The following is a 64,917-nucleotide window of genomic DNA, read 5'->3' on the forward strand; positions in this document are numbered from 1 at the left end:
ATTCACTTTTGTTACCTGTAGGAGATACGAGTCTCTGGCCTGAATCTCAAGAACCATATATTTTACAATGCTGAAACCTACACTACAAGGGACATTCAATAAAAATAAATAATAGTTTTGAAAATATACTCACTTCAACATGTTCTTGTCTTAAACTTAAACTTTTTCTACCAGGTCTCAGGAGGATAAGGCAGAACTGATGTCTGTAGAACTACCATTGAACTAATGTTTGCATTGCAGTTACGCATATGTGGTCAGTGTGTGGTCAATGTGACAATGAGCCACCTCCCTGCTCCTATGGAACTTTGTCTCTGGATCAGGACTCTTCGAGGTCATCTCCACGGCAACGGCTGTGTCCTCATCATCAGTATCAGACGGCAGAGACAATGTTGAGACTGTGGTGGAGATGAAGTCCATGGACTTACACACACACGCACATGAAGATAACACACACACCACCTCCTACTCAACGCCTTCTTGGCTCCCACCCCCCCTCCCTCCCCCGTTACAGTGCAGTCTGCTGAGGGTTGATGCGCTGCGCCTGAGCGGCTGCGTGCTCCCCCCAGTGTCTGTGCTGCAACACTTCCCCTCCCCGACACCCTACCCCCTACCACATGTGCAAGTCTTCGAGTTTTTGTTGTAATGTTTGTAATGTTTGTAATGTTTTTATGATGTTGCTATGTGCTGAGGTTTTTCTTCGTTTCAATGAAACGAGTGCCCTCTCGTTTCATTGAAAGGACTGTTTTTCTTCCTCCTCCTTCCTCCTGTTCTCTCATTTCTCATCTAATAAGTTGGCGCCGCAGATGGCTGCCTCGGTGTGTTGACCAAAGCAAATTCCTCGTATGTGTAAATGTACTTGGCAATAAATTCGATTCTGATTCTGATTCTGATTCTGAGCCAGTGTGTAAGGGGGCAGGTTGTATCTCTGATTGAGGTGCCAGTGTGTAAGAGAGAAAGAGAGAGGAGAGGAATAGAGAGAGAGTGAAAGAGAGGGAGAGAGAGAGAGAGAGAGAGAATGTGTGTGTTTAAAATGTGTTTGCCGAAAAGAAATCAACATTCTGAGTGTGAACACCTTGTGAAGCCTATTAGGTTCAGAGAAATGTCTCTCCTTTCGGTGCGGCTACAGGCTGGTAAAACTGCGATGTCAGCTAAAGCTGTAGCAGAAGGGCCGGACCTGCAGTCGTGCTGAGACTCAGCAGGCCGTGCAGAAACACCGAAGGGCTGTGTGTCCATCAAGGCAGGACCTGAAGGAGGGGAGACCGGGCGGATAAAGGAGTGGGTGTTTTTATCTTCACGGGGGTGGAAGGAAAAGGCACTCACCCAAGAGAAACAACAGTGTGGAGGCAGAACCCTGCAGTCTCTCTCTCTCTCTCTCTCTCTCTCTCTCTCTCTCTCTCTCTCTCTCCCCCTCCATTCAGTCACTTATTTGGCTTTCTGCGGCCGTAGGAGATTGCACGGTAGCTTGTGAGAGTGATGAATGTGCCGCACGCGACAGAGAGAAGGGTGTGTAAGTAACGAGGGACGCGGCGTCCGCGGCGGGCGAGCGGGGGTGTGAGGTGAACCCGCGGCCGGGCTCTTTAATGATCTCCTCAGGCTGCACTCTGAGTCACACCGCCACACGCGCTCAGACTGACTGGGCGGCCGCGCTCCCCGGCGTGTGTGCGCGGGGGGATTTGCGCCATAATCTTTAAACACCTGTTCCGTCTCCCGCGATCACAGCGCACCTCACTGCTCACCAACCACCAGCTCACAGTTTTACCTACGAGTGCAGCACACATACTCAAACGCTTTCTCTCTCTCTCTCTCTCACTTCTCTATCTCTCTCTCCTCCTCCCTATATTTTAATTACAAATCCTGAGATCACATTGTACACTAGCTGGGTGTAAACACCAAGCCAGCACATGCTATGTATGTCAACAGGAGGTGCAATAAAAACAGTTAAAATATATATATATATATATATATTTGAGAATTTTTAGACATGGATGTTTGTCCATCCCACAGAACTCCAAGAAAGATAGAAGAGATGCCCCTTCCCCTCTCTACGCTGTTAGAATGGTCCCATGAGCCAAAAATCCCTGTCAAATGTTTCAATTATTTCATTACAGCATAGCACTTCCACAAATTACATCATAACCGAATATAAAAAGCTGGAATACACTCCTGACGTATTCCTGATGTCTACTGAGCCAGCTGCATGCAGCTCAGTCCTTTTTCTTTCTGGAGTAGCACTGACCCACTTGGCAGGGATCTCCCTCCTTGCTTGCCAGTGTCTGTGCTGCGGTGCAGAAGGGGGTATCGACGCCCCGTTTGTGAATTCTCCCGGCCTCCTGTCCCCCCTCAATCTTGTGGGTCAGCGCCAGGGCGGAGAGGGGGCGCCAGTACTGGTGGCAGTGGGGAGGGCTTACAGTCAGAGAACTGGGTTTTCAACTGCAAGGTCTCCGGTTCGCTTCCCAGGTGGGATACTGCCGAAAAAGGAACAGCCTGAATTGCCTGGGTAAAATTTACAGCCGCAAAAATTGGAATGCGCATACGTGAAGGATAATCCACGACAAGTGGTCTGCTCCGCTTCGCATCGGGGGGTTCTTTCTCGACAGCAGACCACCTCGTTATGGACTGTCCCGCGTACTACACGGCTAATTACCTTACAATAGAAATCTGTCAATAATTACAGACAAAGTATTGTATTTCGTCTTATACATATTTTGTCTTGGCTAACAGGAGTATCAGAGTAAGGTACGAGACAAGTTAACGGCAGGGTAATGTCTTGTTTACACCAGGCGTTGCGAGTTAGCAAATGAGAAAAATTCTTTCTGCAAGCGATAAGAAAAGCATTCAAAGTTAAAGCAGTTTGTTACTGTGGTCTGTTACTCAGATATAAAAGACCGCAGAATGTCTGAAGTTATCAATCGGAATTGAGCATTTATCAGAAGCCGTGTAATAAAAAGAACATAGCAGAGTGTGTCTAAGTCACTGTGGTGAAATATTTTTTCTGCCAAAGGCCTAAAATGTAAATGCAGCAGCCTGAGCTATTCCCGTGGAGCTCAGGGACATGCACTATGCGGCATGCTGATCGAAGTGGAAATTATATGCTTCCCATTGCATAGGATCTGCGAGACGCCCAAAGGGTCTGAAAGTGCGGTTGTGTTTACCAGTTGAAAGACAAGCATCGTCGTTCATTAATTGTTGAGAAACGGCACGTTCTTCCCTGGTCAAGGTCAATTGGCCGGGCGTAAAATGTCTCGCGTTAAAGACAGGAGGATTCCATCTCGTATCTCACACTTTCCCGCTTGTGCTTCACATAAGATTTTCCCCTCAGTCTGTAACTGTTTGTGTGTGTGTGCGTGTACAATCTGACCTTCAGTCTCTCAAAGAAAATATTGTTTAATTTTAAACCTTTTTTTCTCTCGATTTATTTGTGTAGCCCTGGGAACAGGCATGGCTCTAGCCTATCTAGCGAATGGAGAACAATTGCTAATTGCCTGGGGTGGGGTGGGGGTGGGGTTTGGGGTGCCGCCCACTAAGATGTATTTTTATTGAGTTTTTTCTTCATTTCATGCCTATCCATACCTATAACTGCCTGCCACTGTTTCTGCGCATACTGTGCAATGAATAACATTACTGAATTAGATTCTTTCTTTTTTTTAATTAATAAAGATTCTTGCAAGCAGAATCACCCAATTTAATTTCAGAATGTGATAATACCATGACATTTGACATTTTCCAAGCTGAACATTTGTCAAACTCAGTGTTCACGTTGACAAATGATATTTTCATTTACATTAATGCAGATTTGAAATTCATCTTGCACAAACCACTGGCTTACCACCATTAACAGCAATGACAGATGCAAACGTTTATCACATCTGCAAGTTTCATCGGAAGCAACATGGTGGTTGACCCACGACACAAAATAAACAATTAAATAACCAAGATAATGCAACATTCCCAGAGACATAACTGCAGCCTGTCCTTGTCTTATGACGTAGTATTCCCCACAAAACTACCATTGCGGATCACTCTTTGATACACTGTCATGACCTGTGTTTTTTCCATTGTAGATGTGCATCTACCTATAAATATTGGTTTCGCACTGAACTGGTTCTCCCTCAGGGAATGCCGGTCATTACTGCGATCGATTCGGTTTTTCGTGTCGTTCCTTGCGGGACCGAAAGGGAGAGGGGAGGAGTCCGGCTGGTCTGCGGAGTGAAGGACGGTGGGTTTTCGCTCTGTGGCGTCGCTCAGCCCGGCTGGCGAGCCTCCGACAGACTCCTTCGCCACGCGACACAGAGCGACTCGGCGACCAGACGGAGCGTCCGGAGAGGACGGGCCTTAATTCGGCTGAGGGCACACCGCACGGCACCGAGGCCGTTCGGCTAATGAAAGAGGAGCCATTTTAACGGCACTCGAGTACCGAGGGCGAGACAGAAACATATCATTACCTCTCGTGCTCTCTGAATCTCAGCAGTTTCGAGTACCGACCTCCATCTGACCTACCGCCACACCGTCAGGCGGTTCTCAATGCACTGAATAGCTTGTAAACTCATGTAGCAGAAGAGTACCCATCAGGTGTCCAGAGCCTGACTCAACACTATACTGGATTCTAGTCAGGGCATGTCCAGTGCTGAATACCCTATCCCAAAATGCACAAATAGTGCATTGTGTACAGAGGTATTTCTTCCGGAGAAAAGGGGAAAAATAAAAAAGGGTAATTTGTTAAGCACAGTAAAACACACATTCTAACGCATTTTGGACACATTGACACAGATACATTTATTAATGATGAACTGTCAATACCCCACCACACCTGGGCAGGGCTGTGCAGACCTTCCTGGGGCATATGTGACTGTGAAGCACAGACATAATGGGCTGCAACAACATTAAATGTGACAATCCCTAATTAAATATCAAATAATAATATGAGAAGAAACGACATCAGACCGACATTGTGCTCGTTTGTGTAATTGTTACTTGTGTTGTAGGTCCTCAGGGTAATGACTGACAATGAGCCTTGTAATAATGTCTCCCAGCTGGGGCGTGGACACTTTGAGTAGGCACCAGACATTATGGAACAGTACAAGTACACTTTATCAGCAACTTGGGGAAAAATAATAAAATCCCATGCTCCAGTGAATGGATTTCTTTAATGAGAAAAAGTGGATCCTGGTCCGTCTTACTCATCGTACCCAAGGAACGACTTATTTGGGTCGAAGTTAATGCAGGTATGGGAGGCTGTGGCAGTCGGTATATCGGGCAAAATACCCTGGGCTTAACTGGAAAACGAGTCGTGTGTGAATACTGCCATCTGCTATTTATGTTTGTTTTTAAATAAGGTTCCACCTGAGAGACATTCCATAAAGGACACTACCCATTTGTTGTTGAATACAGTGGAGTATCTTAATTTTAGAACCTGGGTGCCACAGCCGATGCTGATATTGAATTGGGAAAGATAAGCCTGTTTTATCATGCGAGACGGAGTCAGATTTACTCGGATTTATTCATATTTCATCACACTGATTTAAATTAGATTTTTTTAAAGATCTGCTACTGCATTGCTACTTTAATTAAATATTGAATGTCTGAGGATATGCTAGGATAATAAACAGCTTGTCAGGGTGTTTCACTCAAACTTAAGAACAAAGCATACTGTAATTTGAATCTAGTTCAGGGGCCTGTCTCATGAAGCAGGATTACCGAGTTAGCTAGATAAGCGCACTGATTAAAGCCCAGAACAACCTTTTTTTACTTCCAGTTCGAGCTTTGGGAGGGTTCTGGGTTTTACTCAGTGCAGTTATACCCAGCCAACTCAGTAATCCTCCTCCATAATACAGGTGCCAGTGGTTCTTAAACCTTATCATGGAGTACCTCCATATATGCTGGTTTTGTTCAACTGCAATTCCACATACAAGTACTTGATGACATGGTTAGAGTTAGATGCAGTACCTTATTCATGGATGTCCCCCGGCTGTTATAGGGAATAAAATCACTATGATGTACACTGCTGCCCTCTGTGGTGAGTAGGCCTAAAACGCACAACTCCGAACCCACCACAGAAGCACAGCACAGACTCTAGTGCAGTGGGAACCAACCCTGTTCCTGGTGATCTCCCGTCCTGTAGTTATTTTTTTCAACCCTGATGTGACACACCCAACTCTTCTATTTAGGAGCTCAAAGAGATCCCTAGCTGTCGAATGAGGCGTGCTTCGTTTGGGTTGGAGTGAAAACCTACAGGACGGTAGGTCTTCAGGAGCAGGGTTGATTAGCGCTGCCCTGAAAGGGTTTCAGTCTGCAGGGAATACAGCCTCCAATTGTTAGGGACCAGCGCCTCCTGCTGGCCAATGGAATTGTGCCGTTCCTCTGTTGAGCTGCATGCGAAAGGTCTTCCTCTGTCTCATGTCTGTGGCAGCTGTGAGGACTATTAAAAACATAGCTTGGCATTCCAAATGGGGGGTGGGGGGGGATAAAAGAGTTTTTAAAAAACTTTTAAAAATTAAATAGATAAAATGCACAGCAAAACTTCAAAAGTATTATAGGACCAATATCAAACTGCTATTGTGCGCTTACGTGATATTTTATTTAAAATCATGTACAACACAAATTCACCTTTTATCTGGTGCAATTTTTTGTAGCATTTTCTTTTGTAAATACAAACATTTGTTTTCCAAAGAAATAAAATAAAATAAAAATCATGCACTAATTAAAAAAAGCCTTACTGAGAAAAAAAATGCTGACAGTTTTGAGATTACGTCCCTGATAAAAGCCTTTTATAAACTGCACTTCCATTTTTCTCAACTTGCCTCATGAAACAAACATCTCACAGCCTAATAAAAAGTGTTCCACATTTAGAAAAAGAACCTTAAAAAAAAATTACTCTCGCCTGCCACTGTGACCTTCTGCCATCCTTCCGGGTCCATAAATATTCTCTCCCTACTCACATATAAAATGTTCAATTACTGCTCAAGCATAATAAAACAGATTTTTATAACTCCCAACTCCGAAGAGTGGAATCCCAATTTGTCAGCATACTAACGGGATCTACGGCCTTTCAGGATACTGTGGTTTTACAGGGAACACATACTTTATGATCTGCATAAGAAGTATTTATCTACAGCGGTGTGTGTGTGTGTGTGTGTGTGTGTGTGTGTGTGTGTGTGTGAGCACCTGTGTGGTAAAATATTTACAAGACATGTTTACAGACATTCCTGCAAATGCAGAGAAAAAGGCAGGACAATTCAAATAAAAATCAGAATCACTGAGTCCCAGGGTCTGTGGGTCTCATCAAACAGATAGTTCCAGAAGTTGAGTTTAGTCCAAAAAAGTGAAAATTTCCTTCTTTTTTTTTTTAAACTCTGAAGCAATGCGAAACAACTGCTCTAAATACATATGAAGGCGAATGAACATGACACCAACTCACTCTACTTGCATTGCATCTTGGGTACACTATTAAGTCAAACCATTCTAAAATGTGAATTATGCAGTCCTCCCTGATTAAAGGAAATTAGCTAAAATCATGACATTACACTTTTCCCTGAAGGAAAGTGATTCCGAAGTGGCCATATTGGTGGAAAATTCAGACAAAAGTAAAAAATGGATGGTTTTAGCGATCCCAGCAAATATGCTGTCAACTGTGAAATGGAAACGCAGATAGCATTTGCACTAATCGCTGCTGGTAAGCAACTTGGTTTCTATGTGATACCAGTAAACCTAACTACATTCATTTATGTATCCAGGTCCGAAATACAGCATCAGAACTGCACACAACTTAATTAGGACATAAAATGGCCTTCATATTTAAAAAGGCACGGCAGTCCGTACATTTTTATTTCATTCTTCCATTAGCATGGAGGCGATATCCAGACTAGTCACTTACAAATGCATTCAACTGGAAATGGTAAATTGCTCAGTCGTTGAATATGAATCAAGCGTCTATTAGGAATGCTGTGGTAATTGCTACACGTGTCAAAGCCATTCAGTGTATCGGGTGAATAAAGTCAAGCTCTCATCCACAGACAAGCACGTCATTCTGAGAGATTAGATTTCCTTTGATTTTGAATGATCGTAGGCTCCAGTTGCAACTGTATTCACAAAAAGAAGAGCCAGCTCAGAAATACTTTTAAAAGTCTGGGTCTTTTTTTTTGTGTGTGTGTACGTGAGTGTGTGTGTGTGCGTCTTTGTGTGTGCATGTATACGTGACTGTGTGTGTGCGCGCACGCGTATGTTTGTCATGTGTCCATGTGTGTGTGTGTGTGTATGCGTGGGCATGTATGTCTGTGTGCATGTATCTGTGCGTGCGTGTCTGTGTACCTGCGTGTGTGTGTGCGCATGTGCGGGCATGTATGTCTGTGTGCGTGCGTGCATGCGTGTGTGTCACTGCGTGTGTGTTCGAGCCCGTCCCCCCTGGTGTCCGGTACAGAGTCATTTCCTGTCTCTTAGTGAAGAACAGACAACACACTGGGCCTTCTGCCCGCTGGCCTCCGGTCCGCCGTCCCAATTTCCCTTTCCTATGAGCGCGGGCGGCCTGGCGGCACGTCCAGCGAGCGCCTGCCGCGGCTCCTGAGGGGAGCGCCCCGTCCTTTCCCCTCAGACGGGCTCCGATCCCCATTTCTACGTCAAAACGGTCTCCTATAAAGGACGCGCTCTTGAGCAAGGAGCTAGGTATATATAAGCTGGGTGTGTAACCGCTTCGGGTACATACCCAAGCTGTATTAATGCGTACTATGTTTTTAAAAAAGAAAAAAAGCAACAGCTGTGCAAGCGGGTGTGGATGAGAAGGCCAGCTGAATGGCCGTGAAGTCTGGGGTACTGCGGCACACACCCTTTCCTGTCAGGCCGACCTCTCTCGTCTCGATTCTATTTCCATAAAGAACAACGAAGCGCACTGCGCAGGAGTCTTCACACAGGGAAACAAAACAGAGAGGAGGGGACAGCTTCAGCACTCTCTGTTCCCGAATTCCTACATATTTTATTTTTTTTCTAAAATATTCATAACTAATGCCACGTCTCCTCTTTCATAAACAAGTCCCATTCAAAGCCGAATAAATTAGTTTGGAAAGGAGCCTTACGGCCGTCTCTGTCTGCGACAGTCCACCTAGGGCCGGCCAGAGGTCAAAGGTGAAGAACAGAAAAGAAACATGACCGACAGCAATGAGAACCAAATTATGTATGGACGCCAAGCTGTTGCCGGGTAACCACAATTAGCTGCTGTGGTGCATGAGGCAGAACTCTTCTGAAACTCACTGCTTAATGCCTGCATTTGGAGGATGGGGCAGTTCATTTAGTCCTGCTTTACAACACAGCACTCGTGAACAAAGAGGTCGCATAGGAAAATGAAAAGATACAAAAAAATTTTTTTTAAGAATGGAGGGAAAGACACCACCAGGTGTTTAACAGCCTCCTACTCCACCAGCAGGGGTCGCCATCGTGCTGTTCAGGGACTTTCCTTTATGACGCTGGCCTCCCCTCCTCCTGCCCCCGCCTCCAGACTTTGGCTGTGGAAAGAAGCGAACGGAAGAAAGCCTAAGATGAGAACCGTGTTTGCGTGCCGTCACATGACCCCACAGGACCCCGCCGCGTAAGGACCTCCAGTCTGTCACTGCAGCCCACCATCGATAGGAACTGCCCGGTCTAACGGGAGATCAGTCCGGCGCGATCAGCACCCGTAGCGGCTGCCGCTGGCCGCGACGCGTCCCTGCTTCCCTGGGCTTTGTGACTGCGGGCGGGTCGCCACAATCAGACCCTCAGTACACAGGCATCAATCACCCTACCTGGAGCTGCTGCTGAATTCCTCATCTGCTCTCCATACTAGCCAGAGTGGCTACAAGTGAGCCGCGTTCCCACAAAGGTTAAGGACCCTTTGACTCCGAGGGAAAGAGAGAGAGTAATGGGGCTGAACTGCTTCTTTCCTTTATCAAATCAAACATTTTTTAGTTTTCTCCCGCCATTTGGAATGCAAAGATTGGCATGCGCTGCCTCAGGAGGTCAGCTGACCACATCTTCATCACCCTGCAAGCCTCTGCCCTGCTGCCTGGGCTGCTTGCCACCTCACTCTGTCCCTTATGCTAGCCAGGGGCATGCTTCTACTGGTCCCGATTGGCTGTTACGCGAGTGGGCGGGGCATCGGGAGGCTGCAGGGTGCTGAGACCATGAGAGTGTAAGCCAGAGGTGGCCAACGAGGGCCGTATCCGTTTCTGGTGTTCAACTTCTGGCCTTAATTCTGTAAATCGCCCTAACGTTTTGTGGAGGGGTGGCGTGGTTAGGGCGCCATCTGCAGGCGAAGAGGGAGCGGTTTAGCTGGCACTGCAACCCCAGGTGTGTGCAATGACAGTTCATTGCTAATTATATATGAAATGTTTTACTGCGATCTAATCTATCAGTGAACCGGTGTTGGCGCAAGCAGCCAATTGGCTCATTTCCCTAGGGTAACCAGTGGAAACAAAAGCCTGCACACACAGCCATGCCCTCCAGGACCGGAAATCAGCCATCCCTAACAAAGTTTCTTTTTTTCTTTACCTTGTTCTCTTTGTTGCCGTCTTTACTCTGCGAGTCTTCCTCCCCTAATGTCTAATGGAACGGAGAGGGTGTCGGAGGAGGCAGAGGGAGGGGAACGGAAGATTACAAAGGCAGAAAGGAACGGAAGGAAGAAGAAGGGGAGGGGTGAGATATGAGGAGATGGGTACCCGGGGTGGGGGTGGGGTGAGCAGTGAGAGAAAGAGAGAGAGATTAGCCAGCAGATTGGAAGAGACAGAAGAGGCAGCAGCAGAGATAAGGAGCTGGAAGCTGCCGGTAATCAGGTCCACACAGACGGCCACTGAGAGAGGCGGAGTACACCTCCGACACCACCCGGAATCACCGAAGGAGAAACCACCCCACCACCCGGCCACCCCTCCACCACACACACACACACACACACACACACACACACACACACACACACACACACACACACACACACACACACACACACACAGACACAGACACAGACACACACAGACACACACACACACACACAGACACACACACACACACACACACACACACACACACACACACACACAGACACAGACACACACACAGACACACACACACACACACACACACACACACACACAGACAAACACACACACACACACCTCTCTATCCCCTTCATTCTCCCCTGCAGAATCTCTGCATCTCCTATCCCAGTTTATCCTGCTCACTCCTGCCTGTTGCCATTTTTACATGCACATACGATGGCTTCTGCCCCCTAAAGCCCTCACAGCACAGATGATCATACGCCATTACTGACCGACTGACATTACTGAACAGAGCTTCGGTTAAACCACACCTCCACAACGTCTACTGCTGGCCCAATCCTGGTGCTGCAGATCTACGATACCGTGGGTTTTCAGTCCAACCCTAAAGATGCACACCGCATTCAACAGCTAGAGATCTACCTGAGCTGCTAATTAGCATAACCAGGCGTGCCAAACTACGGTTGAAATGAAGACCTACAGGACGGCAGATCTCCAGGAGCAGGGTAGGGCAGCCCTGATCTACGGAAAACTCTTTGCGGCTCTTCGCCACAAAAGTGCAGCCACCCAACTCCGGACCTGCTCTTCCCACCTGCAGCTGTGCTAAATGTGGGCTGGTTGGCCGCCCCGCGGGTGCCGCCTCCTCATTGGCCGGTGCAGACTCCTCCTCACGGCGAGGCGGGGCTTTCTTGGTGGACTGCATCTTCATCTGAGGGGCCTTGGCGTTGGAAGGAAAACTGTTCACCGTCTGCAAGAGCTGAAACAATCGCAGCCAATGGGGTCGAATTACTAAACCGGTTACTTTTTCCATTCAGCAGCCTGTTATTTCTAAAGAGGACTCATCTGACCAAGCTTCTGCATGTCCGAGCCGCAGCTTAAACCTATCAAGGAGACCCAGATAAAACATAAATGAGACTGCAAATGCATTGTTCAAAATAACTGTGGAAAAAAGAAAGTGTTATCTGATTTTTAAATATTAGTTGGCCAGCATTACTTTCTGAAAAAATGCACTCTGATTGGAGCTGCTTTGACAGCCAACTAAGTATTTGCCCCGAAATATAGGAATAAATTCAAAGAAATTAAGAGTGAACACATGGCAGGGACATTAAATCAGAATTTCCCGATGATGACTTCAGGCTATGTTTCTTGTTTGGCAAAGCCTTCACGTAGCTACTGGTTGGCTAATTAGTTTGTATCATTACACACACATAACAAAAAAGCCATCTGTTCCACTGAGTGTGTCCGTAAAGCTGACCGACTATGATTCCAGTGCGCTGCTGCCATCTACTGGCGAGGAAAGCAGCATTTCTTCTCAAAGCTTGAGACTTCAGAATCACACCGAAGACCTCACACTCGGACGACGCCGTAAGGCCAGAAGCACACCCAACGCAAGTACGCAAACGCAGGTGACAGCGCCAGGCCGACGCACCGCAAACGCACGGCCCACACTCGATGTGCGCTCTCACGTCCCTGTGGAGGCAATACAAGGACGAGGCCAGGATGGACACTGGAGGATCTTTGTTTTTATTAAAGGGATTGGTGCAGATCTTTGCTTTTATTTATGTGTTTGTTTTTCTCTTTGTCTATAGGTGTGCTTTTAGGAACCTTGCTGTATGTTTTTATTCATTAACATCTTTTTATGTGTTTTTTGTATGCAGAATGTTTGTCTTTTATGGTTGCAGCATGGGTGAAAGCCCAAGCCAAATTTTCCACTTTGTGGGGAAAATAAAGGTAATCATGAAGCTTGACCTGAGCCCTCAAGGACCGCTGTGAAAAGACTGAGCAGAAGAAAGCACAAATCGAAGACGCCTTAATCCCGCTAGAGCCCCGTGCTGCAACGCTTGATCCTGCAGCTCGGGCTTGCAACGCGTAAAGAATTTCATGGTAGAACGCAACGGATGCGTGAAACCGACTTTGCAAAGACAGAAGCGTCTGCGTTCGCGTACTTCCGTAGGGTATGTTTCGGGCCTAAGCCCCTCGCTCAAACCGTGGGTCTTGAGGGCAGAAAACTGCTGGTTTTCCACCCTTCCTTTACCTGGGAGTCAGGTGTGAAGACAGTCAGGCCAGTCAGTAGCGCTAATTGCTTGGTTAATTAACTGAGAGAAAAGAAATCCAGGGCCGGATTTGGATTCGAGGGACACATTAGAGTATACGCAAAACTTATCGTATTTACGATGAACTGCTGCACTCCTGGTGGACAGTGCACAGTAATAAGAGGCTTAGGAAGAGCAGTATATTTACGAAACTTTAAAAAAGATGTATGATAAACAGAGTCCAGGGGTCAGAAAGTAGAAATCCTGCCATTAACTCAACCAGCTGATCTCACCAATGAATTCTACCGCCTGGCAGTATCTGGATTTTCCACCTCTGATTGTAAATAATTCAAGTTTATTTTTAAAATATTCTGACACTACCGGACCCATTCTTTGCATGCGTAAACTATGACCTGAAAGTCTCACGCCAACTCCCAAACTCTAAGCCTGCATACGCTCCCCCTCAGCATTCCGTGACTCCGCCCCCTTCACCTTGGCGATGGTCCCCACGGCCTTGGTGCGGCCCTCGCGGAAGACCAGCTTCTGCTCCGTGTGCAGGTACTCGGGGGTCTTGATGAAGCGGAAGTGGACGGTGGCCTTGTCCCCCGTGCGCAGGCAGTCCCTGCTCATCGACAGGATGGTGGCCGTTTGCCTGATGCTGCCGCAGTGCACTGAGAGGACGAGGACGCGGACGACGGACAGACAGACACGCGCCATGCAGTTTAGACAGACGGGCAATCACACCCGTTACACAGACGTGAGCAGACTGGGAGAGGGGGCGGCAACCAAGGGTGTACATTCACTGACGGACCGCTACAGACGAAAATATGGATGTTAAGCCCCAGGCATTCAGTCGAGCATTAGAGTCTGTCTCAACAGCATTGCTTGAGACCTGCAACATGCACACAGTTCTGGCTAATTCCTGCCCAGGTAATAGTCCTGTACAAGTCTTCGGGTCTGCCCTCCCGACAGAGAACATGTTATATTTAATTTGTAGTGAGTGACCTTTTTTGAACTGATTACTGGTCACAATAAGTGGCAGCAGTGTTGCTAAAGTAGGGATCATGTTTCTGCATTTTTTAATGCAGTAAAAAACACTGTGTCCTCTAAACGAAGATATTCTGAGGTCTTTTTTAAGACTACAATGGTCGATGACCCAGACTTGAACCGCAACAAAATAATTAGTCCTGTTTCCTTGAGCCAATCTTGCAGTGTCTGGCATTTGTGTTGTTAAGCTATTGATCATAATATTTACATAACCACTGGCAGCATTGCAAGATTCAAAGAGCTTCACTTGAATGAAACGTGGAAAATAAGACAATAAGATGCTCTAGCCAGCTTGCTCAACAGAAGTAAATTAAAACAGAAATTGCCCATAGGGTTTTTTTTTAAATATTAGCCTGTGAGCCAAAATATTTGTTTTGATCAGAACACAAAAACATTATTTGTATCTTATTTCACCCCGCTAATCCTGCTGTTTCACCCCGCATGTTACAAGTATCATAATAAAATTATGAATGCCATGCATTTATTGTGTCATTATTGTGAGATGGCATATTACGGTAAAAAAAAGAAGCTATTTTAATCAGAATGCAAGTGCATCAGCGTAAAACGCAGATTTTGAAATGTCCTGCGTTCCAAAGATTCAACATTCCATGGGCTAGCTCGACCACTGATAAAACATTTAACAGACAGGATGTAATTTAGGAAACTTTTTTTTTTTTTTTTAAGTACTGGACATGCTTGGGTGCAAAAGAAAACAAACAGGATTTACTGGCCTGAACGCAGTGAACGCAGAGCGCTGTCAGATCATGCACACAGGCTGCTGTGGCTCTGCGCTCTTCGTTGGTAGCGTCCTAAACGCGGCGCACTGTGCCGATTGCGACACAGCGCCACACAGGCATAATGCCGCCATTGCGGTCACAGATAACAGAAACCCACTGTGCGCAACGCTTTTATTCATAATGTTCTTTTCATGCCGACACTGGGCAGAATTCGATCGAGGCGGCCACCTAAAAATTCTCTGTGCAGGAAAAACCCTGAATGCGCCGGGCATCGCGGTGTCAGCATTGCCAACCAGCGTTATGACCATGGTAAAGTGGCTGCTACTCTTCACCTGTGATGTGTTGTACTTCCACAAATGCTATATGTTCTACAAGACAGGAAAAATACACTGTTGGTCAGATTTTAAACTTGACGCGTGTTGATGTGTGGATGTATGAAGAATGTACATTTGTCTTTGTAGGTTTATACTTCCTATAGAACCAGACCCTTGCTCAGACTGGATTTGCTAGTCATGGGTTTACATTGGAAAGTAATCCCCGGTAGAGGGCGAGACACTACTGTGTTGCAGTCTGACCCTGACTCACCCATAGCCTGGTATCTGGGTGAGATGGTGGTGGGATGGTGCAGCACCAGAATCTCAGCCTCAAACTCCCATGATGCCTGTGGGCTGAGGCGGGGCGAGACCATCACCATGCCTTTCCGGATGGCGGAGCGCTTGATCTGAGCAGAGGAAGGGTGAACATGTGAAACACAAAGACGTACACAGACCTCATTCACATTCTCACACATGCAGCCTTATATCTTCCAACCCTTTGAAGAGTAGAGCAGTTTTTTTTCAGAATTCTAAGTCAGGGTTCTAGAATTGCTGTCAATTGGCAGTAGTGATTGACACTTCAGCATTAGATTTTTCAGGTCAGAACATTCTATTCACATATTTGTGATCGCACACCTTAAAGGGTTAAACAACATGAGCAGGGATACGTGCACTTTTAAACACTGATCTTGGCACTAAGGCTCACCTTTTTAAGGGAGAAGGAGGCTGTCTGACCCCCCCTCACCTCCTTCACCGGCATCCTCTTACGGTGGATGGATTTCACAGCGATAGGGAGGAAGTTGCCGAGGGGGTCAGGGCCGAGTAACATCATGTCGTTCAGTCGTATCAATCCGCGTAACATAGTCCCCGATACCACTGTGCCTACACCCTGAGAAAGAAAAAGAAACATTAAGACTTAAATGTTAATGAATGTGGGAGCATTAGTGTGCATACTACAAAGAGCCCATTGTGTGCGTGTGCATGTGTGTGTGTGTGTGTGTGCACGTGTGTCTCAGACAGACCGGTACAGAGTAGGTGTCGTCGATCTGGAACTCAGCTGGCTGATCATCGCTGTATGATGTTCTGGAGGAGAGCAGGTTGAGGAACATCTTGAGCAGGTCCATGTTCTCTCCCGTAACATTGGAGATCTGGAAGATGGGACACATCCTGCAGACACACATACACACACACACACACAGCCAGAAAACTGTTCTCAGTAAACTGTTCTCAAAAAGAGTTCTCTTGAAATGGCGCAGCCATGTTGTATTAAAAAGACAGAAGTGAAGTTGGCATTCCCGTGAGAGCACGTAGCATCAGGTTTGGCCAAGAGCGTGACCGCACCTCTCAGAGCTGAAGTTGGAGGCAGTGACGATGACATCGTCTTTGTTCTGCACCAGAACAGGGATCTTCCTGCACCCTGGGGACTTCAGTAACCTCTGTAACAGCTTCAGGGTCTCTGTGGCAGAGCACATGCATTCATATTTCAGAAAGACACAGAGCAGGAACACACACTCACACACACTCTCTGTCGTCCTTATATGGCGCTTCGTGTTTTGTAGAAATAAGGGGACTGTGCATAAAAAGTGCAGTAATTTCTACATGGTGAAACAAAAATGTATAAAAATACCCTCTATTAAAAGTAGAGAATCTGCCCTTCAACCACATTTTCTTAATTGTTTGATTACAAATCTAAAATTGTGGAGTATGGAGTCAACACAAGAAAAAATCTCTTTGTCCCAAACATTATGGAGCTCACCATATAACAATGTATCAAATATTAAAACAATGTAGACACTGCGCCCCACCACACTGACCTGCTTTGGCTGAAACTTTGCATGAATACATACAGTTCCGTACTTTGGCAGAAGGTCATTTTGATTAAATTGTGCACAACAAGAACTGTGTACGTGCATGAGTAGCCGTGCCATTATATACATTATATATAATTGGGTCCTGTTGAGGTCTGTTGTATTAGGGTGAGCTGCAGCGGATATCTATAAAACTTCAGTGTCAAATCTCAGCGAAACTATCTGGATGAATGAATAGCACTCCGGGCAAGTGGAAACATAGCTTAATTTCATTTTGGGTGAACTGCCCCTTTAAATTATTTTATGTTGATTTGATATATTTCCTCAATTACTGCATATTAGTCACACTGAATGGTTTCAGATCTTGAGACAAAGCCATAGTAATATTGTTTATTAAAGTAAACAGAAAACACATTTTTTATTATTTCATCTATTTAATGAGAAGGGTGATATGGGTGTTTGAAAAAGTAATTGGCCCCTTAGTTACCAACCAATTGATGTAATTTAATTGTTATTTAGATTCACGTGAACACAGCTAGGCTTGATTGCAGCCAGCCCAGTCAAATCTACAACACACTCATTTTGAACCGTACCATCTGAATAAAGTAGTTACCACAAAGTTTCTACGAGCACACTACGCACAATTGAAAGGAAATTCCAGAAGAGATTTGAAAACAAAAGTATTTGAAATAAATCATTCTGGAAAGGGTTACAAAGCCATTTCTAAAGATCTGGGACTCTACCAAACCACAGTGAGCCATTATCTCCGAATGGAGAACACTTGGAGAACAACGGTGAATCTTCCTAGAAGTGGCTGGCCGGTCAAAATTTCTCCAAGGGTGCAGCGACAACTCAAACCAGGAAGTCACAAAAGATCCCAAAAGAACATCCAACAAACTGAAAGCCTCTCTAGCCTTAGCTAGACGGGACAGCAGCAAGGTAGAAACCACTGCTAATGAAGAAAAACATCAATGCTTATCTCACATTTGGAAAAAGGTACCTGGAAGATCCCCAAACCTTTTGGGATAACGTTCTATGGAAAAGTCAGAAGTGAAACTTTTTGGACAACAGAAGTCCCATTACGTCTGGCGTAAAGAAAATACAGCATTTCACAGTAAGAACATCATACCAACAGTCATGGTGGTGGTGGTGTGATAGTGCGGGGATGCTTTGCTGCCTCGGGACCTGGACAACTTGCTATTATTGAAGGAACCCGGAAGGAATTGAAGAAATTTTGCTCTATAGCAGAAAATTCTAAAGAAGAATATCCAGTCACCTGTCCAAAAGCTGAACCTGAAGCGTAATTAGGTTATGTAGGCAAGACAAAGATCCAAAACAGAAAAGCAAGTCCACATCTGAATGGCTGAAAAGAAACAACATTGGAGTTTTGGAGTGGCTTAGTCCAAGTTCTGACTTGAACCCAATAGAGATGCTGTAGCACGACGTGAAATGAGCAGTTTTTATGAATTAAAGCAGCTGTGTAAAAAGAAGAGTGGGTTAAAATTCCTACACAGAAATGTGAACACATCAATTTATAACCAAGTGTTTGAAGCAGTTATTGCTGCTACAGCTGGTGCAACCAATTATTAAGATTTAGGGGTCAATTACGTTTTCACAAGGGTGACATGGGTGTTTGACAGGTTTTTTCATTATCTAAACAAAATACTAATTTTAAAAATGTGCTTTACATTTACACAGGTTCCCTTTGTCTGATATTACACTTTGTAAAAGATTTGAAGCCATTCAGTGCGACAAATATGCAATAATAGACGAAATCAGGAATTTTCATGGCACTTTCTCTACCTCCTAGAGTGATGCGCAAGACAATTCTCTGAAACCTGAGTCCTGTCTCTCCTCTTACCTTGTAAGATGTTTACTGGGCACATGTCTATCTTTGTAACGACCACAAAGACGGGCACATTGAGGGCCAGTGCCAGGCCCAAATGCTCTTTTGTCATGCCCACTATTCCAGCGTTACTGCCCACCTGCACGGGGGACAAGAGGGGTCGGGGGTCAGGGATTTAATGTCTTCTCATATTACAGCTGCAGTGCAATTCTTTTCTACATGTGTTCCTTTTTGCCCCCATGTCTGAATATTAATGTATCTACATTACAATAAAGGCATGTCATTTCTGTACATGTATTAAACAAATGAAAGCCAGTCTGCTTGCTTCAGGGTCCATGAGAGTCAGCAGTGGCTTCTCACGAACCCCTTTCCTTGCTCCTATCCATTCTTTCCTTTCTCTTACTCCTTTCTCAAGGTTTATTCCTTCTTCCACCACCACACCCCCACTACACATTTCACTCATCTCCTTTCCTTCTTTCATCTCTGCCTTTCCTCTCTCCTCTCTCATTCTCTGCATTCCACCTCCTGTCTGAGCCATCTCTTAGTCTTTACTCCCCTCCCATCCTCATCCTCCCCCTCTCTCACCATCAGCATGCAGAAGTCGGGCACGTGCCCGGTCATGCCGAACACGGTGGTCTTCAGGTACTTCTCGTGCCCTGCCAGGTCGATGAAGGTGATGACCTTGGAGGACTTCTCGCAGATCTTGGTCCAGTCCAGGCTGCCGCCGTGGCTGTCGGGCTTGTTGACCACCTGGCCCTCGTGGTCGAAGCCCAGGATGTCGTTGCCCACGCTGCTGGTGCGCCCGCTCTCCATCTCGTGCTTGTGGCGGAACAGCTTCTGGCGGGCGAAGCCGCGGCCGTTGTCCAGCTCGCCGTGGGTGAGCACCCCCAGCAGGGTGCTCTTACCGGCGTCCACGTTCCCCACCACCGCCACCCTGAGAGGGGGAGGGGGAGAGAGAGAGAGAGAGACAGGGACAGAGAGCGACAGAGAAAGAGAGAGACAGGGACAGAGAGCGACAGAGAGAGAGAGCGAGCAACAGGGAGAGAGACAGAGAGAGAGGGAAAGAGAGAGAGAGAGAGAGCAAGAGCGAGAGAGAGAGAGAGAGAGAGAGAATGAGAGAGACTTCAACCAGAATCCATTCATGGCACAGAAGGGTGACTTGTCACAGTCAGTCAGGTCTACCACCAGTGTGGTCATCAAGCCTCCAACTAAACATGGAAACATCCTGTCCTCCCCCGTTCTCTCTCACACTGGAACAAGCCTTTAATTTAGGGATGACAGTCGCCTAAACAGCAAGGCTCTCTCCGACAGGAAGTGGTCACCCCTCCTCACCTGACCTCCAGGAAGTCGGTCTCACCCACGCGGCGGCGGATGAGGTAGTCACGGATACGCCCCCCCGCCTCGGTCCGCTCCCGCAGCAGGATGAGGTCGGCGCCTATCTGTTCGCTTAGCGACTGCACCGTGGCAACCGATGCGTCCATGTCCTTCTCATCCAGCCCATAATCTCCCCCGTCTGTAAGGGAAGTGTTAGTTACACACCAGCACAGACACACACTCCCACACTGGCTACAAAGATAATGCATGAATGGGAGACATACATCCTCGGCCTTACAGTGACCAATAGTGAGGGGCCCCGTTTTAGTATTACATCCACATACATACAGCCTGACTTCAACCAGCTCTCATCAGTAAAGAGACTGAATTATAACAAAGGGATAGCACATCTGAGAGGGGGGGGAAAGCACCAACACAGACACACTGATTGGCTGAGCAGGCAGGTCAGTTTACATTTACCACAAGCAAAAGACCCTAAAGAGTGCTTCAGTTTGTCTAAAGGTGTGCAGCGTGGTTGCTCTTATAGTAATGGAAAAGGTTATAATTATATTAAGCAGTACATTTATGCTCAGACCAGGTTGGCTTTGTGCTTCTCTTAGTGTTGTTTAATGGTTCAGCGTTTGCAAGAATGCATCCACAAGCTTGTTCTATGAGCTCTTATGACATACTCTATAAATATATTACCGTGGCAGCCGAGTTAGTATCTTTGGATAAGAAAATCCCCTACATGAATAAATAATCATTTTCATTGCATTAAAATAACTGTCGGGGAAAGGGAGTGAGAGAGGAGTGTTAAAAAGAACAAGACACTCTGCAGTGCTTCAATACTGCCTCCAGAGGCGGGGAGGAATATTACACCCGAGCCCAACTGGGATAAATGAGTACCTACAACGACCCTGTGACCTGTGGGGTGACCTGTGGGTCGACCCGGGCGGTACATGCAGCTGACGTGGGCAGAAAAAGAGCTGAGAGAGCGTGCACAGCCCTGCTCCCTGCAGCACAATGAAGCGCTCGCTGTCGGGCAAAATCACGAGCAGCGCTTCAGGACCCAAACCAGCGCGGTAAAGGGAAGCTAGGGTAGCGCGGGAGTGAGCGCACAAACTTGAGGATAACTGGCAGGCAAACCGAGAAGGACATTTCAGATAACAGCCCCCGGTGCCCATTACCCCAGACATTGCGAGGTAAAGTAGCAGACTGATCAGGTTGCTGCTACAAGGTGAGCGTGACTGGCATTCAGGCGAGGAGAAGCCAAGAGCCCTTCAGTAGCCCTCCGCACTCTAACCTGGCCACACCAACAGGGCCAATAAGAGCTGTCAGATTAAATGGCAAATTGGAAGAGTAGGCGGGGTCAAAGGAGGTCACAGGTGACACGACAAGACGGAGGTTCAGGAACAAAATAGCTTCTCGTTTCCCCTGAAGAGCAGGCCACTCCCCTGGACAAGAACCACAACGGCCCCTTCTGATTCCAAACACGGTTGGTTGTTTGGATTTCTGTGTTTCATATGGGTCAATCCAAGCGCTCTCCGCCCAAACAGCAGAGAGCTTCTGTGGCTTTCCTATTCTAAGGAGAGGGGCATGCAATACATTCTGAAAGCTGTGAAATGTCAAACATCTGGCATTTTGAAGGACGACACGCTGCAGGAGCTCCGTTAAGCGTGAATGCTGGCGGGGCTGTGGCCGCGCCCAAAGGCTGCGGACGGGAGGAGGACGCGGTAGGCGGGGCTCTCTCACCTGAGCCGACTCCCACCACGTAGATGGTCTCCCCGCAGCCCTCGTCCATGCGCTCCCGGAGCTGCCGCAATAAGGAGTCATACTGCTCTCCTGTGGGGCTGACCAGCGCAAACTGAGAGAGAGGGAGAGAGAGACAAAGAGACAGAGAGAGACCTTTTCACTTCTGAGTCCATATAAGTAACAGACACACAAGGAGACACCATTGCAAGAGACCTGAAGAAACACAAAAACAGGAATGAACAAAACTACATGACAGAGAGAGAGAGAGAGGGAGAGAGAGAGAGGAGAGAGACTATGCTATGGTATAGTAGATGTCACCTGTTCAGGACAGCCAGAGAGGATAAAAGGACAGGGCTGAGACAATGGCGAAGGTCAATACAAAAGTGTGACACTGAGCTGTGCTCCAGGCATGGAGAGAGGGGGAGGGGGAGGTGACTAAGACAGACCTGGCAGGGAAGCATTGTGGTTTCAAACAGTACTTCATTTAGGTTAAGCATCAATTAAACAGACCCAACTGCAGCTTATACCTGCACACAGAGAACCGCTACAGGAAAAAATGACTTCAGGAATAGAATCTAAAACAAAAGACCGTTTGTGAAACATACACTTCTGCACGGCAGACTGTGAAAGCACCGCATCCAAACTGCAGGATTTGCTGGTCACATCCACACCACACGCAGTGAAATAGTAACATCCACTTTGTGTAAGACTGCAACACATTCAGACAACAGACACCAAAAATAATAATAATAATAATTTTTATTGACACTTTACACTGTAACTTCTGATCTAGATCCACATGCAAACTCCCTGGTGTCCCATATGAAACCGGGTCAGCTTACTTCGGGGGGGGGGGGCAGAGGGCAGCTGTTTTCCATGGCAGGGCCGCTTCTCCAATGACCAGGGCCTCAGCGCACCCGGACACAGCTGTCACCTTTCCCACACGCATCAGTAACAGCCACGCGGCCCATTACAACAGAGCCGTGCACTGGACACAACTCTGCTCCAGCGCCATCGCGGCCCGACACATACAGCACTCCGTTAACTGAACGAAAAGCCAGAGTAGCTGTTAACAGCCAGCGGCTAGCATTATTCAGGGGGGGGGAGGGGGGGTCAGAACAGGTCCTATTCACTCCGAATCCAGAGGCCCATTGCCATGACCTTTGCCAGCACAAACAGTTCATTGTCAGGGAACCCCGGAGCGTTCACGGCATGGCAGTGATCATACACCATCATACTCTGCTTGTGCCCGCCCCTCTGCCATTACCAGCCAATCAACAGAAGGCATCTGCTCATGCAGCTAGCCCCGCTGTGCACCAACAAGCCTTTTTCCAGGTGACTAGCCCGGTGCTCTTTCAAATGCCCTAATGTCTCGTCACCATCTTGGTAAACAACACCTGCCTTCAGCCAAATATTCCAGCTTAAAAACAATGTAGTGGCAGTGCTGATGAATTTCAAAAGAAGGTACACCTTTTATTTATTACCCTATCAGAGATCACTGCTGAACAATATGAAGATTAAAAAGCAAAACTGAGGACCAAAATTAAGATTAAAATGATAACCACTGATTTCATTCCTGGAATTACCCTTCCAGAGTAAAATGCAAAGTGGCATTGTGGTGTATCCAGAAGAAATGGAGGCGGACCATTGTCACACCGAGAGAAAAAAAAAAAAAAAAAAAAACATTCCACAAATTCAAACCTTCCTGTTACACCAAAGTAGACTGGCTGGTGGGGATTCCAGGGCCTTGGCCTACGATAGAATGCTGCCTCAAGTTAAACGACAAGCCAGATCAACAGCAAACTAATTTGCTTGTTGGTTTTCTTTTCAGTTTTCCTTTCCCGTCAGAATACACACATCTTTCAATAAGTTTTGATAGCAAAATTAATTACTGCCACTTTCCAAACAAAATAATGCATACTAAATGTGTCGTTGGCTGTCATATTGTTGCATTCTGGGTGATGTACACAGACAGTGGACAACTGCTGCCAACTCAGACATAAAATGAGCAAAGCAGAGGAGGCACTTCCAGTTACAATTCATGTAACGATAGCCAATGATCCCATTTAGCGCATTCGCTGCACAACATATTTTAAAATGACAATTCAGCGGGGAAAAGGATAGCTACCTCTGCCTATTCTAACGCTTAGTAATGATACTAGCCCAAAATGATTTAGTCAGTAGTTGCAAAATTTGCAAAAAGAAACTTAATTTTACAGAGATGCTGTCATAAAAAGGCAATTTGGGCAGCAATCGTACGGGCTAATTTAACAAGTGTGCCAGCTTTCGTTTTATTGCGTTTAAGTTAGTACTAACACTAGCTACCGTAAGGTTTTGACATTAATTACGACACTTGGAAAACTACCACTGACTAGTTAGGCATGTATTAGGTATCAGAGGTCACTGCAAGTGAAGACGTAACATCTATTCAAGAACATTATCAATAGTTGCTGTAGACTAACTACCATAACATGTTCATAACTTGCTAGCTAACCACGCTTATTTGGCAAGCATACAGTGTACACTAGTAGTAGCGAATACGGTGACGTGGTATTGTATAGCCAGCTGGCTAAGTAACGTTAGTCTACATTGGTGAAAATGTAGGCAGCTCGGTAACTCTACTTTCAGTTATGGTAAATAAAATATTGGTTATCTTCAGTAAATCAGATACAGTGTTTTACACAACATCATTAATACAGATCAAACTCTGTCATAGGGCCTACCTTACTAGTAAAGTCTATGTGATCCACGGCTTCGCCATTGAGCCTCTCCCCGCCCTCACAGCTCTCTGTACCAGCTAGGTCTTCTCCACATCCTCCGTCCGGCGCAAACATGCAAGCGGGAACTAGGGACTCCGCAGTGGGTACTGGACTCAAGCTTGACTCTGTTGCCGCCATCTCCTCAAACCTTGTGCAAATATGGAAGGATTTATCCGAGTTTAGCTAGCATACAAGCTGGCTAAACTTGCAATGAAGCTACCTGCCGATAAATATGCTAGTTAGCTCGCTAAGGCAAAGTACTTGAAGTAGCCAAACTACCTTGCTAACGTTAGCTTGTTAGCTGACTGATTGACAGCCGGTTTTTGCAAATTACATGCTAGACAGACAACAGTAGTTGGCTATGGTAAGTTATTAACTAAAGTAGCCAACTGCATAAACGTTTTGACATACAAGAAAGCCCTTTATTTACAAATATGTTTACGTGCTGGCTCGCCAACGTCATAACAGTATATTGAATGAATTAGCAAGCCAACCACCATAACAGAAACATACGATACGATTTGGGTTGCAACCACGCTGTACTGGTTGACTAATTCAAATAGCCAACACCACACCCCCTTATGAATTATTAATCAGATCTTTTAGCTCTGAGAAGATCGTAAAATTAGACCCAAAATCAGTGTCTATGTAATTAGCAAAGCCTCATCGTATAATTCGTTTCTTTTATCTTAACTAGCTAACCTATCTTTAGTTGTTAACTTTGTTAACTCATAGTACATAGTGCTTGCTAGCTTGGCTACAGTAATATACAACTAGTTAGCAACATACCTTTGGATGTCCAGGCAGCCACGTTAAATTAAATTCCACTAAACTAAGTTACTTCTCCCAACCTGGTAGTGTTTCACGGAATGTGTATATAGCTACCATCAGTTCGCTTCCAATTAGATTTAACAACAAAGATCTGTGCCTCGGTCATATGAGGAATCCCAACACCAACTGCTTTTTATATTACCGACCCTACTCATGTTATCTGTGCGAACTGCTGATGCAAAGAATTGCAAGAAACTGTTCTGCTCAGCCCATGCGCAGTTCCTAAGGTAGGTTTGTGTTTCCCTTCTAGGGGTGGGGGCCGGTGGGGACTTTTTACAGTCTCTGGTGGGGACATTTGTTAGATGATCGTTGTACTAATAACGCAGGAAAAGCATTTACGCTGATTTATGAAGATGTGTCCACTGAGTAGGCTATTAGTGCTTTTTACATTTCAGTATTTCCAATAACTCATTCAACTCTCATTTACTCATTTATTCAGGCCGAGTAGGTACTTGACCCATGCAGTGTGAACGCGAATAGTTCGGTCCACGCGCCGGTTTTGCGAAAATGAGTGATACATTACATTTATTTGGCAGATACTTTATCCAAAGCGACGCACTATAAGTGCATACCGAAGATAATTGGAACAACTACAAAACACAGGTCCGATAAGGTACAATAGCCTACTCATTCATTACAAATTTTTGCTTTATGACATTTTCTCGATGAGGAATCCTAACATCATAAAGATGTCATGTTAATAGCCTCGCTGACGTTATCTGTTGGACGAACTACAGCTGATGCAAAGAATTGCAAGAAGCAGTACAGCCCAGCCCATGCGCAGTTCGTAAGATAGGTTTACATTTCTCTTCTGTGGGTGGGGACAATGTTGAAATGAAAGTGATGTTACAAATAATGTATCAGTGTCATTCATCGCAACGTTTTGCTCAACGACATTATCTAAACTGCTGCTGGTTTATTCAAAGAAAAACAATATACCTTAATGGAAAGAAAGTACACCAAAAAAAATGTCAACTAGAATTTTTTTTACAAATTCACTGCAATTCATACATTATCTTTTCATTTTGATTTCCCCCCCATTTTAACTGCATCTAAATCCACTGATATGACCATTCATTGATGTTGCTAATTTTATTTCTTAATCTGGAATATTTAAATATTGCATTTGTTAGTCATTCTGCGTCTGCTATTTAACTATAATGATAGCACGGAAAAATTTAGTGCTGGCCAATGCCAGTGATATACACTTCCTCTGAAGATCATACTAGTCAATAGAACAATGAAGGGCACTTTCAGTCCTTACTCAACCCTCTTCCTTCTGAGACACTTATTGAAAGGACATAAAGGACAGAAACAGGAAAACATGCCCATTTCTGTCAGACACCTGGGATTGCTAAAGGACACAGTATGCTGTATGATGTAATACAATGAAAATGTCCTAAGGCAATACTGAAACACAGAAAGGTCTACTAATATGTCATAGCAAGTACAGGTAACACCCTACAGTTGTCTAGCAAATAACAACATTGTCCTTTTGATATCAGTGTATGCTCTACGGACACAACAGTCATACTTGTGTTCATCCGGGACCTTTTACTTCTGCCTGTCATTCAGTTTCAAAAAGCCAAAAGAAGTCAGACATCTATGTGCACCAAAAAATAAAAAGATTGGGCAGAAACCCAGGTGTCTTATTAAGGGCTTTGAAAATGGCAATCATGACCACGTGCCCTTCTGATAAAAATCTGATAAAATAAAAAAGCATTTACATAACATTTCAAAAATCAAGAGTATTGCCATAATCGTGGTATTGTCAGAGAATTAGTGTCCGTGTAAGCACACCCACTGTTATTATGTCATTATTAAATCATTGGTTTTACACCTGAGCTTATTCAGCACACTTGTTTTTTCCTGTGTATATAAATCCCTTGTTCCTTGTTTTTCATTGCTTGGTCTTAGTGTTTCCTAATTCGTCCTTGTGTCTAGTTTTATCCTAGCTTGTTCCCCCGTGCTTTTGCCTGTTTGTTGTTTTGTATCGTTGTTCCTAGTTGCCCTGATAAAGTCTGTTTGTTATTTCACTTATCTCTGCTTCTGTCTGCGCATGGATCCAAGCCCGGAGTCTGTAATGCTTATCTCAATGACTATTTGCTCCTGGTAGGTCCGTACTCTGGTCACCCATGATGTCTACCATACCATTATCAGTGGCCCATTATAAATTATGGCAGATTTGCAAATATCTGCATTTTCTGTGTGTGTGTCACTGTCCTATTGTGATAACACTTAATGAGGTGAAATGTTTTCTTCTGTTTACTAAAGCAATTTATATTCCATTTGACTAAATTTCTTTTCATAGCACTTCTATTGATGTTGCAGTGTTATCATTATATCATGAAGACAAGTCCACAGAACAAAGTTAATTTGTGTTTAGTTGTGCAGAGATTATTTCAAACATATATCAGTATCAAAACCAGTTTTATTCCGAAATGTTTCCAAATGTTTTTCTTCCTTTCAATTCAGAGAAGTGTGAATCATACACATTTACAGGACCATTGTAAGCCTGAAAGAGCACAATCAATCAGGTTGCCAGAATTGGTCTCTGTCGGAAGTTACAGATGGGTGACAAATTAAAGGGAAAACCTGAGTAAATAAGTGGATAAATATAACTAATGCAGATGCTTCCATACAGGTGTACTACATGATACTATTTTGCAATTAACATCCTATCATGCTCTGTGGCATGTATAAAAATGCTGAGCAGAATCAGTCAACATTGATCTTGGATCAAAATGGCAAGAGGAAAAGATCTAAGTGACTTTGAAAGAGGGTTCATTATTGGGGCACAGATGGCCAGAACTTCAGTCGCAAAGACTATTTAAATTTAAGTAGGACTAGTGTTGCAATAGGATCAGTGATTGAAGTGACATCTTCATTTAGATCTATGAGAAAGACATTAGTAAATAGGGTCAGAAATTGTATTTGAAAGCACTCATTTGTTGACTGTGATGCTCTTGCATTAGTGGGCAAAAACCATAGGCACTGGTCTACAGAGATGTGGATAAAAAGTGTGAGAAAGGTACAGGCCTGAATGCTTGACTCCTACAGTGAGAGGGTCCGGTGGCTCTGTTTTGCTGTGGGGGAATTTTCCTGGCATGGTTTGGGCCCACTTCTCCCCTTAGAGGGAAGGTTCTCTGCAAATCAATAAAAAGTTGTTCCGAGTCATCACTTTTATGCTATGATGAAACCTTTCTATCCTAATGGAAGTGGTCTCTTCCAAGATGACAATTCCATCATCCATAGGGCATGAGATGTCATTGAATGGTTTGATGAATATGGAAATGGGGTGAATCATATGCTATGGACTTCACAGTCACCAAATCTCAATTCAATGGAACACCTATGGGAGATTTTGGAATGATATGTTAAACAGCGCTCTCCACCACCATCATCAAAACACCAAATGAGGGAATATTGGAAGAAAGATACTCCCACCAGTAGAGTTCCAGAGACCTATAGAATCCATGCCAAGGTGCATTGAAGCTGTTCTGGGGGCTTGTGGTGGCCCAACAACTTACTAAGATGGTTTGGTGTTTCTTTTAATTTGTCACCCTTCTGTATATACCTTATGTTGGAAGCTAATGCTTTAGTAGGATCAGGTTAATTTCAAAGGAGATTTAAGCAGATAAAAAGAATATTTAATGCATCCTATTGCTAGTTAGTAGTTTCAATTAATCAATCTATCAATCATTGCATTTATATAGCACTTTTACAAACTTCCGAACGCTCAAAGTGCTTTACAGTGATGGATGGGAACTGACCTCACCCACCATCAATGTGTAGCACCCACCTGGATGATGCATGGCAGCCATTTTGCGCCAGAATGCTCACCACACATTAGCGAAGGTGGAGAGGGAGAGAACATTTTTTAGCCAATTAAATCAGGGGATGATTTGGTGGAAAGTTTGCGAGAGCCAGATCTGGAATTTAGCCAGGACACCGGGGAACCCCCTATTCTTTGTGATAAGTGTCATAGAATCTTTAATGACCTCAGTGAGTCAGGACCTCGGTTTAACGTCTCATCTGAAAGACAGCATCACCTACAGCACATTTTATCTTTAAATTGCCAGCAGTTTGACAGATTTATTAGTCTGTTTGTGATATAGCCACTCCTGTGCTTAAGATTTTATATAAGGATGTCATGTTTGGACAACAGTAATCCAACCCGTATAAATATCACAAAGCCACCATAGCAACAATAGCAGGAGAGATCCAACTTGTCTAGAGGAAGCTTATTATTTAGACGTGTTTTTATAGCACATGTTTGCTATAGCAAATATCAGTCCAGTCAATAAGTATAATAACACATATGGCCCATAGACCTGAGGTTCAGGAGTGCATTTGCGAATCGGGCAGTAGCTTTAAATAACTGGGTGCCAATACAGTAAGTCAGGCATAATGTAACAAAAAAAAAAAAAGATGGACTGAACTGTGAATGTTTTTTAAACATTCTTATAATAATAGCTATAGGTTGGGGTTATTTGTAAAGAATTCATTATAAGGGAATTTTTCAGGCTTATAGATGTGTACAACAGGTATGCAGTTTCCCTGGCCAATCAGCTGTCTTAAAGAATGTGTGGCATCAGCTGAATTGCTACCGTGCTGAAATGAGCTAGAAATGTGTACTTTACGCCACATGATAAAGGGGAATTTACAAATTCAATCACCTGCCAGTGTGCTAGCAATATATGAACGTTCTTTGCTTGTGAAACAGAAACAAAGAGCAAAGTAGCAGTTGCTCATTTTGTACGCATAGGAATACTTAAATTTTAGTGGAAAACTAAAGCAAATGAAGCTCAGACCTCAAGCAGGTTCTACTACTCAAATATGGAATCCCAAATGAAATAAACACACCTCATAATATAAATGGCCATATTAATAAATGCAGTAATAAATTGCAGTCAATAAATTGTGAAATAATTTAATAATTCAATAACACTCAACTAATAGTTGTGAAATATTATATCCTACTCATTATATAATGACATTATTAGATCTAATTTAATTTTTCTTTCATAATAACAAATTGGCTTTTTTAAAGACTTTTTTTTCATAATGATACTTTTCCAAAAAGCACATTTGGAGTAGCTGTCTTTCAAAACATATTTATTTATTTATTTATTTATTTATTTATTTATTTTTAAAGCCATTTTAAATAAAAGTAGTCTTGCGGGGGATGTCATTTTAAATAAAATCTGTTATTATGGAACTAAATTTTTGTTATATGTAACGATTTTGTTGAGGAAATTGTATTTTATAATGAGTCAATTACTTAATTATTTAATTATTTTAACCATTTATGTATATATATGGTTTTTTATACAATCAATGCATATTTATTTAGTTTTGGCAAAATGGGATTACATAATCGAGTCCTGCTTCAGTGGCAATTCAGTCATTAAAATAGGACATTTACCACAATTATGCGTTTTGCAGTATTATGTCATATGACATAACGGGAAGTAACGCCCCCGGCGAAACAATCAGACGCCAACGTAACCCTTGAAACACACCCCTTTTAAGTCATTCTGTTCAGGATTCCTTTGAGTCTATCACGCGTAATGCGCACTCAGTTGCATTTTTTCGTCGATTTGATTGGTTAGAGCTCGCTAAAGTTTATGACTAGTCTCGCTGGCACATAAATACACGAATCACGGCTACAGTTTATTCGGCTCGCAAACCAGTGCCGTACAGCTGTGAGGAATCCGGAGGTGAATTGCCAAGATAAGCGTGAGTACAGATAATTGTCGTTTTTGTTTAATAATCGAAACATGAAAATAACAAATTGTTGAGAATGATACAGATGGACGTTTTAAAAATAATAAATTTCTCAGAGATTTAACTATGACAATTAGGACGGTCTACATTGTTAACTAACTAGGCATCAATCGACTCTTGGTTAGTATATACACTCAGCTGATCATCTGACATTATCTATGTGTGAACTCACTTCATATCCATGTTTGTGCCTTACTTGTAACTGTGGATGAAACTAATCTGTCACCATTTAAGATGATTTTTCAAAAACAAGTAACATGACAGACTACTTCACATTTATTTCCCACTTTGCTGTGAACACACGACATCCATTAATAAAATATATTAGCACACAGGTGGTGTGTACTCTTACACACAACAGTTTTACTTGTCTGAAAACATATCCAGGCAATCTTGGTATTTAGAAACAAGGTGAGATCAATAATGATTATCAGTCTGCAGTTTTACATTCATTAGGACTGCCTCTTAAATTTCTGTGTTTGAGCATGGAAAACACTGAGACATGGTTATATCCATAGAAAGCATTGGCGAATAGCGCTACATGCAATGCCCTATAGTATATCCTTGTTTCAGAGATACCGAGTCATACAATAATACTGATTCAACATTACTGGACTTCCATGTGATTGGTTATTCTAGTGCAAATCCCTGTAAGCTCACTGATGCTAAAAAGGAACTAGGCTGATAATCTGTGAAATGAAACGTGTTGTTGTTCTGATACAGGAGCATAAGAAAGTGTTATCAAAGGATTCTTGACACTGCTGTAAATCATTTCTCTGATCAGCGGACACCCAGTTGTAATACAACACCGATTATATTTTTTAAACAGTCACTTTAAATAGTAAGTGGAAGTTACTGGTGTTTCACAGTTCTGTATGACAGTTCTGTATAGCCTCGTTTCCACCGCAGGAACTTTACCCCGGAACTAGGAACCTTTTGAGGAACTCAAACTTTTTGAGGAACTTTCGACCGCAGGAACTAGGGTCTAAATTTAGTTCCGGGGGCTTTATTTTACCCCCCAAAAAGTTCCTGCTCAGGGGGTAGTACTTTCTAAAAGTACCGGAACCTTTGGGGTGGGGCGCAAGCGCTGAAAATTATTGATTGGTCGACTACTTGCAGTGTTTTATTTCAACTGCCATGTTTAAAAATCTACAGCCGCAAACCGATTTATTTTCATAATAACTTCAAATCAAACTTGTATGTTATGCAGCGCAGTAGCCTAGTTTTGGTCATAGCCTGCCAACGTCTTGGAATTATAACGTGTGCTCTTCTGTTCTTTTCTTGATTTAGTATTTGTTTTATAAAATGCTAAGCATTCGTGCTGGGACAGCATATTACGTACCAAAACATTCAAACAGATTAATTCGGTTGCTGAATATTTTCTTCCGGATTTTCTTTGTTAGCCCGTTGTAATTGACTCAAAACGTTTGATACAGTTATGTGAGGTATGCGGTAGTTCTGCGTAATTCACATTGGTGATACAGTAAAAGCAAACTGGAAATCACCTTCCGCACTTTTTGTCAGGGTAAAATAACAGGTTAATTCTAGTAATTGTCCCTTTAGCTTTTTCAGACTGCCGTAATTTTACTCTGCCATTCTTCAATTCCACAAAAAGACCAGGAAGACTATGGACTAATTTATGGTGCATGGTTCGCATCTGGAGGGCACACTTCGCTGCTCGGCTAGCAGTAACTTCGAAGGAAAGCAAACGGTGGCTGTACCACTGCTAATTTAAATTTTCACGCAAGTCCGAGTTTTCGTTCTATTCTTGTCATTTTGCGATTAGCCTATATGGAATTGACGATGAGAAAGTAATCAAACAGCAAATTGTTTACAACGTGTGCATGTTTTCTGCTGTTGTTGCCAGTTATATTGGAAATGTGAATGCATTCTGTCGCCTCGGATGTCAAGACATGAAAGTGAATGTTCGCATAAAAACATAATGAATGTGTTTGAGAGGATATATAAAACAGTTACAATCTGACTATTGGCCTGCTATATCCTATTTGTTGCATAACAACGGTCCAAGTTCAACTACCAACGACAGTTTTGCTTGACAACGGTAAAATATGCCCGAACGGCTGCAGAAGAATATTTCAATTCCAGGTGATTAAATCGATAAAAATCAATAAATACAAAAGTAACCATATATAGTCATTGTTGGTAACCCGTTGTATGTATGTGGAATAAACCCCTCCGGGCTGTCCCGGTTATTAGAAAATAATGTAGGCTACTTTGGTGGTAGTATGGGATTACAGAAGAAATCATAGGACAGATGGACCGACGACAACATCGCTTTTTCATACGTCAGTGGGCTAATTTGCCTAATCTTCGCGGGACTTTAGACCGCGGTGGAAACGCAGACAACAATGGGCTGAAGGAACCTTTTAGTTCCTTGAAAAGTAGTTCCTGGGACTAAAAGTTCTGGGTACTTTTGGTGGAAACGCGGCTTATGTCTGCACAATGAATATACTTCTCTGTGTGAATATGATTCCTTATTTTCCATTACAATATAGTAAGCCTATATGTTCCCCTCTTTCATGACTGGGATTTGCACCCCATTTTAGTTACCTAGATGGTTAGACCTAAGTATTATTCAGAATGCCATCCCGTTTTGTTAGTAGCGGGGGGAGGGGGGTCTACAGCTTCTGAAATTATTTCACAATGTATTTCCCTCTATGTCAATGTGATATCTGCTGCCTTAAGTTATAAAATGGTTAAAATGTTTGTATTGTTTGAAAAGAATCAGGATAAATCTGTGGAAAGACTCAAAATGTCTGCATGGTATCGATGCACAGAACATTTATAAAGTTCCATGCTAAAATAGAAGAAAATACACAGGTGAAAGACATGATAATAATGAATAATGATAATTGGGTGGTAAATATATGACCCCTTAAGGATACTTAATGTATCCTATCGCTGAGGCATCAGTACTGCTATCCCAGACACTCAAAATGACTGTACGTGGGACCGCCCTACTAAGCTATGTCTCGCACGCACACACACACACACACACACCTACACACCCACAAACCCACAACCTATTTGCTGTGGTGCGGTGACCTGGGAGGGGACCATGTTGGCGTCGACCATGTCGTGCAAAGAATTCGATATCAGGGTTGCGAAATGCCAAGCCCCTGAAAATGCGTGGTTGGTTTATGGATTTACAGCCCCTTTTATTGGTTTTGTTACGTATGTCATATGGCGTGTGTTCCTGTTTCCTCCCTTTTATGGCCCCTAGTCCATTGATCCAATAAGGTGTATCATTAACACTGCCTTAGTCAAGGAGATAACCTCATTCCTGCGGTCTATTGTGGCTGAGGTGGCCCCACCCACAACGCTACACTAGGTCCACCAACACATCTCTCACCTTTGTGTTCCAATAAAATATTCGGTCAAAGTTTGTGTGCTTAGAACGGAACACTACATCGATATCTGAATATATCCACCTAGTACCAGCAATCTTTGAAGAAATGTATGTGACCATGTCCTATTACACAGACTTCATCTCGACATCTCAACATGGTCCAGGCTCTGTCCTAGTTGACCAAACATGTTGGCAGAGTCCTTGGCTTTAAACATCAGATGTGTACCTCTTGTTTATGTATCATGAAGAACTTCTAATCTTTGAGTACTAGCAGGAAGTTGAACTGACTTCTGTTTTATACACCACAAGAGATCATTATTTGTGGGTGGCCATACCTAGAATCGTTAAGTTTCTATGTATCCATTCTGTGATGAAGTAGATCCACCTCAAGGTGTGGTTGAAGACAGCATGAGACTGGTATTGGCAGTTTGTACCAATATAACTACTGTCTCTACTTTATTACTGGGAAGTGACCTATCACGATGAAGGGCTGCACATACAGTGTATGAAGTGTATGTGTGGCTCCTCAATTTATGTTTTCTAGTCTCCTGCCATTATAAAATATTCCATATCATAATATATTACCCCTCCCCAATTCATCAGTGACTGCAACATAGAGATAGAGAAACCTCTGAACAATCAACTTCAGATCCTACTCGTAGCCTCTACTGTAAGTATGATTTCAGCCAAAAGGAAATGCACTGTCCTAAGCATTTTGATTAGTCATGATCTGCCTCCTGTATTTAAGTGTCAATTAACTGTATTTAAGTGCTCCAACTTTGTCTTAAATTAACCTGGAGTAATTTGTTTGATTTAAAAAAATTCTATAATCATTATTCTTTATTATTATCATTGGAATACTCTTAACGTGACATAAAGAAAGAGGATATGTCTACCAGAAATGCAATTATGAGTTACATGGCAGTCAGTTAGAAACCGAAAGCCATTTAAAAGAACATACAACTATATAAGAAGCTCCGATCAGCACCATTCACTTTCGTTTTTCTACACATAACCAATAACTTTTTATTTAACTGCGGCAGTGCTGACTTTCTCATTTCTCCTGCCCAAAAGAAGTAAATGTGTGGAATGCAAGGTGCATTTGCATGTGTTCATGAGAGAAATGTGTGCATCAATGTGAAAGTGGTTTGCAGTGGACGTGGAAAGCCTTTATGATACTTCGACCATAAGTGTTTGTGGTTGTTTCTTTGATTTTAAACAGATCATGGAAGTGAAAAACATGTCGTTCAAGGCAGGGACTGAACTGAAGATCACAGGTGTCCCCAAATCGGATGCCGCTAGGTGAGTCATTGCTGCCTCTCTCTACAAACCCTCAGTTCACTCTGATCCTAAATTTATTCCCGTCTTAATCCAGCACATTTCGTCTTTGTCGTTTAAAAAAAAAAAAAAAATGATTTCAGTGTTGGCCATGCCCTCTTCTTAATCCCTGCGTTCTGATTGGTTGACTTGCCTTGCACGTCTCGCTGTATCTCTCTGTCTCTCTCTCTGCCAGTTTCGCAATCAACGTGGGGCAGTCTGAGGACAGAATCGCGCTGCACTTTAACCCACGCTTCAACTGCCACGGGGACCACTGCACCATCGTCTGCAACTCCAGGCAGGACGGCTGTTGGAACAGCGAGCACAGAGAGAACAACTTCCCCTTTCAGCAGGGGGAGGAGTTTAAGGTGAGGCCTGGGGTGGAGGGCGGGGGGGACACTGCGCTTGAAGCTTGAAGCCTTGGCAGGTGCCTTTGTCCAGACAGCGTTTTCCTGCCACAGCAGCTCTCTACTTGCTCAATTGGATTGGGTACACACCTGTCTTAAATGGATCGGCCTGAAACTGCAAAGTGAGAAGTGCTTGCACAATGACAAACTTCACACAGGAATTGTTCTCAGAGAAACTGCCCTTCACAATCCTGCATGTATGGGATTTAGACCCTTTAAGGAAGAGGGCAGAAATTCTGTACCTCACTGCATGAGAAATATTCCATCTGAATCATTTAGCACAGTGTTTGGTTATGAGAACCTCCAGTGGTGTAATGGCATCTTTGAAGAATGAATACCAAACTCTTGTGCTTTTCTTCATATATTATGTTCTTTATTCAAAGACCAATGGCCAATTTTTTTACAGCAAAAGATAGATATGTAAATGATAGAAATGTAGATCAAGTAAAATCTGTATCATACACATTTTAATATTCTTTGATCTCTTGCAGGCTTGTTATTTCATTGGTTTTCCCTGCAGTTGTTGTGTATTCTGTATGAGTCAGACTGCGTTATCATTCTTTAGCAACATCTTTGTCCTGCCTTCTCTCCCCTTTTCAATTTTCCTCTCCCTCTCTCTCCCAGGTGTCCATTTCCTTTGACAATGACCAATTTCGTATTAAACTATCTAATGGCCATGTGTTTCATTTCCCCAACCGTCTGGGTGATGACAAATATAAACACATTACCATTGATGGAGCCAGGATCACAAGCTTCAAGATAAAATAATGGCCAACCAAGAGGTGTTGGACATGCCCCTTTCACTGCTAATTGGCTGGTCTGCTTCACAGTCTGACTGCTAATTGGTTGTACAGCCTTGATAAAGCTGTGTATTGTCTGCCCCTTCTGAACATCATTGCCTTTAATTTTGTGCAGCCTTGTACTAATGTCAGTAAAAACTCATTTCACTTTTATAGTGGTAGACTTCAACATGGGCTGTCCTGTCCTGATGGCTTTTCCTGATATGGTGTGGGAATCATTTAGCAATAAAAGCTTAAAAGAGCCTTACCACCGTGCCTGTTTTTTTGGTTCTACATTTGGGGGTGGGGAGGAGGAGGAGGAGGTCCATTTCCTTCTATTTATCTTTTTTTAGGTCAGTTTCACTCTTTCCATGTACACAGCTGCATGTTTTCTGAAGAGATTCAGGCCAGGTTTCTTGATAAAGGGAGTAATGTTGATGCCCCTGGGACCTGAGTTTACATTTCGCTGGTTACAACTCCACTTCCATAACCAGTGGGCTCACGGGCATGCACAGATTAAGGATATTTTATATGATGTGATGACAATTCATGAAGAAAACAGCTTTTACTCTGGGGCTAAAATAAAACTACACCTACCGAGAATCTGCTGCGCACAGTTCTCATATTACTGACCCCCAAAGAATAATGGTACAATCCCAGAGGACCAGGATGAGAATGAAAGTTGATCAAACTACCAGGGTTGGGTGGGGTGGGGGAGAGGACTAATTTATTTAATTAAATAAATGAAACCATGATTTAAGAAATGTGTTTTGTGTTTAATCAGTTTTCCTAATATTAAAATTTGTCAAAAGTTATGAAACCATTCATATGCAACCAGTGTGACTAATATGCAATGAGATATTTTTTACAGCACTGCATTTTGTTCACATCTTTATTTTTACTCATGTAAAATGTTTCCTGAATGTGCAATTACAATGCAGTACGAAAAAGTATTTACAGTCCTCTCACATAAAAATGATGTACACTGTGTTACAATAACCAGGTGTGGGCTATCGGACATAACACGAAGCCACATCAGCAATAACCACGACACGAAAGAAGACCCAGTTGAGCACAAGGTGATATATAAAAGTCAAGCAGTTGTTTATTATACAGGAAAGCTGGGATTCCGATCTATGCTGTGTGTCCTAGAGATGTTCTAAGCATATATACAGGCTCAGCGCAGGTTGCAGGATCTCCCCGGGCAGGCAGATATAATCCACGCCAGAGCTGAGGATGGTCCATCCTTCGGTTCCTTACAGATGTTCTGAGGTTGAAACTGGGGTAATAACTGACGATCCTTACAACCTGCACTTGTATTTAAAATAACTTTCTATGACTAAAAGGAAACACAAAGGCTACTATTGGTGAAATAAACAACATGTGATAGAAAAGTTTGTAACTTGGACAAACAATTCACATATGGTTAAGTGCATATTCCCAGCTTTTATGAAAGTGTATGTTTATACATTTTGGTTTTACCATTAGAAATTCCATCCCTATATTGCACCTCTGCATATCCTCACATATTTTTTTTTTTTTTTTGGATGTATGCCATTTTTTGTACACAGCCACACATTCAAACATCACTGCTTGATGCCAACACAGTGTGGCAGTGTTGTACTAGAACAGATCAGGTGCTGCTGGAAAGGAGCAACATGAAAACATGTCGACCAGAAATTTAATTCCACTCTGTAGCACCCCAACCCCTGTTTATATATTTAAGTAGCACCATGGATAAGACAATAAACTGGAAGCCTGGGACCCTGGCTTCTTGTGTAGAATAATGTAGAATAATACAGAAAGCAGTGCTTGTGAATGGCACTATTAAAAGGCATTCCATAATGACTGAACTTATTTTATGTAAAATTATTAAGCTAGACAAATGAATGAAAAAAAAAAAAAAACAATTACATAAAAAGAAACACTAATTATCAATGGGTGAGATATGACCACAAAGTGTTATTTGGCATGTTAAAATGAGTAATAATAATTTCGATTTGTAGTTGTAAAAAGTGCTAATTTGCATATTAGTTAAAATACTTTTTCTTCTGAGAGGATCAAGTCAGAATTCATTTTTCTGTTTCAATGTGATGAATGAACACGATAGCTGGTCATTTGTTGAGTGGTTTTTCAAAATTTTGTTTTATTGATATACATTTCAAATAACCCTCTGTATATGCCAAAACATTTAGATTTTTGCCGTTTTCCCACATTAAATACCCCATTAAACGGTGTTCAATCAATCAGTCAATCAAACTTTATTTATATAGCACATTTCATACAGTGGCTGTTGCCCAATGTGCTGCACATGACCGAAAGACAATAAGCAAAGGTAAAAAAAAAAAGCAAAACACCAAATAAAAGAATAAAAGAATAAAAGAACAATAGATGAATTAAACAACAAATGATGAGGCACCTTAAGTGAAAGCCAGGCTAACAAGCTATGTCTTAAGGATTTTCAAAAAAATGTTCACAGAGCAGGAGTCCCTCAGATCCTTAGGCAGACTGTTCCGGAGACTAGGGCCACAGTGGCTAAAAGCTGTTAATCGTGTTAATCTTTCATTAAGCCGTATTAATCTTTGTAGCTGTATCTATAAGTTAAGGTGGAGAAAAAAGTTTTCCATAGTATATAATTAAGAGAAAATGGCTGTTGAATCTACTTTTTTTTAAATAAATTGACATGGCTGACATATAAACATGCAAATTAACAATTTAAAGTTTCTGATCATTGTTTTGTATATTTTATGAAACTACAGTAGTTGTAGAAGCTAAATATCATAATATCTAAAAGTTTACCTATCCAGCCAATATTACACTTCTCAGCTGCTCAAGTGCCCCTCTAGTGTGACATTAAGGCAAAAATAAATATAGAATCTTACAAACCTATCAAGACATACGTTTGGCCCATTAATGTGGTAGTTTAATATCCCAGATAGGACATGTACCCTTGAGAAACCATGTCTTTTCATCCGAAGGGTCATCCTAATGGGACACCCGCATGCTTCATTTTAACCCAAGGTGCCGTAGAAGTGCCTCTCTTGAGTCCCCATGGTAGCTGAGTTTTTTTGTCCCCAGTTCCTTGTGACTTGAGCGTGAAAATGAAGCACGGAAATGACCTAATCGGGATGTCCCTTTGGGTGTAAAAACTGAAGGTCTTCAGCAGCTCGAGTGGCCCTCTGAGGTGACATTAGGGCAAAAATGAAGTGTAGTAAAGTATCCCTTTAGGGTATGGACCAGTGGTTACATTAAGGTTTAAAAAAACAAGGGCACTTCGGCAGTCAGAACAAAAAGGGCTGGGGCTGTCGCTGGGGCGGTTCGTTTCACTTGTAATGCTCTGAAGACACATTGTATGCAAATTGTCATTCATGTCTTTCTCTTTCTGTAAACATGCTGTGATGTTCTGTGTAAGGACCCACACGCAGACCAGGGAAATCCAAAAAACGTTGTCTTTATTCAGTCCGAAGTTCGAAGCCAGGTGATCAGAGAGAGTGCGGTACCGAATCGAGTTTCCAAAAGAATAGTAAAAAGACAGGCAAAAAGTCAAAAACCAGGAGATCAGAAATAGCGAAGGTACAAAGGGGCAGGCAAAAGAGAAGTCAAAGAAAAGCGAAGGTCGAACCAGAAGCAAACAAAACCAAAAGGGGCAGGCAAACTCGAAGTCGGGCAAAAGGGTGTCGCAGGAATCTCAATAAACAAAGGCTTACAAATAATCGGCACAATGAATATGATCAACGTTCTGACATTGAACGGGTGGAAAAGACTGACATTTATACACTGGGGAAGATAACAATCAAGGAGGGGTAAGTGAGTGAGGGAGGAGTAACAAACAACATCCAGGTGAAGAACATTAGGAAAACTAATTCAATGACAGGGGACTGACAAAACGCGGACTGGAATCACATAGACAACAATGATAACAGACGGCCTGGGTGAAGCAGGTAAACACGTGCAGAGAGAGAGAGGTGCAGTTAGAGCAAGAGACAGGTGCAGGCAATTGCAGAACTCAGCGTTAGGGCAGACTAGAAAGAAAAGGGGCGGAGCTACAGCGCAGCATGGAAAAGGGGAGACTGGTTAATATATTAGTATAGTGATCTAAACTATCAAAAACCCAAAACTAGTGTGTGTTAGTCCATTAGTAATATTCACATGTTAGTATATTAGCGAGGTTAGTACTTTACAATCTATAAGTTAGTAGGGATTAGTAGAAATTAGTAAAACTAGAAATAAGCAGGAAGTAAGGCGAGGCTGGAAAGAAGGGGGGAAACCACGAAAACCCGGAACCACCCGAATAGTGAAATCACACAAGTACAGGGGAGTGAAGCAGCTCAGGGAACACAGACACAGAGACAGTACTGGGGAGACAAGTGACCGGAAATACAGACTACAACACATGCATTCAAATTTGCCCTATGTAGTGATAGCACTAAAGCCCACCATTTTTAAATACTATACTGTGCCAAGTTTCAAAAGAACATTTAGCATTTTTTTTTTACGTAACTCAGACATATTTCAGGTATGTTTTTCAGGTTTTTTGGTCACATTTTGTACAACACTCTTAAATGCAGGCTTGCTATGTTAATATAGTAAGTTGATTAGTCAACTAATTTGGTTGTATGGCTCATGGTCAGCGAAGATGTTTTAATAATTTTACATATTGACACATGGATGGCACAGTGGTGCAGTGGGTAGCACTGGTGCCTCACAGCAAGAAGGTTGTGGGTTAGGATCTCAGCTTGGGCCTTTCTGTGTGGAGTTTGCATGTTCTTGTCATGTCCACATGGGTTTCCTCCAGGTACTCTGGTTTCCTCGCACAGACTCTAAATTGCCCATAGGTATGAGTGTCTGAGTGAATGGTGTACATGCTCTGCGACACATTGACGGCCTGTCCAGGGTGAAATCCTGCCTCTCGCTCAATGCACACTGGGATTGGCTCCAGCACATAAAGTTAAAGTATAACTTTCATACTACAAATTGGTATGAAATGTAGAAAAATGTATTGACACCTGGGAGCTAGGAAGAGTTTTACGTAATGTGGAACAGGAGGAGGTTTTGGTTATGTCTATTTGATGCTTGCTGTAAGAGGTAATAGTGGTAAAGTGGGACCACTGTGTCCAGCATGACCGTGCACATGTACCTGACTTCTGCATGCTGATGGTGAGAGAGGGAGAGAGGATGGGGATGGGAGTGGAATAAAGACTGAGAGATGGCTCAGAATGGAGCCATGGAATGGAGAGAATGAGAGAGAAGAAAGGCAGCGATGGAAGTAGGAAGGCACGGTAGTTCAATATGCGGGAGGGATGAAGAAAATAAACCCTAAGAATGGAGTAAGGCAGAAGGAAAGAATGGATAGAAACAAGAAAAGGGGTTTGTGTGAAGCCCTGTGTGACATAAAAGCAACTGCTGACTCTCATGGACCCTGAAGCAGGCAGACCGGCTTTTATTTGTTTAATACACAATAAAAAGAAAACTGACATGCCATTTATTGTAATGTAGGTACATTAATATAGACATGGAGGCAAAATAGAACACATTCAAAACTGAATTTTACTGCAGCTGTAATATCAAAGCCATTAGAGCCCTGACACCTGACTCCTCTTGTCCACCGCGCAGGTGGGCAGCAACGCAGTTATTGTGGGGATTATGACAGAGCACCTTTGCCAGGCACAGGCCCTCTTTGTGGTCATTACAAAGATAGACATGTGCCCAGCAACGATCTTACAAGGTAAGAGAAGAGACAGAACTCGTCTAGGAGCAGTGCCTCATGCGCCATTCTAGGCGGCACATACTGTATATTGCAGAGAGATTTATCTCTGCGGTGCATGAAATTAGCTCCATAAGCAAATCTCACCAGGGCCCTCAAGTAATCCAGGTGAGCCCTGGTCTAATGTCAAAAAAGAAACATTTAGTATCGAATAGGAACATTAATAAACTGCCATGGGGGAAAAATGGAACAAATGCAAAATTTAATTTGGATTTCTGTTACAACTGCATTTTATATAAAAGTAAGTTTGCATTTCAAATAAGCACAGTGTAATTAGACAGGGAAATCAACATTATTGAAACTGTGTTTCATCTCATTATTGTACAGGCCTAACATAAGTACGGCTGAGAACTGATGTTGAAAGGAAAGGCTCTATTATAAGATTGTACAGTGGAGATTGCTTCATTTATATGTGAATCTGCAGTATTATTATATATCTTGTGATTATGGTCTGTTTTGTATATCTTGTGGAATATCCCTGGTGGAAATTACAGCTCCCAGCCAAGGATGAAATTAAGCTTCTGCTCCATCTGGCTTCCTTCTGGAATTTAGTGATGGTCTGCTGTCTGTATCAAGCTGGCCCACTCGCTGGACATGGTCTGGCTAGCATGGTTGCTATCACAACCATCTTACTGCTTGCATGGCCATCTCCAAACCAGCTTCAATCCATCTGGACCAGCGTAAAACCAGGCTGGAACCAAGCTGAAATTTCTACCAGGGATACAAGATAAAAGAAAAACAAAAGTGTGGGAACGTGCCTGAAGTCTGTGGAAGTGTTTGCATTTCACATTTTCATCCCTCCTCCCTCCTCCATTCAGTTCAAGTTCTTCTCCATTAGAAAAGAAATGAGGATGGTCTTGCCCCACCTCAGCCCACAGGCACCAGTGGGAATTTGAGCATAAGCCTCTGCACCATTCCATCACCATATCACCTGTGGGAACAGCTGCATCAGCAGCTCCAAGGACTACCTGGCTCAGAAGAGTCAGAATTTGGGGTCTACCAGGGGAGACCCCAGAGGGGGCAGCAAGTTCTGCCTTGCAGGACTTGTAGAGGGGACACACAAATTTACAGCTGCCCCCCAACAAATACCTGCAGGTTGTGGGGCTGGTGCCTATACTTCATTCTCTGTGCTGGAGTTTCACTGCAAACGCCACGAGTATAAAAAAACAGTGACCTGATGTGCTTACATGGGGAAAATACTTTACCATGACTACCGCTCACATGGCAACGTTTTATATTGAGATGTCATTGTGATTCATTAATGGTAACAATATAATTATGGACTAAGATGTGTGTCTTGTGCATGGCTGCTCCATGAACGTAGTTGGGGTGACACTTGAAAATTCCAAATAAGGGTTGAAACTGGAAATACATAGCCTCGCGTTAGGTGGCAAATTATAAATAAATAAAAAAATTGGGGAAGTTGTTCTTGACAAAACTACTTCCATTTGGACCTTACCGGGTGCCCAGGGGCATTGTCGTGCTGAAACAGTTAAGGGCCTTCCCCAAACTATTGGGGAAGCACAGAATTGTCTAGAATGTGATTGAATTCAGTAGCTTTAAGATTTGCCTTCACTGGAACTAAGGGGCCTAGCTCAAACCATGAAAAATAGCCCCAAACCAAGGAGTGTCCAGATGCTTTTGGTCATTTAGTGTACACACACACAGACACACACATAGTGACATGAAAAATTATTTGCCACTGGCTGATTTCCTGTATTATTGCATATTTGTCACATTGAATGGTTTTGTTAGACATAATGTAATATTTGACAAAGGGAACCTGTGCAAACAGATTTTTTAAATTATTATTTCATTTCTTTAATGAAAAAAGTTATCAAACTCCTATATCATCCATTTGAAAATGTTATCACCCCATTAGTTACTCACTCATCCAACTGATCAAATTTAATTGATTATTTGACGCAGCTGATTGAACGCAGCCAGGCTTGATTGCAATCAGCTCTGTTGAATCTAATCCTCATACCTTACCATCAGAGTAAAGTAAACACCACAAAGTTTCTATAAGCACACTGTGCCCTGATCAAAGGAAATTTTAGAAGAGATGAGGAAAAAAAGTTGTTGAAATATATCAGTGGCGTTGCCTTGGAGCAATGGTGAATCTTACCAGGAGTGGCTGACCTCCCCGATAACCCAGCCAGCGATTTGGTTGACCAGTTGCTGGAAGTCAATTCATTTTCTATGAATGGATATAATAATCCATAATTTCTCGAAGGGCGCAGTGACAACTCATCCAGGAAGTCACAAAAGCTCCCAAAAGAACATCCAACAAACTTCAGGCCTCTGTTGCCTTAGCTGAGGGAAATGTTCATGTGACTACAAACTCTTTTTTCTCTCCAAAAAGTGGCTTTGATAAGTGTGCTGCCAGGATGGGTGTGGCAAAACAGAGGTCTGCTCCTGTGTTCATTGTGATACTGTAATTCCAATTTTCAATCACCTGAAGGCCCACAGAACCAAGGACAGCATCTACCTCACTCACGGACAGGGTGGAGGCAGCGGGTAATTGGCAATCCCGCAGCTGCTGCCCATTGCCTAGTAAAGGGCCTATGCGGGCGTGAGTCTGAGACACAACAGAGAGATCTTTTTCTGTTGCAACATGAATACTCTGAACCTTTTTATCCCCACCCCATTCCTCAGACAAAGTGGGGACTTTGAGAAAAGTACACTGAAAAGTACACTACGGTACAGACAAAGTTGACGGTCAATGTTTATTGAAAACAAAGGAACACACATGCAACATGACTTATTGAACATAGGAATGCACCTGGAGCATGATTTATGGAACATACACTGCCTGGCCAAAAAAAAAATGTCGCCCGTTTGGATTTTTTTGGACAGTGCCCACTGCACAAGCCTTTGGAGGCTTTGGTGTTATGATCTGGGGTTGCTTCAATTGGTCAGGTCTAAACTCAGCAACGTAATGTGGCAATAAAACGAAGTCAGCTGAATACCTGAATGTACTGAATAACCAGGCTATCCCATCAATGGATTTTTTCTTACCTGACGGCACGTGCATATTCCAGGACGACAATGCCAAGATTCATCGGGCTCAAATTGTGAAAGAGTGGTTCTGGGAGCATGAGGAATCATTTTCACACATGAATTGGCCACCACAGAGTCCTGACCTTAACCTCATTGAAAGTCTTTGGGATGTGCTGGAGAAGACTTTACGTAGTGGTTCGACTATCCCGTCAATACAAGATCTCTTGCGTTAAAAATTAACGCAAGTCTGGACAGAAATAAACATTGTGACGTTGCATAAGGTTTTCGAAAACCTTATGCAGTGCCACGACGAATGCGCGCCCTAATCAAAGCTAATGGCGGTCCAACGAAATATTAAAGTGTGCAACTTCTTTTTTGGCCAGGCAGTGTAGTAACATGCAGGGAACACCGATCTGAGGTTGGGGAGATCTCGTGGGAATTGAGCGGGTGCTTTTGATGGCTGGTGCCCACAAATGTAAAAAATGCTTCAGCTCTGGCTGTCTGGTGCCAATGCAGTAAATGAGGCACAAAGACGGACTGACCTGTTAATACTGCAGAATCACTCAAAGCTTATTTTATAAATATGTTATAAATAAGAAAACAAGAACCATTCATTGTCAGTTTAGTTATCAGCCGGTAATGTTTGAAATCAAACTGCAATACTCAAAAAGTTACTGAAATGAACTGGAAATGTGTACAGCAGAATAACAATATTTGAACACCCCAGCTGTTGTGCTTCGACACAGTAATTCAGTGCTATCAGTGCTATTAAGTGTTAGCTGAATGTTAACCCTTGAAAATGAACATGACGCAATTTTACTAATTTGCTTTAACCAATACTGAAGTATATTCAGCTCAGATGTGAAGTAGACATTTTGTTGCTAAAGCTATCATTCAGATGTGAATTTGTTTCTTCATTTGGTTCTGTTGTGGGTCATACATGCACAATTGCCTTAGGCATATTATCTGTGAATGTAATTGGTTAGAGCTCGGCAAGGCTTGTCTCACTAGCACATAAAAACCTGAGTCACACCTTACAGTTTACTCCACATTACAACCAGAGCCATACAGCTGTGAGGAATCAGCAACTGAACTGCCAAGATGGATGTAAGTATAGACAATTTTCAATGAAAAATATAACAACAGAATGCTGTATATGATGCACATGGAGTAATTAATTTGATTTAATAAATTCAACTCAATCAAGTCGTTGAAATGCTCTTTACATTACACAATGAAAGATGACACTTCCACAAAATATAGAGTTAAGAGAAAGGTGACTCGAACATATTAGTAAGGAAACTGTTTCTCAGTATGATGCCAACCCCAGCTCTGCTTGTGCGTGCAGATGGGGCACAGTCTTTGTATGGTGATGTTGCACTGCTGAGAAGATTAGGTTTTCATTTTATTATAAAAGTACTGACTTTCTAATATAATGTCCAAGAGATGTGAAAGTGTATGGAGTACACTGTAGATACATTTGCATGCTTTCATGCTGCTGATAATCACAAGAAATGCATGCAGGCCCTCATGATGCTTTCACCATACATGTTTCTGGTCTCTATTCTGTTATAAACAGTTCGTGGAGGTGAAAAACCTGATCGTCAAGCCAGGAATGGAACTGAAGGTCAACGGTGTCTTCGACGCCAATCCAGAACGGTGAGTCATTTTTGCCTTTGTCTCTATGGGGCCTGTTACTCACTTGCTGAATCACTTGCTGACTTTGTCCATAATCATCCATCCATCTTTTTAAAATGCTGGTGAAAACCACGCTCTCTATTCACTTCCTGCTTTCTTATTGGTTGCCCTGCCTTGTGCTACTCTGTTTCTCACCCAGTTTCTCTATCAATGTGGCCCACTCTACCCAAGAAGTTGCGGTGCACGTTGACGTGCGTTTCAGCTATGGAAGTGACAAACGCCTCTTGGTCATAAACCACAAGACCGACGACAAATGGCAAGAAGAACAAAAATATCCTGGATTCCCCTTCACAGAAGGGCAGGCATTTCAGGTGAGGCCTTTGACAGGGAGACCTTGGCCCAGCGCCAATTCACCTCCTAATCACTCCGCCTGTACACTCATTTTGCACACTCACAAGAATCGCCATCTTGTACACAGCTGAGTGAAATTTCAGTAAGGGACAGTAGATGTTCTGCCCTCCGATGCTCCCTCAATAACAAGGAAATTAAAGTGCTGGCTTAAAAGCGAGTGCTGACCCAGCAGGCATTACGTTGCTCAATGCTGTTACCGAAGTTGTTAAAGCATCGCAGAACTAACTACATTTATCATGGTCATCACTGTGTTTTCTCAAATGATGCAGATTTTGTCAATTAAAGTGTACTGATAACACCAGTAACATCTAAATTGTGGTATTCATTATTTGTAATGCAAATGTGGAGGTTCGAAGTTGCTCATTGTCCCCAGCTGTTAAATGACATGCTTTACAAGTGATAATGGTATTTTTTATAAGTGATATTGATTTATTATTGACAATAATTCATTATTTGTAAATTCCGATCTGTAAATTATAAATCGTTGGAGACCAAAACTGCATCTCCACACACCTGCTGCTTTTTATGCTCCCTTTCACCTCGATACCTGCCCTTGCTTGTAAGTGGCCCTTACGCCTGTGACATTTATAATTAAGCGTAACTCGAAACACAAGGGCAGTGTTTAGGAGGTGAACTGGGACTAGGGGCCTGAGTTGGAGGCCCTCAACCGAGCCTTCATCCACTCCTCTGCACCTGTGTTCAATGGATCAGCCTGAAACTGCTAAATGAAAAACACTTGCATAATACATTCAGATGAGGCACTGCACCCATAAATTATTAGCCACCATTCTATGGATAACTTCCCTTCACAATCCTGCATGTAAGATAAATTCTTTCACACACACTCGTCACAGCAGGGCTTCGTGAATGATATTTTAATCATTCAGAGTGGAGTTTGGCTATTGTGAGAATCTCCAGGTGAACCGGAATCATTGAATGTTCTCCACAGCAATTAAATCCCAAACTCTTCTACACCTCTTCCAGTGTTATGCTCTTTATTCAATGAGAAATTGTAGAAAATAACTTGAAACAACAAAAGTAGGTGATAGAACAAATAAGTAAATGACAGAAAGGTAGTTACTGACCTGTATTGTAAAGATTTGGACTGTGTTAACATTCTTCTTGGTAACTTATCTCTCCTGCCTTCTCTCCCCATCTCTCTTTTTAACTTTCCTACAATCTCTCCTCTCTCAGGTGTCCATTGTCTTCAACTTTGATACTTTTGACATTTATCTGCCAGATGGCAAGGTGGCGCACTTCCCCAACCGTCTGGGTGACCAGGAATACAAATACATTTTCTTTGTGGGGGATGCCACAGTCAAAACCATAAGTGTGAATGTGGCTGACAAACCAACCAAGAGATAGACATCCCTTTTTTTGTCTCCTGATTGGCTGCTCTGCTCCCTGCTTCCTTCCTACAGCTGTGCTATAACAGCACTTTGTCTGCACCTCCCAAACATCAGCGCCTTTAATCTTGTGCCTCTCTGCTTGTCTGTGCAAACTCACTGAGTATAAGAATCATTCCAGCTTTGAATGAAATAAATTGCAAGCAAGAAAATCTTAATGCCTGTGTCTGGATGTTCATTTGGGACGGGGGTGAAGTGTAAAGGGGGGGGGGGGAGGGGGGTGGGTGTTGGTGTCAAGTCCTTTCTACATATCTTTTGTGTGTATGTATTTTAATGGTCACAAATTCACTCTTCAATTTTTCTTGCTTTGCAGTGTTTCCTAGCCTGGTCAGTGACTTTTTAACAGGAGTACTATAGGGGGTCCATGGCCAGGCTTGATATCCAATGGCTATATCAATTTGAGAATTCATTTCAAAATATAAAGCAAAAAAAGCAAAAAAAAACTTCACAACTTACGATGGGGACCCCAGGACAGATGTTCTTTGGCTTAATCCTAATTGTTTTAATATATTATTGGACATACAATTAATCATCAATGTGAAACTTACGCGACAGATTTAAAACTGAATTATTCAACTTTATCATTCAAATTAAAACATGGATATAAATAAACTGTCTTTAATCGTGAAATTATAATAATTATTATAAATAAATAAATAAATAACAACGTAACTATATAATTAAATAAATAAATAAATAAATAAATAATGCAATCATGACATCTCCAAATGTTATTTAATTAAAGTTTATTTATATATTTTTCATCTCAACAGCATATAAGCTATACATGTTTTCTTAACTTTCTGCCATAAACTTACCTGCTTTGGCTTCTCTCCCTGTGCATTACTCATACAGATTTTCAACTAGGACGTGAAAGAGGCTAAAATAAATAATAATAAAAAATGAATATTTTTGTTTGTGTGGTAGAAAAAAATTTGCCTATGAAAAATAATAAGTAATTTTTTCTGTCTAATATAATGCACAGAGTTAACATCAATATTTAAATGGAGGTATTTCATTTTTGCTGTCAAAAATGAATGGAGCCCAATGGGGGAAACAGGCTTTTTGAGAGAAAATCATAGACATCAGCAGGGGGCGAAATTTAATCTGCTGCAGAGGTTGAGAACCAAGGCCGGCCCCTTGTCATATACACTGGGTTCTCGATCATAGAGAGATCAACAGCTGTTGATACTGCCACCTACAGGTAGAGACTAAGTGTGATCACACTGATTTGATCAGTGTGCTTCATCTGGATGTAAATATCAAGGGTTTAGGTTAAGATAAAAGACCCTAATAAGGGTTACGATAACTCTAATCACTGAACTGGAACAAGTGTAGTTTATAACCTTAATAGCTCTTGAAATAAAGGGGAAATAAAATGACGTACCCCTCAGCTCCTGTTAACAATTACCACTGATGTCTGGCATATACTGTATCTTAAAATTAGATGTTATAATGACATATGGCTTTCTGTTTGCAATTTCAACTTAAGCCATGTAAGACGCCTTCGGGACAGTTCTATGCGCTTCACTTCACAAAAACACTTTTTTGCATTGTACTCACGTTTGCGATGGTCTTGATAGTTGATTAGTTGATTAGATAGTTGATTTCGGAAGTTCCACAAAGCAGGTTATTGTTTGTTTGTATGTATGAGTGTGCATGCGGTGCATAGTGCAATGGCCTTCAATAAACACTCAAACAAAAGGCTACGATGCATGCATCAAAATAAAGAAAATTATCAAAGGCAAATCAAGTTGTTTCTCAAATCAAAAATATCCTAAATCAAAAGTAAAACACAATCAAATAATTCAGGCTAGTATTTATTTCAATATATTAAATTCAAAGGCAGTGTGTAGAGCAATGCGAAGCGTTGTATAGCGGTAGAACACTGTGTGTCGGCAGCATCTTCTCCGTTCAAATGCACACCTGCTCTAATTACTGTCATCACAGCCCAACATCACTATTCAGATAGCCACTAGGGGGCGCCATTTACATATTTACAATAACTCATAAGATATTTGGCTCACACAGACATAATGTCATCATCCAAATGGAATTGAATCAATGAACTTGATTATTTGTGTCTGTACATTGTGTCTGTACTTCCCGTTTGCGTCTGCTGGCTGTCCTGGCCCCTCGCTGGTGGAATGACCTTCCCGTGGAGGTCAGAACAGCAGAGAATCTGACTACCTTCAAGCACAGACTAAAGACTCATCTCTTCAGGCTGCACCTCTCCCCACCCCTCCCTAGCCTCTAGTTTGGCTCAATGTACCCAGTTAGGCTAATGCGATCTCGTTAGTTTTGTATTTGGCAGGATTGTTTTGTTGATTCTGATTAGGCAAATGTGATTTTGGTGCTAGTTTGTACTTGGCAAGACTGTTGTTTATTTGCCGAACAGGTTACCCTACAGGGTTGGAGTCCTGATCTGTGGTCACTTCTGGCACTGCAATCTTTACTTCACTCCAATGTGTTTTTCTGCACCTCTGCACTTTGAACTGATGCACTTGTTGTACGTCGCTCTGGATAAGAGCGTCTGCTAAATGCCTGTAATGTAATGTAATGTAATATTTTGGAGTGATCTGACAAATTACTTTCTTTCAATCTTTTATATTTTTTTCAGCTTTTTGATCTTTCAAACTCGTCAGGTGTTCTGAGGTCTAAGGATGAGGGCAGAAATTCTGCAAACTCTACTCTAATTACCAATGAGAGAGATATAAGCTCAGAGGGACATTTTGCAATACTACAATGAACAATATGAATTAGATTCACAGTATTCACTTTTCTTCTCTCCCATTTTCTCCCCAATTTATTCGTTATACCAATTCCCCATGTGTATCACGGTCCTGGTCAATGCGCTATCCTTCTGTTGGTCTGGGGAGAGGTGTGTAAACTACCACGTCTCCTCCGATACATGTGGAGTCGCCAGCCGCTTCTTGGGAGAGTGTAACGCATGTGGAGGTTCACACTATCTCCCCCAGATTCCCTCCCTGCTGAACAGGTGCCCCGACCAACCAGTAGGAGTCGCTAATGCAACGATCAGGACTCATACCCTCACCGGCTTCCCACCTGTGAACACTGCCAATTATGTTCGTAAGGACGTCTGACCAAGCCGAAGGTGCTGATGCCGAGGATTGAACCCGGGGCTCTGCAATGGTAGGTGAGTGCTTTTACCTCTACACTACCCAGACGGCCCCCACAGTATTGATTTTTCTTACGTTTCAGTTAAATTAGAGTCTCACAGAATCAAATGTTCCAGGCCTGGTGGTGACTGGGGTACAGTGAGGCTAAAAAAGGAATGCACCTTCACTCAAAAACTGAGCATCAAATGAAAAGCCCCAACTTACAGTATACGGGTCACTCCCAGGGGCTATGTTGCCAGTTTTATTATCCTCTGTGCTGCTCTGTTGTTTTCTCGCTTCCTTTTTTCTGTGGTTCTGTTTTTTTTTCTCAGTTTCAGTCCACTTCACTCTCTTCTGTTGTAGCCACCTCTGTTTAGTTTTGTTTAATTCTGCTTTTTTTGTTTTTGTTCTGTACTATTCTACATTGTTGTGCTCGGATCTATTGTTCTTTATAACCACACTGATCAGCTGTGTTTTGCTCTTTTGATCTACTCTGTTTTTTTTTTTTTTTGCTTGGTTCAGTTTTGTTCTGCTCTCTTTCACTCTTCGCTGTCCTATCTGTGAGCCAAATCCAAGACTGCAGGCAATTATAAGCCAAATTTCCATTAAATTGTCAAACGAATTTTAAGCGAACGTTTGAAATATGGCAAAAAAGAAAAAAAAAAGAAAGAAAATGCGAATTCAAAGTGTTTCCATTAACTGGTTTGGAGCGAATGAACCAGGCTACGCAAAGCGTAGTTACGTCAGAAGTTGGCGGTATAGGCTACGTTACGCATGGCTGTAAACAGAGTAGAAGAAGAGGTTGCAGACTGATCAGTCATATGACTTAAATGTCCGCTACATCAGAACTTATTCGAAAAAACTGTTTCCATTTCTCATTTTGCGCATTAACTCTTTTTTGAAAAACCAGCTCAACTGAGCGTAAAAACGTTTTGCGCATTTTGCTGTTTCCATAAATAGCAAAATGCGCAAAATGGCAAAATGCGCATCAAAATACGTTTATGGAAACACGGCTATAGAATGAGCCCTGAGGGCAGAAGAAAAAGCACAAAACTGAAGGACTGACACTAATCATGCTAGCACATACATACATAAGTATGCATTTTCAGTCACATTATGTCAAAATTTACCATTAAATTCAGTCATCATATGTCAAAAATTAATGAAAATTGTTTACCTTTTTCAAAGGAGGTGCTGGTGCTCAGATGATCATATCCACCTTCCAGGCTTTAGCATTTGCTAATGTGGCTATCGTGTCCTCCATGTCCAGGATTCTTCAGACTTTCTGCTCTTTTGATATAATGGCGTGATCTGGCAGGCGGTGATCTGATACATTGTAGACCGCAGGTAAGTCTTGAGTTCGGGCTCCAGGTTGGGCTGTAAATCTAGGAGGTTTTGCATATATATAGTCCAGCATTTCTGTTGAGGTAGAAAGCTTGCAGTCTGGAAAGGCTTTGACTGCAGCCCTTACCTCCAGCTCCAAGTCCTCACCATCAATTCTGCTTCTGTCTCCTTTTTTAATGTCGATCGCACTATCATGATTTTATTTTACAAAGCTTTTATAGAAAGTATCTTCTGCTACTGACTGCATCAACATCAACAACAACATTAATTGCTCTATTCACAAGTGCCAATAACTTCCGGTTGAATCGTTCTTGGGTGGACTGTATTTCTTCCCATTCCTTAATAAAACTAGCAAGTTGTCTTCTGCTGTCTCTCTTCTGGCGGGCTCATGCATATTATTCCATGTATATAATTACATTACGGGAATTTAGCAGATGCTCTTATCCAGAGCGACTTACATAACGTTTTACATAGCATTTACATTTATCCATTTGTACAGCAGGATATATACTGAAGCAAGATATGTATCTGGGATGTATGCCTGGGAATCAAACCTATGACCTTCAGGTTACAAGACCATCTCCTTACCCATTATACTACACCAGTCTTTTCATTTCTCTAGCACCTGACTGGTGATGCTATCCCCCTGGTGCCCCCCCCCTCCCCCCCCCACCCAAACACTATTTCAGTCTATCCCCACACTATCTCCTTGTGTTCTTCCCAGGACCACAGCCAATTAAAATGATAGAAAGAAGGAAGGCAGAGATGAAAGAAGGAAGGAAGTAAGAGAGTGAGATATGTGGCAGGGGGATGGAGGAAGAAAATAAAGTTTGAGAAAGGAGTAAAGGAGAAGGAAAGAATGGATAGAAGCAAGGAAAGGGGAAAGGGATCGTGACAAGCTATGTGTGACTCACACGCAACCTCTGAATCTCATGGACCGCGAAGCAGGGAGACTGGCTTTAATTTGTTTAAAACATTTGAAAAAGACACACCTTCACTGTAATGTTGAAACATTAATTCACAGCTGTGGGGGCAAAAAAGAACAAATGCAAATCATAATTTTTGTTTAACATTCAGTTTTGTATAAAAGCCATTTTGTATTTCAAGGTATTATGTGACAAGACAAGGAAATCGTAATTATTAAAGGCTGCAGGCTACATATAAAGATTGTACAGAGCAAAGATTGCTTTATTTATGCGTGAGTCTGCAGTATTGCAAAATATCTTGTGATTATGCTCGTTTGCGTGAAAATTGTGGAATATAAAAAACCTCTCCTCTTCTCCACCGGGAAAGGCATGGGGATGGTCTTGCCCTGCTGACCAGAATTTATGTGGAAGCAAACCACCCCACCCCCCGGGAAAATCAACAATCAAACCCCTGTTATTGCCATGCTTTGTCTGTTGAGCTAAGCCATTTCTGAATTGTTATACACTGACCACGTCACATGACCAGCTGTAGGCAGAAAAGAGCTGGTGGTCCATTTAAGACAGGTTTAAATTGCTTGACAATGCATCGCTATGGCTGTGCCATTTAAACTGAGCCACCTTCTCTCAAAGAAACATCAAATAAAATACAATGACAAGTACCTACATTTATCAAGTCAGACTCTCTCATCACCGGTTCATATTCAACAGATAAACAAAATAATGTAATATTGTAATAAGTTCTAACAGTGCTGTTTGTCCCCTCCCTGATTTTCCTCCATTATCGCATATTGATAAAACGTAATGGTTTCAGATCTTTAGGCAAAAGTAATATTACAGACATTTAAAAAGATTAAACAAAGGAAACCTGAGTAAACACAAAACAGTACTATTATTTATTCAATGAAAAAAGTTTTCAAACACCCATATCACCTATGAGAAAAAATAACTGCCCCTTAGTTACTCAATCAACCAATTAACCAAATTAAATTGATAATTGGCTTCACTGCAGCCAGTCCAGCTGAATCCAAACCTCACTTATATCGAACCGTATCATCAGAGTGAAGTAGTGTAGGAATTTGGCCCTTTGTAAAGTACAACTCCAAGTTCAAGTCAATAACAATTTATTAACAAAGCAAAAATAGTCTTTAATACAGTATGCAGCATACCAGGTGAAAGCAAGGCAGTTCAATCACCATAGTGATGTGTGGGTACAAGCTTTTATGCCACACGCCTGAAATAGAACACTGAAATAAAATGCAGGTTCCTGTCCCGGATTGGGTGACAGGCAAACAAATGGACACTGTTACATATGTATGTGGTGTGGAAGGAAACCAAATGGTCATTGTCACCGAGACCTCCTGTCTCAAACCCATTGATTACTCTGGCCTCGCCCTGGTTGTGCCGTCATCACAAGGCTTTGATCCTAACCCCCTCTTGATAATTGAATTAGGTTGATTGTGTTAGGTGACCATCCAAAAACACTGAAGCAGGAAATGTATTTTTCCCTACAAGTAGTCATCAAAGATTTCTACAAGCACACCATGCCATAACATAACAATGGTCCAGCAGGTTTGTCTGACCAGTTTCAGCTTGTAATCATAAGCAGCCATCTCAAAATCCACAAAATTAAACACAAAAGGTACACCACCTACCAAGAAAAGTACTCTAAGAACCACCCTGCCAGGAGACACTACAGAATCATGACAAACACACAGTATAGATAAAGTTGATGTTTATTGAACGTAGGAACACACATGTAACATGATTTATTAAACACAGGAACACACGTGGAACATAATTTATAGGTCATAGTAACACACATGTAACAGATATCTGAGGTAGGGGAGATCTCTTAGGAATTGACCAGGAGTTTTGAATAACTGTAGGTGCCCTCAAATGTAACAATGTGCCAGAATGGCTTACTGGTGCAAATAGAGAAAGTGAGGCATACAAATGGACTGAACCATGAATACTGCAGAATCAATAATACAATAATATTATAAACAGAAAATGTAAAATTTTATGCTATTTGTGAAACATTTGTTATAAGAGGCTTTAGGACAGCACTTTCCTATCAATTATGAATGAAGACTGACACGTAACTCTGATGGAGTTTTTGTAAGGTTGGGGCTGGCGAGCAATGTCAGAAGCGGACAATAAATCAACGGGGAGTCTAAAAGCTGACTGCGAACAGCAGTCAACCACTGAGCGAGGTAGGAGAAAGGAAAAAGGGGAATAAACCCTGGCAAAAGGCCAAACAAAAGGCAATCCTCAAAAACAGGACGAAAGTCTCTTGACTGAGAACCAAAAACAACACACGCCTAGGTAAGTAAGATCTCTCAGCTCAAGCCTGAGACTAGCTGGAGATAACTCTATCCACAAATACCTTCTATGAAAAGTGACAACTCTCAAGTGCCCCGGTTGCTACGTGTTTAGCTCCCGTACCAGATAGCCATCGAGTAAGTCGCATCTAGCGCTCGAAATACCCAGGGCGTTACCAGCTGCTTGTAAAATGCAAGAGCACCGAGCAGAGGGAGTGAGGTCCCTATAAAGGGTAGACTCCAGGTGGCCCGAATCAGCAATTAGCAGGGAATGAGAAAGCGAGGGGCAGCACCACCGCAAGCACAGGCACATTACAGTTTTGCTCCGAAACATGTCAATCTTAATTTTTTCCCCTTGATGTAATAATAGTAATTCAACGAAATAGCCAAATAATCATTGTTCCCTTGATGTAGTAGTAGTCACTCCCAGATATTCAAATGTGAATTTGGTTTTTCATTTGGTTCTGTCTCAGGTAATAGAAATGCAATTGCTTTAGGCCTATTATCTGTCAATTTCATTGGTTAGATCTCGGCAAGGCTTATCTCACTAGCACATAAAAACGTGAGTCACACCTTACAGTTTACTCCACATTACAACCAGAGCCATACAGCTGTGAGGAATCAGCAACTGAACTGCCAAGATGGATGTAAGTATAGAGGATTTTCATCTAAAACATACACAACATAGAATCACAAAATACATGATACACATGGAGTAATTAATTTGATTTAATAAATTCAACTCAATCAAGTCGTTGAAATGCTCTTTACATTACATAATGAAAGATGACACTTCTACAAAATATAGAGTTAGAGTAAAGGTGACTCGAACATATTAGTAAGGAAACTGTTTCTCAGTATGATGCCAACCCCAGCTCTGCTTGTGCGTGCAGATGGGGCACAGTCTTTGTATGGTGATGTATTAGTATTTTTTAGTATTCTTTTGCTTTTTTTGATTATCAGCAGCATGCTTTCATGCTGCTGATAATCACAAGAGAAATGCATGCATCAGTGTGAAAGAGGTTTGCATTTATGAAAAGGCCCTCATGATGCTTTCACCATACATGTTTCTGGTCTCTATTCTGTTATAAACAGTTAGTGGAGGTGAAAAACCTGATCTTCAAGCCAGGAATGGAACTGAAGGTCAACGGTGTCTTCGACGCCAATCCAGAACGGTGAGTCATTTTTGCCTTTGTCTCTATGGGGCCTGTTACTCACTTTCTGAATCACTTGCTGACTTCGTCCATAATCATCCACCCATCTTTTTAAAATGCTGGTGAAAACCATGCTCTCTATTCACTTCCTGCTTTCTTATTGGTTGACCTGCCTTGTGCTACTCTGTTTCTCACCCAGTAACTCTATCAATGTGGCCCACACTTACGAAGATATTGCGCTGCACGTTGACATACGTTTCAACAGTGGAAATGACAAACGCCTATTGATCACGAACAGCAAGGCCAGCGGCAAATGGCAAGAAGAACTGAAAGATCCTAAATTCCCCTTCACAGCAGGGCAGGCATTTCAGGTGAGGCCTTTGACAGGGAGACCATGGCCCAGCGCCAATTCACCTCCTAATCACTCTGCCCATACACTCATTTTGCACACTCACAAGAATCGCCATCTTGTACAAGGGTTGTCCCACAGCTGAGTGAAATTTCACTAAGGGACAGTAGATGTTCTGCCCTCCGATGCTCCCTCAATAACAAGGAAATTAAAGTGCTGGCGAGTTAAAAATTAAAGCGAGTGCTGACCCAGCAGGCATTGCGTTGCTCAATGCTGTTACCAAAGTTGTTAAAGCATCGCAGAACTAACTACATTTATCATGGTCATCACTGTGTTTTCTCAAATGATGCAGATTTTGTCAATTAAAGTGTACTGATAACACCAGTAACATCTAAATTGTGGTATTCATTATTTGTAATGCAAATGTGGAGGTTCAAAGTTGCTCATTGTCCCCAGCTGTTAAATGTCATGCTTTACAAGTGATAATGGTATTTTTTGTAAGTGATATTGATTCATTATTGACAATAATTCATTCTTTGTAAATTCCGATCTGTAAATTATAAATCGTTGGAGACCAAAACTGCATCTCCACACACCTGCTGCTTTTTATGCTCCCTTTCACCTCGATACCTGCCCTCACTTGTAAGTGGCCCTTATGCCTGTAACATTTATAATTAAGCGTAACTCGAAACACAAGGGCAGTGTTTAGGAGGTGAACTGGGACTAGGGGCCTGAGTTGGAGGCCCTCACCCGAGCCTTCATCCACTCCTCTGCACCTGTGTTCAATGGATCAGCCTGAAACTGCTAAATGAAAAACACTTGCATAATACATTCAGATGAGGCACTGCACCCATAAATTATTAGCCACCATTTTATGGATAACTTCCCTTCACAATCCTGCATGTAAGATAAATTCTTTCACACACACTCGTCACAGCAGGGCTTCGTGAATGATGTTTTAATCATTCAGAGTGGAGTTTGGTTATTGTGAGAATCTCCAGGTGAACCGGAATCATTGAATGTTCTCCACAGCAATTAAATCCCAAACTCTTCTACACCTCTTCCAGTGTTATGCTCTTTATTCAATGAGAAATTGTAGAAAATAACTTGAAACAACAAAAGTAGGTGATAGAACAAATAAGTAAATGACAGAAAGGTAGTTACTGACCTGTATTGTAAAGATTTGGACTGTGTTAACATTCTTCTTGGTAACTTATCTCTCCTGCCTTCTCTCCCCATCTCTCTTTTTAACTTTCCTACAATCTCTCCTCTCTCAGGTGTCCATTGTCTTCAACTTTGATACTTTTGACATTTATCTGCCAGATGGCCAGGTGGTGAACTTCCCCAACCGTCTGGGTGACCAGGAATACAAATACATTTTCTTTGTGGGGGATGCCACAATCAAAACCATAAGTGTGGATGTGTCTGACAAACCAACCAAGAGATAGACATCCCTTTTTTGTCCCCTGATTGGCTGATCTGCTCCCTGCTTCCTTCCTGCAGCTGTGCTACAACATACTACTTTGTCTGCGCCTCCCATACATCAGCGCCTTTAATCTTGTGCCTCTCTGCGTGTCTGTGCAAACTCAAGAATCATTCCAGCTTTGAATGAAATAAATTGCAAGCAAGAAAATCTTAATGCCTGTGTCTGGATGTTTATTTGGGACGGGGGTGGAGTGTAAAGGAGCGGGTGTGTGTGGGGGGGGGGGGGAGGGGGAGCGGTGGGTGTTGGTGTCAAGTCCTTTCTACATATCTTTTGTGTGTATGTATTTTAATGGTCACAAATTCACTCTTTAATTTTTCTTGCTTTGCAGTGTTTGCTAGCCTGGTCAGTGACTTTTTAACAGGAGTACTATAGGGGGTCCATGGCCAGGCTTTGTTGTGCTCGGATCTATTGTTCTTTATAACCACACTGATCAGCTGTGTTTTGCTCTTTTGATCTACTCTGTTTTGTTTTTTTTTGCTTGGTTCAGTTTTGTTTTGCTCTCTTTCACTCTTGGCTGTCCTATCTGTGAGCCAAATCCAAGACTGCAGGCAATTATAAGCCAAATTTCCATTAAATTGTCAAACAAATTTTAAGCGAACTTTTGAAATATCGCAAAAAAGAAAAAAAAGAAAGAAAATGCGAATTCAGAGTGTTTTCATTAACTGGTTTGGAGCGAATGAACCAGGCTACGCAAAGCGTAGTTACGTCAGAAGTTGGCGGTATAGGCTACGTTACGCATGGCTGTAATAAACAGAGTAGAAGAAGAGGTTGCAAACTGATCAGTCATATGACTTAAATGTCCGCTACATCAGAACTTATTCGAAAAAACTGTTTCCATTTCTCATTTTGCGCATTAACTCTTTTTTGAAAAACCAGCTCAACCGAGCGTAAAAAACGTTTTGCGCATTTTGCTGTTTCCATAAATAGCAAAATGCTCAAAATGGTGCATCAAAATACGTTTGTGGAAACACGGCTATAGAATGAGCCCTGAGGGCAGAAGAAAAAGCACAAAACTGAAGGACTGACACTAATCATGCTAGCACATACATACATAAGTATGCATTTTCAGTCACATTATGTCAAAATTTCCCATTAAATTCAGTCATCATATGTCAAAAATTAATGAAAATTGTTTACCTTTTTCAAAGGAGGTGCTGGTGCTCAGATGATCATATCCACCTTCCAGGCTTTAGCATTTGCTAATGTGGCTATCGTGTCCTCCATGTCCAGGATTCTTCAGACTTTCTGCTCTTTTGATATAATGGCGTGATCTGGCAGGCGGTGATCTGATACATTGTAGACCGCAGGTAAGTCTTGAGTTCGGGCTCCAGGTTGGGCTGTAAATCTAGGAGGTTTTGCATATATATAGTCCAGCATTTCTGTTGAGGTAGAAAGCTTGCAGTCTGGAAAGGCTTTGACTGCAGCCCTTACCAAGCTCCAGCTCCAAGTCCTCACCATCAATTCTGCTTCTGTCTCCTTTTTTAATGTCGATCGCACTATCATGATTTTATTTTACAAAGCTTTTATAGAAAGTATCTTCTGCTACTGACTGCATCAACATCAACAACAACATTAATTGCTCTATTCACAAGTGCCAATAACTTCCGGTTGAATCGTTCTTGGGTGGACTGTATTTCTTCCCATTCCTTAATAAAACTAGCAAGTTGTCTTCTGCTGTCTCTCTTCTGGCGGGCTCATGCATATTATTCCATGTATATAATTACATTACGGGAATTTAGCAGATGCTCTTATCCAGAGCGACTTACATAACGTTTTACATAGCATTTACATTTATCCATTTGTACAGCAGGATATATACTGAAGCAAGATATGTATCTGGGATGTATGCCTGGGAATCAAGCCTATGACCTTCAGGTTACAAGACCAGCTCCTTACCCATTATACTACACCAGTCTTTTCATTTCTCTAGCACCTGACTGGTGACAGCTCATATTCCAGTCTTAGTGCTGGAAACTGCAATGCTACCCCCCTGGTGCCCCCCCCCTCCTCCCCCCCCCCACCCAAACACTATTTCAGTCTATCCCCACACTATCTCCTTATGTTCTTCCCAGGACCACAGCCAATTAAAATGATAGAAAGAAGGAAGGCAGAGATGAAAGAAGGAAGGAAGTAAGAGAGTGAGATGTGTGGCAGGGGGATGGAGGAAGAAAATAAAGTTTGAGAAAGGAGTAAAGGAGAAGGAAAGAATGGATAGAAGCAAGGAAAGGGGAAAGGGATCGTGACAAGCTATGTGTGACTCACACGCAACCTCTGAATCTCATGGACCACGAAGCAGGGAGACTGGCTTTCATTTGTTTAAAACATTTGAAAAAGACACACCTTCACTGTAATGTTGAAACATTAATTCACAGCTGTGGGGGCAAAAAAGAACAAATGCAAATCATAATTTTTTTTTAACATTCAGTTTTGTATAAAAGTCATTTTGTATTTCAAGGTATTATGTGACAAGACAGGGAAATCGTAATTATTAAAGGCTGCAGGCTACATATTAAGATTGTACAGAGCAAAGATTGCTTTATTTATGCGTGAGTCTGCAGTATTGCAAAATATCTTGTGATTATGCTCGTTTGCGTGAAAATTGTGGAATATAAAAAACCTCTCCTCTTCTCCACCGGGAAAGGCATGGGGATGGTCTTGCCCTGCTGACCAGAATTTATGGGGAAGCAAACCACCCCACCCCCCGGGAAAATCAACAATCAAACCCCTGTTATTGCCATGCTTTGTCTGTTGAGCTAAGCCATTTCTGAATTGTTATACACTGACCACATCACATGACCAGCTGTAGGCAGAAGAGAGCTGGTGGTCCATTTAAGACAGGTTTAAATTGCTTGACAATGCATCGCTTTGGCTGTGCCATTTAAACTGAGCCACCTTCTCTCAAATAAAATACAATGACAAGTACCTACATTTATCAAGTCAGACTCTCTCATCACCGGTTCATATTCAACAGATAAACAAAATAATGTAATATTGTAATAAGTTCTAACAGTGCTGTTTGTCCCCTCCCTGATTTTCCTCCATTATCGCATATTGATAAAACGTAATGGTTTCAGATCTTTAGGCAAAAGTAATATTACAGACATTTAAAAAGATTAAACAAAGGAAACCTGAGTAAACACAAAACAGTACTATTATTTATTCAATGAAAAAAGTTTTCAAACACCCATATCACCTATGAGAAAAAATAACTGCCCCTTAGTTACTCAATCAACCAATTAACCAAATTAAATTGATAATTGGCTTCACTGCAGCCAGCCCAGCTGAATCCAAACCTCACTTATATCGAACCGTATCATCAGAGTGAAGTAGTGTAGGAATTTGGCCCTTTGTAAAGTACAACTCCAAGTTCAAGTCAATAACAATTTATTAACAAAGCAAAAATAGTCTTTAATACAGTATGCAGCATGCCAGGTGAAAGCAAGGCAGTTCAATCACCATAGTGATGTGTGGGTACAAGCTTTTATGCCACACGCCTGAAATAGAACACTGAAATAAAATGCAGGTTCCTGTCCCGGATTGGGTGACAGGCAAACAAATGGACACTGTTACATATGTATGTGGTGTGGAAGGAAACCAAATGGTCATTGTCACCGAGACCTCCTGTCTCAAACCCATTGATTACTCTGGCCTCGCCCTGGTTGTGCCGTCATCACAAGGCTTTGATCCTAACCCCCTCTTGATAATTGAATTAGGTTGATTGTGTTAGGTGACCATCCAAAAACACTGAAGCAGGAAATGTATTTTTCCCTACAAGTAGTCATCAACGATTTCTACAAGCACACCATGCCATAACATAACAATGGTCCAGCAGGTTTGTCTGACCAGTTTCAGCTTGTAATCATAAGCAGCCATCTCAAAATCCACAAAATTAAACACAAAAGGTACACCACCTACCAAGAAAAGTACTCTAAGAACCACCCTGCCAGGAGACACTACAGAATCATGACAAACACACAGTATAGATAAAGTTGATGTTTATTGAACGTAGGAACAAACATGTAAAATGATTTATTAAACACAGGAACACACGTGAAACATAATTTATAGGTCATAGTAACACACATGTAACAGATATCTGAGGTAGGGGAGATCTTTTAGGAATTGACCAGGAGTTTTGAATAACTGTAGGTGCCCTCAAATGTAACAATGTGCCAGAATGGCTTACTGGTGCAAATAGAGAAAGTGAGGCATAAAAATGGACTGAACCATGAATACTGCAGAATCAATAATACAATAATATTATAAACAGAAAATGTACAATTTTATGCTATTTGTGAAACATTTGTTATAAGAGGCTTTAGGACAGCACTTTCCTACCAATTATGAATGAAGACTGACATGTAACTCTGATGGAGTTTTTGTAAGGTTGGGGCTGGCGAGCAATGTCAGAAGCGGACAATAAATCAACGGGGAGTCTAAAAGCTGACTGCGAACAGCAGTAAACCACTGAGCGAGGTAGGAGAAAGGAAAAAGGGGAATAAACCCTGGCAAAAGGCCAAACAAAAGGCAATCCTCCAAAACAGGATGAAAGTCTCTTGACTGAGAACCAAAAACAACACACGCCTAGGTAAGTAAGGTCTCTCAGCTCAAGCCTGAGACCAGCTGGAGATAACTCTATCCACAAATACCTTCTATGAAAAGTGACAACTCTCAAGTGCCCCGGTTGCTACGTGTTTAGCTCCCGTACCAGATAGCCATCGAGTAAGTCGCATCTAGCGCTCGAAATACCCAGGGCGTTACCAGCTGCTTGTAAAATGCAAGAGCACCGAGCAGAGGGAGTGAGGTCCCTATAAAGGGTAGACTCCAGGTGGCCCGAATCAGCAATTAGCAGGGAATGAGAAAGCGAGGGGCAGCACCACCGC

At 42.4% G+C, this 64,917-nt stretch overlaps 4 protein-coding genes and 1 long non-coding RNA gene across 9 annotated transcripts; 4 read left to right on the forward strand and 1 right to left on the reverse strand.

The window, feature by feature from the left end:
* Window positions 1–6,547: 6,547 nt before the first annotated feature.
* On the reverse strand, window positions 6,548–25,612 carry LOC135248774 (GTP-binding protein 1-like). 4 transcript variants are annotated; one of them, XM_064323695.1, is made up of 14 exons: window positions 25,409–25,612; window positions 24,584–24,767; window positions 21,861–21,972; window positions 20,127–20,307; window positions 19,380–19,728; window positions 18,810–18,933; window positions 16,482–16,596; window positions 16,163–16,307; window positions 15,847–16,029; window positions 15,412–15,547; window positions 13,535–13,713; window positions 11,602–11,766; window positions 10,510–10,560; window positions 6,548–9,488 (listed from the first exon to the last, which is right to left on the reverse strand). In XM_064323695.1, exons 2-14 carry the CDS (start codon window positions 24,755–24,757, stop codon window positions 9,384–9,386), a joined length of 2,019 nt encoding a protein of 672 aa, XP_064179765.1. In that variant the 5' UTR covers window positions 24,758–24,767; window positions 25,409–25,612; the 3' UTR covers window positions 6,548–9,383. The 4 variants fall into 4 exon arrangements, with proteins under 4 accessions (XP_064179765.1, XP_064179767.1, XP_064179769.1 ...); XM_064323697.1 differs by lacking the exon at window positions 25,409–25,612 and adding an exon at window positions 24,899–25,164; XM_064323699.1 differs by lacking the exon at window positions 25,409–25,612 and having other exon boundaries at window positions 24,589–24,727.
* Window positions 25,613–25,658: 46 nt separating this feature from the next.
* On the forward strand, window positions 25,659–37,381 carry LOC135248780 (beta-galactoside-binding lectin-like). 2 transcript variants are annotated; one of them, XM_064323708.1, is made up of 4 exons: window positions 25,659–25,677; window positions 35,833–35,912; window positions 36,124–36,295; window positions 36,959–37,381. In XM_064323708.1, exons 2-4 carry the CDS (start codon window positions 35,836–35,838, stop codon window positions 37,100–37,102), a joined length of 393 nt encoding a protein of 130 aa, XP_064179778.1. In that variant the 5' UTR covers window positions 25,659–25,677; window positions 35,833–35,835; the 3' UTR covers window positions 37,103–37,381. The 2 variants fall into 2 exon arrangements, with proteins under 2 accessions (XP_064179778.1, XP_064179777.1); XM_064323707.1 differs by lacking the exon at window positions 25,659–25,677 and adding an exon at window positions 30,990–31,192.
* Window positions 37,382–46,900: 9,519 nt separating this feature from the next.
* Window positions 46,901–49,493, forward strand: LOC135248777 (galactose-binding lectin l-1-like). Its single transcript, XM_064323703.1, has 4 exons — window positions 46,901–46,987; window positions 47,460–47,539; window positions 47,718–47,889; window positions 49,124–49,493. The coding sequence occupies exons 1-4, from the start codon at window positions 46,982–46,984 to the stop codon at window positions 49,292–49,294; spliced, it is 429 nt and encodes a 142-aa protein (XP_064179773.1). The 5' UTR covers window positions 46,901–46,981; the 3' UTR covers window positions 49,295–49,493.
* An 8,026-nt stretch (window positions 49,494–57,519) lies between these two features.
* On the forward strand, window positions 57,520–60,187 carry LOC135248778 (galactose-binding lectin l-1-like). Its single transcript, XM_064323704.1, has 4 exons — window positions 57,520–57,692; window positions 58,141–58,220; window positions 58,399–58,570; window positions 59,826–60,187. Exons 1-4 carry the CDS (start codon window positions 57,687–57,689, stop codon window positions 59,994–59,996), a joined length of 429 nt encoding a protein of 142 aa, XP_064179774.1. The 5' UTR covers window positions 57,520–57,686; the 3' UTR covers window positions 59,997–60,187.
* A 772-nt stretch (window positions 60,188–60,959) lies between these two features.
* Window positions 60,960–62,315, forward strand: LOC135249522 (uncharacterized). The gene is made up of 3 exons (XR_010328722.1): window positions 60,960–61,089; window positions 61,183–61,341; window positions 62,107–62,315. It is a non-coding gene; the product is annotated as an uncharacterized LOC135249522 (long non-coding RNA).
* The last annotated feature ends 2,602 nt before the right edge of the window (window positions 62,316–64,917 follow it).

This window comes from Anguilla rostrata, chromosome 2 (assembly GCF_018555375.3).
Source record: "Anguilla rostrata isolate EN2019 chromosome 2, ASM1855537v3, whole genome shotgun sequence".
Lineage (NCBI taxonomy): Eukaryota > Metazoa > Chordata > Actinopteri > Anguilliformes > Anguillidae > Anguilla > Anguilla rostrata.

Bases quoted from the DNA above. Each gene is read 5' to 3' on its own strand.
- LOC135248774 (XM_064323695.1), bottom strand. From the start codon at position 24,757: ATGGCGGCAACAGAGTCAAGCTTGAGTCCAGTACCCACTGCGGAGTCC. The intron at 19,729-20,126 runs GTGAGGAGGGGT...TCCCCCTCTCAG, and splicing joins ACCGACTTCCTGGAGGTCAG to GGTGGCGGTGGTGGGGAACG. The intron at 13,714-15,411 runs GTGAGTCAGGGT...TCGTCCTCTCAG, and splicing joins ACCCAGATACCAGGCTATGG to TGCACTGCGGCAGCATCAGG.
- LOC135248780 (XM_064323708.1), top strand. From the start codon at position 35,836: ATGGAAGTGAAAAACATGTCGTTCAAGGCAGGGACTGAACTGAAGATC. The intron at 35,913-36,123 runs GTGAGTCATTGC...TCTCTCTGCCAG, and splicing joins CCCAAATCGGATGCCGCTAG to TTTCGCAATCAACGTGGGGC. The intron at 36,296-36,958 runs GTGAGGCCTGGG...TCTCTCTCCCAG, and splicing joins AGCAGGGGGAGGAGTTTAAG to GTGTCCATTTCCTTTGACAA.
- LOC135248777 (XM_064323703.1), top strand. The intron at 47,540-47,717 runs GTGAGTCATTTT...TTTCTCACCCAG, and splicing joins TTCGACGCCAATCCAGAACG to TTTCTCTATCAATGTGGCCC. The intron at 47,890-49,123 runs GTGAGGCCTTTG...CTCCTCTCTCAG, and splicing joins CAGAAGGGCAGGCATTTCAG to GTGTCCATTGTCTTCAACTT.
- LOC135248778 (XM_064323704.1), top strand. The intron at 58,221-58,398 runs GTGAGTCATTTT...TTTCTCACCCAG, and splicing joins TTCGACGCCAATCCAGAACG to TAACTCTATCAATGTGGCCC. The intron at 58,571-59,825 runs GTGAGGCCTTTG...CTCCTCTCTCAG, and splicing joins CAGCAGGGCAGGCATTTCAG to GTGTCCATTGTCTTCAACTT.